This window comes from Salvelinus namaycush, chromosome 14 (genome assembly GCF_016432855.1).
Source record: "Salvelinus namaycush isolate Seneca chromosome 14, SaNama_1.0, whole genome shotgun sequence".
Classification (NCBI taxonomy): Eukaryota; Metazoa; Chordata; class Actinopteri; order Salmoniformes; family Salmonidae; genus Salvelinus; species Salvelinus namaycush.
The window spans coordinates 36,153,084-36,225,172 of record NC_052320.1 but is presented as its reverse complement, the minus strand read 5'-3'; the positions used below and the strand labels follow the sequence as shown (position 1 = coordinate 36,225,172).

The 72,089-nt window shown below is 43.0% G+C and overlaps 2 protein-coding genes across 2 annotated transcripts; both read right to left on the bottom strand.

The window, feature by feature from the left end:
* Positions 1-22,170: 22,170 nt before the first annotated feature.
* Positions 22,171-30,466, bottom strand: LOC120058729 (high affinity immunoglobulin gamma Fc receptor I-like). Its single transcript, XM_039007471.1, has 6 exons — positions 30,442-30,466; positions 24,784-25,059; positions 23,771-24,028; positions 22,958-23,215; positions 22,399-22,656; positions 22,171-22,310 (listed from the first exon to the last, which is right to left on the bottom strand). Exons 1-6 carry the CDS (start codon positions 30,464-30,466, stop codon positions 22,171-22,173), a joined length of 1,215 nt encoding a protein of 404 aa, XP_038863399.1.
* Positions 30,467-42,895: 12,429 nt separating this feature from the next.
* selenok (selenoprotein K) lies at positions 42,896-51,623 on the bottom strand. The gene is made up of 5 exons (XM_039008515.1): positions 51,543-51,623; positions 50,948-51,038; positions 50,728-50,808; positions 47,630-47,725; positions 42,896-43,197 (listed from the first exon to the last, which is right to left on the bottom strand). Exons 1-5 carry the CDS (start codon positions 51,559-51,561, stop codon positions 43,194-43,196), a joined length of 291 nt encoding a protein of 96 aa, XP_038864443.1. The 5' UTR covers positions 51,562-51,623; the 3' UTR covers positions 42,896-43,193.
* Between the last annotated feature and the right edge of the window lie 20,466 nt (positions 51,624-72,089).

The window sequence follows — 72,089 nt, the reverse complement described above, 5'->3', positions numbered from 1 at the left end:
GCGTGACTCCATCATTTGTAACAAGTTTTAATACATTTTTTTTGGTAGCATTTCTATATTGAAGATTGAAAAAGAATTTGGTGCATTTTTCCCCATATTCCATCCAGTTCGCTTTATTTTTATAATGTATTACACTGGATCTTTCTTGAATAAGTTCCTCCATTTCTTTTTGTTTTTCCTCTAACTTATTCTGTGCCTCTATGGTACTGTTTTTATTGCTATCTAACTGTACTGTTAGTCCTTCAATTTCCTTTGTTAATATGGACTCTTTTGATCTAAATTGCTTTTGTTTTATAGATGAGTACTGAATTGCATGGCCTCTAAAGGCACACTTAAAAGTGTCCCATACAATAAGGGGATCTGCTGTACCTATGTTATTTCTGAAAAAGTCAGTTATAAAATCTTCTGTCCTAGTTCTAAACAATTTATCATCTAGTAGACTTTGATTAAATTTCCAATATCCTCGCCCACGTGGAAATTCTGTAAGAGAAATATATATGCCAATTATGTGATGATCCGACCGCATTCTGTCCCCTATCAACACTTTTTTAACTTTTGGTGCCAGAGAGAATGGTATAAGAAAGTAGTCAAGACGACTAGCTTGATTCAGCCTCCGCCATGTATATCTCACTAAATCAGGGTATTTAAGTCTCCATATATCCACTAATTCCAATATATCCATGACATTCATGATTTCCTTAAGTGCCTGAGGGTGATAGTTTGTAGTGTGATTTCCTTTCCGGTCTATAGAGGTATTTAAGACCGTATTAAAATCTCCCACTATAATAATAGAGTCTAGTGTTGCTTGTAGAGTTGATAAATTCTTATATATATTTTCAAAGAAGCTTGGATCATCATTATTCGGACCGTATAGGTTAACAAGCCATATTTGTTTATTGTCCAATAACATATTTAAAATAATCCATCTACCTTGAGGATCTGTTTGGACAATTTGCACATTTGGATCAAAATTATTGTTAATTAAAACCATCACCCCTTTTGAATTTCTTTGCCCATGGGAGAAATATATTTTTCCCCCCCAGTTCTTTTTCCACAAAACTTCATCTAAAACTGTTGAATGGGTTTCCTGTAAACAATAGATATTATAATCCTTCTCTTTTAGCCAGGTAAATACTGATCGTCTTTTCTTATTATCTGCTAAGCCATTACAATTGTAACTGGCTATACTTATTTCACCACTTACCATAATGAGACACACCTTTCATTCTTTTAATCAGAATATATTTTTGTAAACGTACTATTAAAAAGTAACATAATGATTGAGTGTCTATATAGTTGTACCATGATATTTGCATTTCTACTAAGTAAACCTCCAATTGGTCCCTACTATTCCACCCGCTAAAAGGCCTCATCTCGAGATGGCTTGTCATCCCAATGCCCGGTAGACCACCCTCGACCCCCTGTATCCCATAGCCCTGAACCGACTGGGATCCATTCTTTGAAAAGAGCATACAGTGCCATTTACCGAATTGAAGAAGATCAATTACCATATGCATTTCCATTGCCCTCACCTCGATTTGTATTATATATATCTGTGGATCATCCTCTATTGTCCCTAACATCTTTTACTTCTTCCTTCGCAACAGTTGTGGGATACACACATACACCCACACACACTCAGCCCTTACCCCCACACAACCATAAGCTCACTTTCTCAACAATTGCACCATCCCAGAGCCCAACTCAAGATGGGTCATGATTTACAAATGCACTTGCAGTTGCAGCTGCATGAGAAGGCCTGCAAGACCGCACAAAAAATTAGCAAAAATTGAGAGATTTATTTACCATTGTCATATCCTAGATAATGGAGGTCAAATGTACACCTTATTCCTGAAACACCCACAATACGGCCACCCGTCATGACCATGTCCCCACGCATCTCCATGCAGTCCGACTTTGATTTTGTGCCGCCAGGGCCACAATAATATACCCCCTCTCTGAATGTCCGAGTGTGACCCCCTCCCCATGGGTTACTGCAGCTAGTGTTGCCAGCACTGCCACTGCCTGGGTGGGGGCACCCCACCGGAATCCCCACCGGCTAGGTACAAGGTCGTCAAGGTTCTCATTAGCAGCTTTGAGAATTTCCTTGTATATTATGCTCTCCCTTATTGGGGCTTTGGCTTTGCAGGACCAACCCTGCCAAGCAGGCTCAGAATCTTGAGGGGGCAGTGCTGCTCTTGGTCTCTGACCTCATTTTAGCTGCATACAGACCGCTTACAGCGGGCACATAAAACAGTTAGGGACTTCTCCTTAGTATCTGGGTCATTCAGGTGGGTGTCTAGGGTATAGTGCCATGGACCGTACCATTAAAATAGGATAATAAATAATTAGATATAATTTATAAAAAAATAAATAAAAAATGTAGTTCTCCATGATAGGACAATAAATAAATAAGACGTATAATTCATTATAAAAGTATATCCATCATCTGAACAACATTGAAAGCCCTCTCATACCCGGCTCACAGCAATACATTGGCTCTGGGATATGCAACCATTTCATTACTCACTCACTCAACTTTCCAAACATAACAAATAAAATAAAAAATAAACACAAACCATACCATCCACACATACTGTGCCTTCTGTTTACTTAGTTTTTATCTTCACTATGTTGAATTAGTGCTTGTGTGTTCAATTAGTTATATGTGAAGATTTATAGAAAAGCTATATTTTTTATTGTATTGTTACAATCAGTAACCGGGCTTGAATTGTGTTTATTTCCCTCGTCTATGAGAACTTTGTAATTTTTAAAATAACCATGGAGTAGTCTTTGTGTCTCTGAACAACTGGTTATCAATATATAGTTTATCAACGACGAGAGCTACTCGTTTCGCTTTTAATCTATTTTCTTTGAAAATTGGATACAGAACTTTGCGCCGTTCTGCAATTTCCTTCGGAAACTGATCATTCATGCCAATTTTGGTCCCAGCAAGTCTTTTACCCAGGCTTTTAACCATTATTTTATCTTTAAATGAAGCAAATTTGGCAACGATTGGGCGTTCGTACCTCTGCCCTCTCTGTCCGAAGCGGTGAACGCGTTCAAGTTGGATTTTGTCGATAACTTCGCGTGGAATCTGAAGCGCTGTAAGGAGGAACTCTCTAACTATAGATTCAGGAACTTCTCCTTCTTTTTCTTGGATACCTGTAAGTACCAAATTCTCTCTCATGGATCTAGTTTGTATGTCTAGTAAGGTTTCCTTCAGAACGGTGTTCTCCTTTTTAATTCCATTCATTTCGGTTTCAATCTTATTGACTGTCCCTTTTAGCGCGTGTGTTTGCTTCTCCAATGTCGCAGCTTTTTCATCACTCATCTCTAGGCTTGCCTTCAACTCTTTTATATCCTTACTAACTAATTCAAGTATACCCAGTTTGTCATTTATTGATTTTAACAGATCGGTTTCGACCTTTACCATTCCGGGTGGTGAGAATATTAAATCATCAGTGTCTGTAGAAGAGTCACGTTTTCGTTTTGTAATCGGTTCCCCTGTCTTACTCTCCGTCATGTTTGGTTGTTGCCTGTTTTCGTAATATTTGTCGATAAATGTCTCTAGTTTTAGGATTTGTTTTGTGTTATTGTCCAGATTGAAGGTTATCACTCACCAGATTAAGTAGTGCTAATATTTTAGTCTAATTTAGCAGATATTTCGAATATTATGTTTTATCTTGAGGTGCTCTACATAAATCCCTTCAGTCCGCCATTACCCTTACGTTACCTTTACGTCATACGTCACTCTCTGAATTATTTGTTACTTTTATTTTTTAAATATATTTTCTAACACTTATTTTTCTTAACTGCATTGTTGGTTAAGGGCTTGTAAGTAAGCCTTTCACTATACACTGTACACCATTCTACCTGCCCCCCACTCCATTCCTGACAAGCAATGCATCACATTCAATAAAATTGTTAACTCTTGAATGTAGTGTAATACATCTCAAAATAACACATTTAAATAAACGAGGGATTTTTGTATATATTTTACACCGGCACTCCAGTCATCTTGTTTGCGGATGAAGCGCTGTGGAAGAGAGGGAGAAATATTACCCATACAGTCAGAAGAGTTCAAGAAATTATTAGTGAAGTAGAGCAGTGGTCCCTCAGGTATTGCTTCAAGTTTTCAGTTGAGAAAACACAGACTGTGTCTCTTTCCAAAAGGAAGGTCGGGGAGGAAATATACTTGAAGTTGTATGGAAGGAATCTGGAGAGGGTGGGAGTGGTTTAGATTCCTGGGGGTCTGATTTGACATTCGAATGACATGGGCGGAGCATATTAACAGAGTACTTGTCAAAGGAAAGAAAATATTGTATTTATTTTCTAAATTGTGTTGATGTTGTGATGTCATCGACGGGAGCCATGCTTTTACTCCTCAGTTTGCTCAAAGCGTGATGAGGATAGGTTGCGTAGCACCCCGTATTATTGGCATATTCAACAGCGTTTAAAAAATATATTACCTTCAACAGTGTTATCTTGTGAAAAAGCCATTCATGTTTTGTCATTATTGGTGTTGTAAAAATGTTAGCTAACGGGTTAGCAATTAGCATGTTTGACATTTCAATGGAAATACTACTACTATCGGCTTTTTGATAAGCGGTGAATTAATGGCATACAGTTATTGACCTTACTATTTTGTTCAATTACAAGACATATCTGTTTAATTTTGTTCAAAAAAGAGACCCCAACCTCGTATCCGAAGTGTTTACTAGATAGTTGACTAATTGTCGAGCCTTCCAGTAAAAAAAAAGACTTGCCTGTCAACTTTTCATTGCGTGTATATATATATATATATATATATATATATAACTTTTTTGAAAACTCTCTAAACCTAACTTAAATAAACTGCAATAAAAATCGGTGGTCAGCTAGCTAGAAAGGCGTCTTTAGTCGCAAAACGTCAGTCTATTTAAATGTTGAGATTGAGGTGATTTAATCATTCAATCGCTAGAGTGTCCGAAGTTAGGTGTACGATGTTTGGGGAAAATTAGCTGTGTGTTTATGTATGCTCCGGTCTTTTGAATGCACAGGTTTGCAAATGTTCACAAAGGCACACAAAAAGACAAGCAAAAATGATATCGTCATTGATTTAGTGTTGTTGCACTACTGTTTGTTGGAATATATATATTAGTGTAAATGGGGATAACTTTGATTGCAACTTTGCAAGGCTTGCTCGGCTACCATTAGCGTTGGTTGCGGGAGAGGGTCTCTTTCAGCTACAGACTGAGTTTTGATTTTCTCAAGGGGCATTCTGCACTGTATTTTGCAAGGCGAATATACTTGTGTATAAGAGTCAAGACGGCAACATTAACGTTTGCCTTGCATTTGTATTCATTCCATGACGTTTTTGTATTTCATGTTTAATGTGCCTAGTTAGCTGTCGTTCATTTTGTAACTGTACTTATCTGGCCATGTAAAAAATGGCGTTGTTGCCTCATTAGTATGCCTCGGGTACAATGATACAATAGTACACTCAAATAAATATGTAGCACTTATTAGCAAATTATTAGTGTTTTGGTGTACATCGTTTATAAAAATGATATGTGGGTCTTTTGAAAATATGAACATGTACATTTTATATGCATTTTTTGTTGATGTGAGTTTGCTCAAAGCGTGATGAGGCAAATATACTTGTGTATGAGAGTCCAGACGGCAGCATATATCGTTTGCCTTGCATTTGCATCCATTCCATGCAGTCATCAAAAGAGAGACAACCAGCAGAATTGTGTCCAGAGCCTTCCCTTCCACCTATACCTCATCAGAACACAACGCAGAAAGGTACCAGTACAGAACCGGTTACATCAGGAACAGACAGAGCACCCATCCATTGAGAGGCCATCCGACTGCCGCTCGCATTCGATAATCCTCCATTTCAGTTTCAACGTAAGCAGCACAACACAACCAAATTAAGAGTTCATGAAGTGCTAGCAAGCCAGGCAACCTCTTCCGACTCCGGGTGATGACATCACAGGAGGGTAAAGGTCAAGTTCAAAACACCAACATCCATAATAAGAATTCTCCCATGAATAGTAATAATACTATACTGCAGTTAAGTACACCACATATTCAGTAGGAAATATTTGTATAGTGTCCACATTAACAGAACCCCAGTCCTCTTCTTCTCTGCACAGTGCTTTAGCACACCTCACCACAATGTTTTGACTCCTGTGTTATGTCCAGGGCCCGCTCGTTTTACAATTGTTTTAACGATCCATCTTTCCTACAACGGCCAAAGATGTAGCTAGCAAGAACTTGAACAACTGTTATACAGTTAGCATATCTCTTGAGTTCGCAAATTCACTCTGGCTATCTACTCCGATTTAAGTCATTGATGATGCATACTGTGATAAAACAATTTCCCAAGTTGGGATGAATAAAATAATACTCTACACATAGGAAAAACAAGTTATAGTTAGTCGAGAATGCTATAGATAACATGTAAACAGCCTAACCAGAGTAAAATAGTCAGAGTGAGGTGTTCTCTTATTTGTGTCTGGAAGTAGCCAACTTTCTCCAGTTAGCCTGGGTGCTTGGTTTGGACAACCATGCATTGGCAGGCAAACTGCAAATGGTCAGGAGGCTACAATTCCCCATTGTTTGTTCATCGGTGCAATTTTGATGGCAAAGTAGCTAAAAAAAGTTTGAGGTTTTATCTTTGTTAGATTTTAGCTCATCTTGCTCTGGAAAGCATTAGTTGTTGATTTGGTTGTTGTTGTGCATAACTGAGGGAGAGAGAGCCTATCTTGATCAATAGGACTGTAAAGTTCCCAAATGTAAGAGGACTCCCATTGTGTTTACATATCTGCAGAAATCCATTCAGGTGTATTTTTTGGCGAATGCGTTCTAATGATCTAAAGTCGCACTGTTGCAACTGCCCTTAAACACACAGTCCAGTTCAAAGTGAATGAAGGCAGATTATCCTGCACACCTGTCACCATTGTCTCGCGCACCTGCACCTCATGACACTCACCTGGACTCCATCACCTCCTTGATTATCTTCCCTATATCTGTCACTCTCCTTGGTTCTTTCCTCAGGTGTTATTGACTCTGTTTTCATGTCTGTGCGTTGTTTGTGTTTCGTGGTCATTGTTTATTTTATTTATTTATTAAAACACTCACTCCCTGAACTTTGCTGCCCGACTCTCAGCGCACTCGTTACAGATGACGATCATTTGAAACTTAACTTCTTGAAAGGGGAGAAGTTAACAAATTTGCAACAACATCCTTTTTGATTAAAACCTGCTGCAGCCGCTGCAAACTAGCCGACAACAAAAGCTAGCTAGCAAGATGTGGGAAAACTACTGCTCGCCACTGCGCAGTGACCTGTTGGCATTCAAGAAGGGAGAAGTTTCCATACGTTTTTTAAAAACATTCCCACTCAATTAGTCAAAATGTAATTGGTTGATTCCACTGTCACTCCAAACCTTTGCCCTAATTGTCACAACTTCCGCTGAAGTCGGCTCCTCTCCTTGTTCTGGCGGTGTTTGGCTGTCGACGTCACCGGCTTTCTAGCCATCGCTGCTCCATTTTTCATGTATCCATTTGTTTTGTCTTGTTCCCTGCACACCTGAATTTCATTCCCCAATCAATTCATATGTATTTATTCCTCTGTTCCCCATCATGTCTTTGTGTAGGATTGTTTGTGTTACGTGTATTTTGATATTGTGGATATGGTTACGCACATTACTTTTTGTCAATGTTCTGTGTTTTGGGCACATTTTATGTCATTTTGTGCTGTCATTTTGACTGGAATAAAGAGTGCGCCTGTTCACTATACTCTGCTCTCCTGCACCTGACTTCGCCTCCGATACACACTCCTAACACTAATACAGTTGAATGGCAGATGCCTTTCTCTAGCTTCTGATGGCCTAGCCAATGGCTGACTTTGCTAGCTAGATATATCTCCCCAGAAAAAAAATTCTGGTCTCGGTCTTGACTCAGACTCGATTTGCTTCGGTCTTGGTCTTGAATCAGTCTTGCTTTAGGTGGTATAGAAGACAACACTGTAAGATAGTAACTATCCTGGTTTCCCTTGGAAACTCACATTACAACCAAGGGTTGGAAGCAGTTCAGGGAGCTGGTTAATAACGTTGTTTTCCATTCGGAGCAATTTTTCCCCCATTAACACAAAAATTGTAACAAAGCACCTATGCAAAGCCCTCACTCAGTCACTCAAAAACTTATTCCAGCTCTGCCTGTCAGGTGGAAATTTTGGCCAGTTGGTGTGCGTAAGCTACCTATCCCTCCCCTATGAAGCATAGGTTACTGTAGCCTATTGACGACGTTACAAGTGTAATTCTGAAATTAGGGAGCGGTGTTTAATTAGAGAAGAATGGATTTACCTTTTCAATTCTAGTTAAGGATACTATAGTTATCACGTTCCACATTGGATTTATTAACTACAAATGCGGTCGGGTAGGCTGTTTGGAGTGTTTAGCAGACTGGATTTAGGACCATGCGGACACTGAGTAGGCTGACAGGCTGTGGGAAGGCAAAGCTTCTGGGAGAGTTGAGCATCCTTAAGTGTACCTGTTGTGCTCTTTCACCGAGTTTTAAAATGAATAGAAACTGGCTACCCTTTAGTTACGTGATGTATCTGGCAAGGTAACTGTTGGTTAAGTTGACAGAAAAAAACGAAGCTTGTGTTTATTCGGAGTGTTGAGCTAATATTGTAACTGACATGTAACGTTCGCTAATGTTTCATCCCCTCCCGACTGAGGTGTATGAATAAGCTACGCTAGTGAGTAGCTACCACAGCCAGGTCAGCACTAGCCTCTAGTTATCTGTCAGATATTAATATCTAACAGCAGTTGTTTATATGGACATGTTTTGTAGCCTTTGTTTTGTCACGTTTCAGAAGTAAATGAACTTGGCAAGCTTTCGCCAGTTGATGTACCGATAGAGAGCTGGCCAAAAGTTGGCTTATATTAGCTATTATTTTTGTATCAATAAAACTAGACCTGAATCAAACAATGAAACCATCGGCCAAACGATTGAAGATTGATATTCTGACGTTTTTTCAGTGCAATGTGAGTTGTATTAGTCAGCATGTCAATGTACCGTTATTGAGCTGTCAGTTTCCCTACATAATTCCTGTCACGGCTGTGAAAAGAAGAGGACCAAGGTGCAGCGTGGTGAGCGTACATTTTCTTTTTATTAATAAAAATGACGCCGAACAAAACAATAAACACTACATAAACAAACCGTGAAGCTAAAGGCTATGTGCCCTAAACAAAGTCATCTTCCCACCAAGACAGGTGGAAAAAAGGGATACCTAAGTATGGTTCTCAATCAGAGACAACGATAGACAGCTGCCTCTGATTGAGAACCATACCCGGCCAAACACAAAGAAATAGAACGCATAGAAATATAGAATGCCCACCCTAGTCAAACCCTGGCCTAACTAAAATAGAGAATAAAAGCCTCTCTATGGCCAGGGCGTGACAGTACCCCCCCCCCCCCCCCCCCCCCCCAAAGGTGCGGATTCCGTCCGCAAAACCTGACTCTAAAGGGGAGGGTCCGGGTGGGCCTCCTTTACGGCGGCGGCTCTGGTGCGGGACGTAGGCCCCCCTCCGCCTCTGGCTCCCCGCACTTTGGTGGTGCCTCTGGTGCGGGGACCCTCGCCCCGGACTGGGGACCCTCGTAGCGCGCCCTGGACTGGGGACCCTCGTAGCGCACCCCGGACTGGTGACCCTCGTCGCTGGAGGCTCCGGACTGGAGAACGTCGCTGGAGGCTCCGGACTGGAGGCCGTCGCTGGAGGCTCCGGACTGGAGAACGTCGCTGGAGGCTCCGGACTGGAGACCTTCGCTGGAGGCTCCGGACTGCGGCCCGCCGTTGGAGGTTCCGGACTGTGAACTGTCGCCGGACGCTCTGGACTGGGTACCGTCGCCGGACGCTCTGGACTGGGTACCCTCGTAGCGCGCCCTGGACTGGGGACCCTCGTAGCGCGCCCCGGACTGGTGACCCTCGTCGCTGGAGGCTCCGGACTGGAGAACGTCACTGGAGGCTCCGGACTGGAGGCCGTCGCTGGAGGCTCCGGACTGGAGAACGTCGCTGGAGGCTCCGGACTGGAGGCCGTCGCTGGAGGCTCCGGACTGGAGAACGTCGCTGGAGGCTCCGGACTGGAGACCTTCGCTGGAGGCTCCGGACTGCGGCCCGCCGTTGGAGGTTCCGGACTGTGAACTGTCGCCGGACGCTCTGGACTGGGTACCGTCGCCGGACGCTCTGGACTGGGTACCATCGCCGGATGCTCTGGACTGGGTACCGTCGCCGGACGCTCTGGACTGGGTATTATCGCCGGACGTTCTGGACTGCCGAGGCGCACTGTAGGCCTGGTGTGTGGTGCCGGAACTGGTGGTCTCGGGCTGAGGACACGCACCTCAGGGCAAGTGTGAGGAGCAGGAACAGGGCGTACTGGACCCTGGAGGCGCACTGGAGGCCTGGTGCGTGGTTCCGGAACTGGTGGTACCGGGCTGGGGACACGCACCTCAGGGCAAGTGTGGGGAGGAGGAACAGGATACACGGGACCGTGGAGACGCATTGGAGATCTAGAACATAGAGCTGGCTCAATATGTCCTGGCTGGATGCCCATTCTAGCCCGGCAAATAAGAGGAGCTGGAATAGAGCGCACCGGGCTAGAATAGCGCACTGGAGACACCGTGCACATCTCTACATAACACGGTGCCTGACCAGTTACACGCTCCCCACGGTAAGCACGAGGAGTTGGCTCAGGTCTCCTACCTAACTCAGCCAATCTCCTCGTGTGTCCCCCCAAAAAAATCTTGGGGCTGCCTCTCGGGCTTCCGTGCTAGCCGTGTACCTTCATATTGTCGCCGTTCCTCTATTCTCCGGTATTTCTCCTCGTAGTATCGCCGTTCCGCTTTCGCTGCCTCTATCTCCTCCTTAGGACAGCGATACTCCCCCAGCTGCGTCCAGGGTCCTGCTCCATCCAATATTTCCTCCCAGGTCCATTTTCCCATTAAGCGCTGTTCCTCCTTTTCACGCTACTTGGTCCTTGTTTGGTGGGTTATTCTGTCACGTTCGTCGATTAGAGTAGACCAAGGCACAGCGTGATATGAATACATTCTACTTTAATTAACAAATAAACACTACGCAAACTAACAAAACGAAGGTGAAGCTATTTAACAACAAATGCTGACATGCAACTACATATAGACAATAACCCACAAAACCTACATGGAAAATGGCAACCTAAATAGGATCCCCAATCAGAGACAACGATAAACAGCTGTCTCTGATTGGGAACCAATTCAGGCCACCATAGACCTACAATATGCTTAGACTAACAAACACCCCATGACATACAAAAACCCTAGACAGGACAAACAAGCATATCCACCCTCGTCACACCCTGACAAGGGTTTTGTTTTTGTATGTATTATTTCTTACATTGTTAGCCTAGAAAACCTTAAGTGTTATTACATACAGCCGGGAAGAACTGTTCGATATCAGAGAGACGTCAACTTACCAGCACAACCAGTACTACGGCCAGGAATACAACTTTTCCAAAGCAGATCCTTTGTCTGCACCTCCCAGGGCATTTGAACTGATTCCAGAGGCTGACCCAAAACAACGCTGTCGGAGGAGATGATGCCGCAGCGGTCTTCTAGTGAGGTTTCGGATGCGCACACACCACCTACTGCTTCCGAGTATATTACTCGCTAATGTCCAGTCCCTAGTTAACAAAGTAAACGAAATTAGGGCAAGAGTTGCTTTCCAAAGAGATATCCGGGATTGTAACATACTCTGTTTCACGGAGACATTGCTAGCTGGGGACATGATGTCGGAGTCCGTACAGCCAATGGGATTTTCAGTGCATCGCGCCGACAGGAACAAACATCTCTCTGGTAAGAAGGGCGGGGGTGTATGTTTCATGATTAACGACTCATGGTTAATTGTAACAACATACAAGAACTCAAGTCCTTTTGTTCACCTGACCTATAATTCCTCACAATCAAATTAGATTGAGAGAACTCTCCTCGGTTATCGTCACAGCCATGTATATCCCCCCGCAAGCGGATACCAAGATGGCCATCAAGGAAGGAACTTCACTGGACTTTATGCAAACTGGAAACCATATATCCTGAGGCTGCATTTATTGCAACTGGGGATTTCAACAAAGCTAATCTGAGAGCAAGGCTACCTAAATTCTATCATCATATCGATTGCAGTACACTAGCGAGTAACACACTCAACCACTGCTACTCTAACTTCCGCGATGCATACAAGGCCCTCCCCGCCCTCCTTTTGGCAAGCAAATCTGACAATGACTCCATCTTGTTGCTCCCCTCCTATAGGCAGAAACTAAAACAGGTCTATCCAACGCTGGTCTGACCAATCGGATTCCACGCTTCAAGATTGCTTCGATCACGTGGACTAGGATATGTTCCGGGTAGCCTCAGACAATAACATTGACGTATACGCTGACTCGGAGAGCGAGTTTATAAGGAAGCGTATAGGAGATGTTGTACCCACTGTGACTATTAAAATCTTCCATAACCAGAAACCGTGGATTGATGGCAGCATTCGCGCAAAAGTGAAAGCACGTACCACCGCATTTAATTATGCCAAGGCAACTGGAAACATGGCTGAATACAAACAGTGTAGTTATTCCCTCCGTAAGGTAATCAAACAAGCGTCAGTATAGAGACAAAGTGGAGTCGCAATTTAACGGCTCAAACACGAGACTTATGTGGCGGGGTCTACAGACAATCACAGATTTCAAAAGGAAAACCAGCCCCGTCGCAAACAACGACGTCTTGCTCCCAGACAAATTAAACTGCTTCTTTGCGCGCTTTGAGGACAATACAGTGCCACCGACACGGCCCGCTACCAAAGACTGTGGGCTCTCCTCTGTGGCCGAAGTGGGTAAAACATTTAAACTTGTTAACCCTCGCAAGGCTGCCGGCCCATACGGCATCCCTAGCCGTGTCCTCAGAGCATGCGCAGACCAGCTGGCTGGTGTGTTTACGGACATATTCAATCAATCCCTATCCCAGTCTGCTGTCCCCACATGCTTCAAGATGGTTGTTCCTGTTCCCAAGAAAGCTAAGGTAACTAAACTAAATGACTATCGCCCCGTAGAACTCACTTCTGTCATCATGAAGTGCTTTGAGGGACTAGTCAAGGATCATATCACCTCCACCTTACCTGTCACCCTAGATCCACTCCAATTGCCATCACACTACACACTGCCCTATCCCAGCTGGACAAGAGGAATACCTATGTAAGAATGCTGTTCATTTACTACAGCTCAGCATTCAACCCCATAGTACCATCCAAACTCATCATTAAGCTTGAGTCCCCGGGGCTCGACCCCGCCCTGTGCAACTGGATCCTGGACTTCCTGACGGGCCACCCCAGGTGGTGAAGGTAGGAAACAACATCTCCACTCCGCTGATCCTCAACACTGGGGCCCCACAAGGGTGCGTTCTCAGCCCTCTCCTGTACTCCCTGTTCACCCACGACTGCATGGCCATGCAGACGACACTACAGTGGTAGGCTTTATTACCAACAACGATGAGACAGCCTACAGGGAGGAGGTGAGGGCCCTCGGAGTGTGGTGTCAGGAAAATAACCTCTCACTCAATGTCAGTAAAAACAAAAGAGATGATTGTGGACTTCAGGAAACAGCAGAGGGAACACCCCCCTATCCACATCAATGGGACAGCAGTGGAGAACGTGGAAAGCTGTAAGTTCCTTGGTGTACATATCACCGACAAACTGAAATGGTCTACGCACACATACAGTGTGGTGAAGAAGGCGCAACAGCGCAATAACCAGTGCGCCAGAGATCTTTCAGAGGGAGATCAGCAAGCTCCTGAGAGGACACGAGGGCTCAGTCGTCGTGATGGATGGTCTACGGTGCAAACAAGGAAGAACACGACAGGAATCTGAGCGAAGTGCTACAGACCGTCAAAGAGTCAGGACTAAAGCTGAACAAAGACAAGTGCCACTTTCGGAAGTCGGAGATCCAGTTCTTTGGTCATGTGATTGGAGCGGATGGGATAAAGCCGGATGACAGAAAAGTTACGCGCCCTCCACTTCTTTTCATTATCAATATTTATTACAGACACTGTAGTAAACAGGCAACCTACTCTATTTCAATGAGACCACACATACAAGGCGCACTTGAACTCTCACGCCCAACTAGGAGAGGTAGGCTACTGAAGTTGAAGCAGCGAGTGTGTGAATAATGCGGAAAAATATGTGCTTTTAATACAATAGGTAGGCTAACACATACAAAGCAGAATGAGGACTGTTTCAAAATAATATGTGGGACAACAAAAATATTTTTGTCCAAAAGTCGTCTGTGTGACCGACTGCAGCATGAAAAATGCCGATTGCCGATGGTCTCTGTCGGGACCCACAGGCATCCCGCAGGAATGCAGCCCTTTATTGCTCATCATGTTTTAGCAGGATCAGATGATGACGGGGGTCCCAGCAGGGTCAGACAGCCAGGGAAGACCAGTTTAAGGAGCTCAGGTGAATTGTTATGTATATTCAGTGAATTATATAAAGTTCCATCTTGAATTGATGGGTAGACACCTAGTGGTGTGGGTGCTGTGCTTTGGCAAAGTGGGTGGGGTTTTATCCTGCCTGTTTGGCCCTGTCCGGGGGTATCATCGGATGGGGCAACAGTGTCTCCCGACCCCTCCTGTCTCAGCCTCCAGTATTTATGCTGCAGTAGTTTATGTGTCGGGGGGCTAGGGTCAGCCTGTTATATCTGGAATATTTCTCCTGTCTTATCCGGTGTCCTGTGTGAATTTAAGTATGCTCTCTCTTTCTTTCTCTCTCTCGGAGGACCTGAGCCCTAGGACCATGCCTCAGGACTACCTGGCATGATGACTCCTTGCTGTCCCCAGTCCACCTGGCCATGCTGCTGCTCCAGTTTCAATTGTTCTGCCTGCGGCTACGGAACCCTGACCTATTCACCGGACGTGCTAAAAAAGCCAACTGACATTTACTCCTGAGGTGCTGACTTGCTGCACCCTCGACAACTACTGTGATTATTATTATTTGACCATGCTGGTCATTTATGAACATTTGAACATCTTGGCCATGTTCTGTTATAATCTCCACCCGGCACAGCCAGAAGAGGACTAGCCACCCCTCATAGCCTGGTTCTTCTCTAGGTTTCTTCCAAGGAACGCTGAATATGGCCCAGGAGGCCTGTAAACAGTAGCTATAAAAAGTGATTGAGTAGGCTGCATAGATTTCATGACCAGAAGCTCAAAAGACGAAAACGTCTTCTTTTTTTTTTGTAAATTGAAATTTGCTATCGTAAATGTTAGCAACACCTCCGCCTTTGCGGGATGCACGGGGGATATGGTCACTAGTGTAACCAGGAGGTGAGGCCTCATTTAACACAGTAAATTCATCAGGCTTAAGCCAGGTTTCAGTCAGGCCAATCACATCAAGATTATGATCAGTGATTAGTTCATTGACTATAACTGCCTTTGAAGTGAGGGATCTAACATTAAGTAGCCCTATTTTGAGATGTGAGGTATCACGATCTCTTTCAATAATGGCAGGAATGGAGGAGGTCTTTATCCTAGTGAGATTGCTAAGGCGAACACCGCCATGTTTAGTTTTGCCCAACCTAGGTCGAGGCACAGACACAGTCTCAATGGTCTCAATGGGGATAGCTGAGCTGACTACACTGACTATGCTAGTGGCAGACTCCACTAAGCTGGCAGGTTGGCTAACAGCCTGCTGCCTGGCCTGCATTTCATTGTGGAGCTAGAGGAGTTAGAGCCCTGTCTATGTTGGTGTAGATTGATGAGGGGGGAATAAGGCTGTAATGTAAAAAATGTGGAAAAAGTCAAGGGGTCTGAATACTTTTCGAATGCGGTGCATGTTAATTCGGAAGGCAGATAAAGCCAAAAACAACCACTTTTGCAGGTGAAAACAGGGCCGGATTAACAAATCTTATGCTTTGTTTTTTTTAAGCCCCTAAATAGAAATATTTTCTGTTTCATAGCATTATATTCTTACTAAAAAATGTATGTGTGTTGTTGACTGTGATAAAGGCGTGGGATTATAAGCATGTCTTCTCTAAATAAATTAATGAAATAGGGCCTAGGCATGGGCATTGCATGCATACACAGCATGTTCACACTATTGATTCAGGACAATGGGACAGTTACTGCAACTGTTCACGAGCCATCGCAAAGAAAACAGGAGCGCGGCCTCTGCCATTTCAGCACCACCAGCTGGACAAAGCCTCTCCAGCGGGTGAGCATTAGGCCTATGCAGTGCATTATTACAGAAAGTGTAATGGCTTACCTTCAAAGAATTTCCTCCTTGTTTTCTGAGCAGCAAAATCTGCAATGATGTCCTTGAAATCAAGTGTCCTGAGTACATCACTCTGAAGATCCATAAGAGTCAAATGGTTTTTCCTATCCCATTGCTGATCTCTTTCTGTCTAAATTCTTGCTCCCCCTGTTCTTTTATTTTCTGGAATACATTTTTCGGGGACCCACTCAGGCCACTCTAACTTTTTCCCACTATAGCTAGGAAGATTTTTTTCTCGCACGGTCACGGTAGACAACGAAAACCGCGTTGCATACTGGTGCCATAATTGGTTAACAGCTTTCTGATTGGATTATAAATCGACACGTCTCACACAATTTACCAGTCACATACTCGTATTTATTTATTATGCAGTTAAATCATATTTTTATTAATCAGTTACCCAACCAAGGCAGAGCCCCCTAGTTACTCAGCAGGGCCCCATACCTCCTCTCCTCCCCCATCTGATTAGCAGAGTGGCAGCAGGAGGCTATCTACACTTATTGAGTGCAGGTTCCTGTGATAGGCGGTTGCAGTAAAAAAAAATACAAATATATCACATTTGCATTTTTTCTGCCTCAAGGACCCCCGACTGGCTTTGGCCCTGGGGCTTCAGCCCCTTCAGTAGTCAGGCCCTGTGTGAAAACACAGAATACTACTCATTACTCCATGTGCTTAACCTACTTTACTTTTGTTTTGAGTCGCCGTTGGCCAAAATGGGGCATCTGGCTCACGCCCGTTAACGTAGCCTGGTTCCAAAACTAATGCAATCACTTTTCACCTGGTGCAAACCCTTGCCAGATAATCAGGGGAAACCCTTGCCAGATAATCAAATCCCCATCTGATGTGTATATACCACATCAATGGGTACTGCCCCCACTGCAGGTTACTTTGATTTTCTCACCTCCACGTTAGTTGGGGCAGCAGATAGCCTAGTGGTTGGAGCGTTGGACTAGTAACCGGAAGGTTGCGAGATCGAATCCTCGAGCCGACAAGGTCAAAATCTGTCCTTCTGCCCCTGAACAAGGCAGTTAACCCACTGTTCCTAGGCCATCATTGAAAAGAAGGATTTGTTCTTAACTGACTTGCCTAGTTAAATAAAAAGTTGACTTTCTAGTCTGACTTTTCTCCAGCAGAAGGAGCTATACTCCATGTAATAACTCCTGTCTCATCAGCAGTCACTGGTAGGCTGTGTTCTGTTGCCTTTCTCCCTGCAGTGTGCATCATGTACTGTAGGTGTTTGCACTTTCACATAGAGGCGCCATTACATGCCATGGGCAAGAGTGGTGGCTGGAGAGAGAGAGTGATGGAGGGAGAAAAACTGCATTCCCCTTTAACTCCGAGAGGATGAACCTAGCAGGATGCTCAAAAGACATTTGGATTCCCCAGGTGCATTACATTTGTATGCCATATGTAACCAAAATGAAAGAAAATGTACAAAACACGGGTTTGCTGAAGAAATGCGTCATTAGTTATTCCTTAGCAACAACAACAACAACGATATCTTCACTTGTTTTTGTTTTCTACTCTAGACAAATTTAAATAAACATTGTATAAGTACCGAAACGTTAATAATATGTCTACATCAAAGTACTGTACACTAAATCTGTGTTTAGTAACAATAACCTCTAAACAGGGATAGGTGATCCATCTTGTGTGTATAGCGATGAAAAATTAGGACATTTACAATTGATTGATTATAATATCATAGCACCTGAATTAACACTAAGTGCACCAAGAAAATGATAAAGATGAATCCAGATAAAAATCTACTAATTCCCCATAAAACATTGATTAAAACATAGAAATTGTTTTGCATACATGTCATAAAGATTTAGTAAACAACAAAAAAAGGATATAGTTAATAAATCACATTTTATAACATGGCACTGTTGTACCAGCATGCAAAGCTAAAAGCTAAGAAATAACAGTGTTTCACAGTTCCAGATTAGAAGTCCGTGCGTTCCATTCTGATGGTTGTTATGGTGATCCGGTGAGCTCACTCTTCAACATGCTGACCTGCTCAACAAACAGAAGGGGACATGTCTGTGACATTATATTTAATAAAATACTCAAATCACATTTACTCAAACACCATACTAGGCTCTGTATACTTTCATATACAGTACATTAATAACAATTCTAAACTGGGTGGTTCAAGCCCTGAATGCTGATTGGCTGACAGCTGTGGTATATCAGACCGTATACCACGGGTATGACAAAACATTTATTTTAACTACTGTAATTACGTTGGTAACCAGTTTATAATAGCAATAAGGCTACGGCTAAGGGCTGTCCAGAATAGCCCTTAGCCGTGGTATATTGGCCATATACTGTACCACACCTCCTCGGGCCTTATTGCTTATTGCTTATTGCATAGTCAACTCTGTATATATGCAACAGCTAGTGTGCAGCACACACAGTCCCAAGCCGTTGAAGGCATAAATAGCAGGAGTTGAAAGAGTGGCTGATTGGACTAACCTGCATTCAGTGTTACCTATGTTCAGTAATGGTGTAGGGTAGAGAAATTCACCTGAATGGTGTTGACCTCAGCCACATTAAACCAGTTCCACATTCGGTTCAGAACACCTGTGCTAAATCATTTTTATTGTTGAAAGGTAGAGACTGTCACCTGGTTGGTCTTGGCGTGTCTTCCTGGGTACCCTGGTTTCCCCTAAACATAGTTATCAACACTTTACAACAGGGTTCAATCAGAGCTAGTTATCAACACTTTACAACAGGGTTCAATCAGGGCTAGTTACCAACACTTTACAACATGGTTCAATCAGAGCTACAGTGATCAACACTTTACAACATGACTCAATCAGAGCTAGTTATCAACACTTTACAACATGGTTCAATCAGAGCTAGTTACCAACACTTTACAACATAGTTCAATCAGAGCTAGTTATCAACACTTTACAACATGGTTCAATCAGAGCTACAGTTATCAACACTTTACAACATAGTTCAATCAGAGCTAGTTATCAACACTTTACAACAGGGTTCAATCAGAGCTAGTTATCAACACTTTACAACACGGTTCAATCAGAACTAGTTATCAACACTTAACAACACGGTTCAATCAGAGCTAGTTATCAATACTTCACAACATGACTCAATCAGAGCTAGTTATCAACACTTTACAACAGGTTTGAATGAGAGCTAGTTATCAATACTTTACAACATGACTCAATCAGAACTAGTTATCAACACTTTACAACATGGTTCAATCAGAACTAGTTATCAACACTTTACAACATGGTTCAATCAGAGCTAGTTATCAATACATTACAACATGGTTCAATCAGAGCAAGTTATCAACACTTCACAACATGACTCAATCAGAACTAGTTATCAACACTTTACAACATGGTTCAATCAGAGCTAGTTATCAACACTTTACAACATGGTTCAATCAGAGCTAGTTATCAACACTTTACAACATGGTTCAATCAGAGCTAGTTATCAACACTTTACAACAGGTTTGAATGAGAGCTAGTTATCAATACTTTACAACACGGTTCAATCAGAACTAGTTATCAACACTTTACAACATGGTTCAATCAGAGCTAGTTATCAACACTTTACAACATGGCTCAATCAGAGCTACAGTGATCAACACTTTACAACATGACTCAATCAGAGCTAGTTATCAACACTTTACAACAGGGTTCAATCAGAGCTAGTTATCAACACTTTACAACATGGTTCAATCAGAGCTAGTTATCAACACTTTACAACACGGTTCAATCAGAGCTAGTTATCAATACTTCACAACATGACTCAATCAGAGCTAGTTATCAACACTTTACAACAGGTTTGAATGAGAGCTAGTTATCAATACTTTACAACATGACTCAATCAGAACTAGTTATCAACACTTTACAACATGGTTCAATCAGAACTAGTTATCAACACTTTACAACATGGTTCAATCAGAGCTAGTTATCAATACTTTACAACATGGTTCAATCAGAGCTAGTTATCAACACTTCACAACATGACTCAATCAGAACTAGTTATCAACACTTTACAACAGGGTTCAATCAGAGCTAGTTATCAACACTTTACAACATGGTTCAATCAGAGCTAGTTATCAACACTTTACAACATGGTTCAATCAGAGCTAGTTATCAACACTTTACAACAGGTTTGAATGAGAGCTAGTTATCAATACTTTACAACACGGTTCAATCAGAACTAGTTATCAACACTTTACAACATGGTTCAATCAGAGCTAGTTATCAACACTTTACAACATGGTTCAATGAGAGCTAGTTATCAACACTTTACAACAGGTTTGAATGAGAGCTAGTTATCAATACTTTACAACATGACTCAATCAGAACTAGTTATCAACACTTTACAACATGGTTCAATCAGAGCTAGTTATCAATACTTTACAACATGGTTCAATCAGAGCTAGTTATCAACACTTCACAACATGGTTCAATCAGAGCTAGTTATCAACACTTTACAACATGGTTCAATCAGAACTAGTTATCAACACTTTACAACATGGTTCAATCAGAGCTAGTTATCAATACTTTACAACAGGGTTCAATCAGAGCTAGTTATCAACACTTTACAACATGGTTCAATCAGAGCTAGTTATCAACACTTTACAACATGGTTCAATCAGAGCTAATTATCAACACTTTACAACAGGGTTCAATCAGAGCTACAGTGATCAACACTTTACAACATGACTCAATCAGAGCTAGTTATCAACACTCCACAACATGACTCAATCAGAGCTAATAATCAACACTTTACAACAGGTTTCAATCAGAGCTACAGTTATCAACACTTCACAACATGACTTAATCAGAGCTAATAATCAACACTTTACAACAGGTTTCAATCAGAGCTACAGTTATCAACACTTCACAACATGACTTAATCAGAGCTACAGTTATCAACACTTCACAACATGACTCAATCAGAGCTAGTTATCAACACTTTACAACATAGTTCAATCAGAGCTAGTTATCAACACTTTACAACATGGTTCAATCAGAGCTAGAGTTATCAACACTTTACAACATGGTTCAATCAGAGCTACAGTGATCAACACTTTACAACATAACTCAATCAGAGCTAGTTATCAACACTTTACAACATGACTCAATCAGAGCTAGTTATCAACACTTTACAACAGGGTTCAATCAGAGCTAGTTATCAAAACTTTACAACATGACTCAATCAGAGCTACAGTTATCAGCACTTTACAACAGGGTTCAATCAGAGCTAGTTATCAAAACTTTACAACATGACTCAATCAGAGCTACAGTTATCAACACTTTACAACATGGTTCAATCAGAGCTACAGTGATCAACACTTTACAACAGGGTTCAATCAGAGCTAGTTATCAACACTTTACAACAGGGTTCTATCAGAGCTAGTTATCAACACTTTACAACATGGTTCAATCAGAGCTACAGTGATCAACACTTTACAACAGGGTTCAATCAGAGCTAGTTATCAACACTTTACAACAGGGTTCAATCAGAGCTAGTTATCAACACTTTACAATATGACTCAATCAGAGCTAGTTATCAACACTTTACAACATGGTTATATCAGAGCTAGTTATCAACACTTTACAACATGGTTCAATCAGAGCTAATCATCAACACTTTACAACAGGGTTCAATCAGAGCTAGTTATCAACACTTTACAACATGGTCCAATCGGAGCTAGTTATCAACATTTTACAACATGTCTCAATCAGAACTAGTTATCAACACTTTAAAGCGTGGTTCAATACAAGCAACAGTTGTCAACACTCATGAGTCACAGTAGAAGGCTGTTACAAATTGTAAATGTATACACCATATCATGGTTGAGGGTCCTCACCTTGAGCCCGGCGCCTACGGCATTTCACCAGCAGTACGATGGTCACCAGCAGGTAGGGAGACACCACCAGTAGATTACACAGCAGCCTGGGCAGAGACTCGGACCACACAGGCCATGGGCCTAGAAAGAGAATTATACAATTTAAAATATATATATATTTTTTAAAATACACACACACACACACACACACACACACACACACACACACCTGTCACAGTCATCCAGCTCGCTGGTGATTCTCCTTCAGAGTTGTTACACTTGTAGAGCCCTTCATCTGACTTGGATACTGCAGGGATGGTCATCTGTCCTGTCGTCTCAGTCCTGATGAGGCATCCATCTTTGTAGAAATCAGCTGTGAAGTTTGAGGACGTGTCCTTCGTTTTCTTGTCTTCATGTCTGCAGCGCAGAGTCACAGAATCTCCTTCAGTTACAGGAAGGGCGGGGCTCTCCAGGATCACAGCACCACCTGTACGAATGAAAGGTTAGTCCGTGTTTATCAATCTATTGCTGGGGAACCCTTAGGGTATGCATCTTTTTTCTATAGTCCTGCAAAACACACCGATTTAACTAATCAAGCAAGCACCAAGCCCTAGATTGGTTGTATCAGTTCTGTTAGTGTTGGGCTGGAACAAAAATGTGCACACCCTGTGGGTCCCCCAGGAATGGATTGATAAAAAACTGGATGAGCTATTTGACCTAAAATAATACGGTAATGTAGGTACTGCAAAGGCAATAAACACGAATGTAAATATTGTCTGTGGACGTACCGTGTACTGTGATGTTGACAGCATTGCTGCGTTGTCCAGACCGAGACTCACACCAGTACACTCCACTGTCTGATGTTTTGGCTGTCTTGATTATGTATTTGGAACCGTGATTGAACCCCCAGTCGACTCCAGTCACTGTGTACCTCTTCAGTCTCCATCCAGCAGAACTCACCTGAACCTCACAGCTCAGAGAGACAGACTTATATTCAAGGAACTGAGATCTGTCGGGACTGATACTCAGCGAGGCTAAAGACCAACCTGAGAGAGAGGGAGAGAGTGAGAGAAAGACAGGACACATTGCACATACAAATGTACTGTCACGCCCTGACCTTAGATATCTCTGTTTTCTATATATTTTGGTTAGGTCAGGGTGTGACTAGGGTGGGTACTCTAGGTTTTTGTATGTCTAGGGTTTTTTGTATGTCTAGGGGTTTTGTATGTCTAGGGGTTTTGTATGTCTATGTTGGCCTGATATGGTTCCCAATCAGAGACAGCTGTTTATCGTTGTCTCTGATTGGGGATCATATTTAGGCAGCCCTTTTTCCCACTTTCCGGTGTGGGATCTTGTCTACAGTTAGGTGCCTGTGTGCACACTAGTAGCGTCACGTTTCGTTTGGTTGTTTGTTGTTTTGTTGAGTTTCAGTTCATTAAAAATATGTGGAACTCTATTCATGCTGAGGATTGGTCTCACTCTTACGACGAACGTGACACGTACAGAATGGTTTCACATTTATATTAACTAAACCAAAATAAGAAATATACGATTAAAAAATATATATATTATAATTCTGCATGTGATTTTATTTTACTCACCTGTCACAGTCATCCAGCTCGCTGGTGATTCTCCTTCAGAGTTGTTACACTTGTAGAGCCCTTCATCTGACTTGGATACCACAGGGATGGTCATCTGTCCTGTCGTCTCAGTCCTGATGAGGGATCCATCTTTGTAGAAATCAGCTGTGAAGTTTGAGGACGTGTCCTTCGTTTTCTTGTCTTCATGTCTGCAGCGCAGAGTCACAGAATCTCCTTCAGTTACAGGAAGGGCGGGGCTCTCCAAGATCACAGCACCACCTGTATGCAGGACAATTATAACATCATCAGATAATCAAAATAAAATAACGTAACATCATTTACAGACAATGGTATAGTGATAGCTTCTAGTCCAGGGCTATTCAACTCTTACCCTACGAGGTCCGGAGCCTGCTGGTTTTCTGTTCTACCCGATAATTAATTGCACACACCTGGTGTCCCAGGTCTAAATCAGTCCCTGATCAGAGGGGGGGAAATTAAAAAATACAGTGGAACTGGCTTCGAGGTCCAGTGTTGAGTTTGAAGGTTCTAGTCCAGGGGTACTCAGGTACTATTTGAGAAGGTCCCTTCACACGCATTTCCTAGGTGGCAAAGGCCCAGATGGATAATGTCCAGATGGATAATGGATGATGTCCAGATGGATAATGTCCAGCAAAGGTCCAGATGGATATTGGCATTGTAACAAACCCCCACCTCGCAAACCATGCGACCTCAAACTGTTCATACCCCTCTTGTTGGCAGAGAGAAAACGTGCAGTTTCTACACATTTTGCATGGGGCAGAGACTTTCTGTCTCTGTTTTAAAGCGTATTTTCTGCAATTCTATGGACTCTTCCATGTCTTATGTGTGTTTATATGATACCAGGGGCCGAAGCCCGACCATGTAAAAAATGGTGTCCTTTTTTTTGGGACCTGCGGTCTGTATTGACCCCATTCTGGGTCTGGGTCCGGGTCTGTTCCGCAGTCCGCCAGTTGAATATGTAGGTTCTAGTTTATTGTGTATCTATCTGGACGTACCATGTACTGTGATGTTGACAGCATTGCTGTGTTCTCCAGACCCAGACTCACACCAGTACACTCCACTGTCTGATGTTTTGGCTGTCTTGACGACGTAGTTGGATTGATTGAACCCCCAGTCGACTCCAGACTCTGACGGTTTCACAGTCGCTGTGTATCTCTTCAGTCTCCATCCAGTAGAACTCACCTGAACCTCACAGCTCAGAGAGAAAGACATATATTCAAGGAACTGAGATCTGTCGGGACTGATGCTCAGAGAGGCTGAAGGAGACCGACCTGAGAGAGAGAGAGCGAGAGAGAGAGAGAGAGAGAGAGAGAGAGAGAGAGAAACGGACAGAAGGGCGGACAGACAGACACATTGTACATAAGATTAAATTGTTGTATATATTACAATTCCGAATGTGTTTTTTAATGTGTATCTCTACAGTTTCCATCCAGTAGAACTCCCCTAAACCTCACAGCTCAGAGAGACAGACTCAAATTGAACTGAGATCTGTCTGTAGGCCCTAATCATTGCTTCTGTGGTGGGTGTCTTCTGCAGTGGCCATTGCTTCATGAGAAGTGAGACCAAACAGAGTTTCTATCACCTGCGCTCCAAATGACACCCTGTTCCCTATGTGTGCACTACTTTTGATCAAGGCCCATAGCGCAAAGTAGTGCACTATGTACATTTGGGATACACTCGCTATAGAGGCAGCAGGGTCTCAGAAACCCCCAGAGGCCTCCAAACCACAAGCCAGGAAAACACAAAAGACCACAACTGGTGCAAAAGTCATATCAAGCCTGTCAGAGTTCCTTATGCTGACCTGGGACCAGTTCCGTCTTTTAGTTCATAATGAATAAGATTACATGGACAGGGGGGGGCCTGACCATAGATCACTTCTACTCTGAAACACTTGATACATTTGGGGCCTGTACTAACATGATCAAACACAATATGTGAATGTAATAAATGGCTCTGCTTGGTCAATCCGACGTCTGAAGTGGCCGTACAGCATTTACTGCGATGGAGCCTCGGCAGACGTCAGGACTTTCATACTTATTGAGCTTCGCCGAGCAGCGCAGAGTCGTCGTGAAGGAAGTTTGTCAAGGAGGTGAGTTTGTGTTTATACTGGATCTCCCACCCCCACCTACTGTCAACCAATCATGTCAATGTGGACCTATATGGATCCCTCCACATTGTTACAACATTTGAGAGGTGCACAGCGATGCGGTACGGAGCTCAATTTGGCCTCAGCATGCGTCTGGAGGTTCAGCAATTGCGTCACACACTCCATACGAATCCTCTGACCACATTTTCGGATCAAGCATAAATTGGCTTTAAGATGGAGGCAATAAAATGAGAAAGAAGAGAGAGAGAGAGACAGAGAGAAGTGGAGGAGAAAAGGGAGGTGAAAATAGAGCAGTTGTGATGAACAAACAGAAATGTGCTCACCTCCCCTGTGACCGAGGCTAGAGTATACCAGTGTAGTCAACAGCACTGAAACACACAGAGAGAGAACTATCACTATGACACATGATGTATACTCATATTAAACCATACAGATACTGTATTAAACCATACAGATATTAAACCATACAGATACTAAACCATACAGATATTAAACTATACAGATATTAAACCATACAGATATTAAACCATGCAGATATTAAACCATACAGATATTAAACCATGCCGATATTAAACCATGCAGATATTAAACCATACAGATATTAAACCATGCAGATACTGTATTAAACCATACAGATATTAAACCATACAGATATTAAACCATGCAGATATTAAACCATGCAGATATTAAACCATACAGATATTAAACCATACAGATACTGTATTAAACCATACAGATATTAAACCATGCGGATATTAAACCATACAGATATTAAACCATGCAGATATTAAACCATGCAGATATTAAACCATACAGATATTAAACCATACAGATACTGTATTAAACCATACAGATATTAAACCATACAGATATTAAACCATGCAGATATTAAACCATACAGATATTAAACCATACAGATATTAAACCATACAGATATTAAACCATGCAGATATTAAACCATGCAGATATTAAACCATACAGATATTAAACCATACAGATACTGTATTAAACCATACAGATATTAAACCATGCGGATATTAAACCATACAGATATTAAACCATGCAGATATTAAACCATACAGATATTAAACCATACATATATTAAACCATGCAGATATTAAACCTGTCACGTTCCTGACCTGTTTTCCCTTGTTTTTGTATTTATTTAGTTGGTCAGGGCGTGAGTTGGGTGGGTTGTCGATGTGTGATTTTTATGTTGGGATTTTGTGTGTTCGGCCTGGTATGATTCTCAATCAGAGGCAGCTGTCAATCGTTGTCCCTGATTGAGAATCATACTTAGGCAGCCGGCGTTTCACGTGTGTTTTGTGGGTGTTTGTTTTCCGTGTCAGTGTTTGTACCACACGGGACTCTTTCGTTTGTTTAGTCTGTACCTGTTCGTGCGTTCTTCGTTATATGATAGTTCACATGTTCAGGTCTGTTGACATTGTTTGTTGTTTTATATAGTTTGTCAGTGTTCTTCGTTTCGTCTTCTTTAAAATAAATCAAACATGTATTCTCCACAAGCTGCGTTTTGGTCCGATCCATGCTCCTCCTCAGACGAGGAGGAGAACAATCGTTACAGAAACACCCACCTACAAAGGACCAAGCAGAGTGGGAAAGGGCAGCAGCGGCAGAAGACACAGGACTCGTGGACTTGGGAAGAGATCCTGGACGGCAAAGGACCCTGGGCTCAGCCAGGGGAATATCGCCGTCCCAAGGCAGAGTTGGAGGCAGCGAAGGCAGAGAGGCGCTGGTATGAGGAGGCAGCGCGGCGACGCGGTTGGAAGCCCGAGGTTCAGACCCAAAAATGTCTTGGGGGGGGGGGGGGGGGGGCACACGCGGAGTGTGGCAAAGCCGGGTAGGAGACCTGAGCCAACTCCCCGTGCTTACCGTGGAGTGAGAGGGCGTCATACTGGTCAGACACTGTGTTATGCGGTGGAGCGCACGGTGTCCCCAGTACGGTGCTTAGTCCAGTGCGGGCTATTCCACCTCGCCGCACTGGTCGGGCTAGGTTGGGCATCGAGCCGGGTGCCATGAAGCCGGCCCATCGCATCTGGTCTCCAGTGTATCTCCTCGGGCCGGCGTACATGGCACCAGCCTTACAAATGGTGTCCCTGGTTCGCCAGCATAGCCCAGTGCGGGATATTCCACCTCGCCGCACTGGCAGGGCTACAGGGACCATTCAACCAGGTAAGGTTGGGCATGCTCGGTGCTCAAAAGCTCGTGTACTCCTTCACGGTCTGATATATCCGGTGCCACCTCCACGTACCAGTCCTCCGGTGGCAGCCCCCCGCACCAGGCTGTCTCTCCGTCTTCTCTCTCCAGTTGCTCCCACCTGTCCAGCGCTGTCAGAGCCTTCCTCCTCTCCAGCGCAGCCAGAGTCTGAGCTGCCTGCCTGCCCAGCGCCGTCAGAGCTGCCCGTCTGTCCCGAGCCGTCAGAGCTGCCCGTCTGTCCCGAGCCATCAGAGCTGCCCGTCTGTCCCGAGCCGTCAGAGCTGCCCGTCTGTCCCGAGCCGTCAGAGCTGCCCGTCTGTCCCGAGCCGTCAGAGCCGCCCGTCTGTCCCGAGCCGTCAGAGCCGCCCGTCTGTCCCGAGCCGCCAGAGCCGCCCGTCTGTCCCGAGCCGTCAGAGCCGCCCGTCTGTCCCGAGCCGTCAGAGCCGTCCGCCAGACAGGAGCAGCCAGAGCCGTCCGCCAGACAGGAGCAGCCAGAGCCGTCCGCCAGACAGGAGCAGCCAGAGCCGTCCGCCAGACAGGAGCAGCCAGAGCCGTCCGCCAGACAGGAGCAGCCAGAGCCGTCCGCCAGACAGGAGCAGCCAGAGCCGTCAGCCAGCCATGACCAGCCAGAGCCGTCAGCCAGCCATGACCAGCTAGAGCCATCAGCCAGCCATGACCAGCCAGAGCCGTCAGCCAGCCATGACCAGCCAGAGCCGTCAGCCAGCCAGGAGCTGCCAGAGCCAGCCAGCCAGCCAGGAGCTGCCAGAGCCAGCCAGCCAGGAGCTGCCAGAGCCAGCCAGCCAGGAGCTGCCAGAACCAGCCAGCCAGGAGCTGCCAGAGCCAGCCAGCCAGCCAGGAGCTGCCAGAGCCAGCCAGCCAGCCAGGAGCTGCCAGAGCCAGCCAGCCAGCCAGGAGCTGCCAGAGCCGCCAGCCAGCCAGGAGCTGCCAGAGCCGCCCGCCAGCCAGGATCTGCCAGAGCCGCCAGTCAGCCAGGATCTGCCAGAGCCGCCCGCCAGCCAGGATCTGCCAGAGCCGCCCGCCAGCCAGGATCTGCCAGAGCCGCCCGCCAGCCAGGATCTGCCAGAGCCGCCCGCCAGCCAGGATCTGCCAGAGCCGCCCGCCAGCCAGGATCTGCCAGAGCCGCCCGCCAGCCAGGATCTGCCCCTCAGTCCGGTGCTACCCCTTGGTTCAGTGGGGTTGATATGGAGGGTGGTTGTGGTTAGGAGGCCACGGGGGCGATTAAGGAGGCGGGAAAAAACATTGTTTAAGTGGGGTCCACGTCCCGCGCCAGAGCCGCCACCGCGGACAGACGCCCACCCAGACCCTCCCCTAGAGTTTTAGGTGGTGCGCCCGGAGTTCGCACCTTAAGGGGGGGGTTCTGTCACGTTCCTGACCTGTACTTTTGAGCAATTATTCTATAAAGCTGCAGGAACTCAAGCAGTAAAACATTTGAGGTGCCAGTACTCAGTTCAGGTGAGCGCCTGCTAAAACCAAGCACGGGATATTAAACCATATGCTGTGCCCCCCGTAGCCACCCGTTTGTCTCGATGACAGCTTTGCACACTCTTGGAATTCTCTCAACCAGCTTCATGAGGAATGCTTTTCCAACAGTCTTGAAGGAGTTACCACATATTCTGAGCACTTGTTGGCTGCTTTTCCTTCACTCTGCGGTCCAACTCATCCCAAACCATCTCAATTTAGTTGAGGTCGGGTGATTGTGGAGGCCAGGTCATCTGATGCAGCACTACATCACAATCCTTGGTCAAATAGCCCTTACACAGCCTGGAGGTGTGTTTTGGGTCATTGTCCTGTTGAAAAACAAATGATAGTCCCACTAAGTGCAAACCAGATGAGATGGCGTATCGCTGCGGAATTCTGTGGTAGCCATGCTGGTTAAGGGTGGCTACTTTGAAGAATCTCAAATATAACAACTATTTTGTTTTGTTTAACACTTTTTTTGGTTACTACATGATTCCATATGTGTTATTTCATAGTTTTGATGTCTTCACTATTATTCTACAATGTAGAAAAACCCTTGAATGAGTAGGTGTGTCCAAACTTTTGACTGGTACTGTATATATGGGGGATTGGAAATCTGCAATATTAAAGCTGATCTATCCCCCCCCCCCGAAACAAATAGGGGGACTACGTACAAAAACTGCTGTAATTTCTAAACGGTTTAACCGATATGGATGAAAATACCCTCAAATTAAAGCCGACAGTCTGCACTCTAACCTCACAATCATTGAATCATTATAAAAAAGTGCTGGCGTACAGAGGCAAAATTAAGGAGGGCACTGTACAGTAGATATCAAACAATAAAGGGACTCACAGGGTAGAAGATAGGTGCGTTCCATTTCGACGTGTCGATCACTAACGCTCTCTAAACTATATAGTTAATTATAGCCTGTGCCCATCAACTCCACTTCCTGTGTACTCAGACCAAGACTTTGAGATGAGAAGAGGTGCAAGAGAGATGGAAAGAGAGACACACCCACACACTACCTGGCCTACTGTTTTTCAGCTGATGTTAACCACATCCTCTGTCACCTCTACCCTCTCTGTCTGACAGAGTTAGCTGAACTACTATCATCTTCATCATCACCATTGTCATCTTTCCTTGTGGGGATACTGGTTATATGCTGTTTTATTTGAACTTGTATTATTTTTCAAGCATATGTTCACAGCACAGCAATTCATTATAGAGGTATTAGAAACACCATTATCAGTGTCTGAGTCTCCTACCCGTTCCCCTGCTACCCTGATTCAGTATGTGTGATCTCTGACAGCAGCGAGGTCTGTGTCGCTGCGTGTCCAGCCCCCATACCTTTCCCAACTACTGCGGAGTGAGTGTCGCTACAATTTTTTTAAACCTTTATTTAACTAGGCAAGTCAGTTAAGAACAAATCCTTATTTACAATGTACAACCCCGGGCCAATTAAACACCTATGGGACTCCAAATCACAGATGTGATGCAGCCTGGATTTGAACAAGGTACTGTAGTGACGCCTCTTGCACTGAGATGCAGTGCCTTAGACTGCTGTGCCACTTGGGATCCCTAGTTCTATGCATCAGTACTACTGTAAGTGTAATCGACTAACAATTTGTTTCTATGAGGTGAGTATTATTAAGGATCTGGTCTTCTGAGATATAAACAGACCACAAGAAACAACAAACCTCAAGAAAATCCAATCAATAGAGAAATAAGTAATCACATTTATCATATGTTTGGTTGCTTCAAGAGAAATAAGTCTGACTGTATGTCTACACAATATAATTTATAAGGAGCAGTTTCTATCTTTTTTCACATATAGGCCTATCTGTTTGCAATTTCATAACCCTATAAATTATATGAAATGTAAGCGAATCCTGATAGAAAGAAAAAAGGCATCTCCATTTAGGCTAGAGACAAGCCGTTTTCTTTGCTGTAAAGCTGCAAGCATGCCTGTCGGGAAGCGGTGCTCCATTTTCACTCCCTGACATTCAGAGTCTGCATGACAGTGAACTTGCACTGTCATGCAGTCTACTCAGACTGGTATGTGCTCTTGGTTATAACAGGCGATGAAATGATACAATGTATCAACATTTTTCGCTTTGCAAGCTGTAACAAATGTACAAATCTAACAATAGAAGACTCATCAGGATCTGCATCTCTGCTCGGCCTAAACGGCGAAATTATATATTTTTTAAACTGACGGAGAAATGGACGTGCGTGAAGAGCGGGTGGAGAGGAGCAGGTTAGTGGGGCTGGTATGGGATGCTGAGAGAAGCAGGTGAGTGGTATCTGTATACCGTGCAACACTACAAGTACAGTATATAGTTATAATGAGCCCACAACCCTGCACTAGACTAACATTATCACACACACATATAATGTTTCAGTCAGAAGGGAGACCTACCCAAGCGAAAATAAATAATATTTACATATACTTACATCATTCTTTATTAACATATTTTAAGGATATTTAAAATGATCTAAATTGGAACAATTTTAAATACATTGAATGCATTGAATGTACATTTTATTTGTATTTGATTAGCATTTAAAACTTGTTAGGGCTAGGGGTTCCGCTAGCGGAACTCGACATCCGCTGAAAACATCCGCTGAATCCCCTCGACAACATCCGCTGAAAAGGCAGAGCGCGAAATTCAAAAATATTTTTTTGAAATATTTAACTTTCATACATTCACAAGTGCAATACACCAAATTAAAGCTTAACTTCTTGTTAATCTACCCATCGTGTCCGATTTCAAAAAGGCTTTACAGCGAAAGCACACCATATGATTATGTTAGGTCAGAGCCTAGTCACAAAAACACATACAGCCATTTTCCAGCCAAAGAGAGGAGTCACAAAAAGCAGAAATAGAGATAAAATGAATCACTAACCTTTGATGATCTTCATCACATGGCACTCATAGGACTTCATGTTACACAATACATGTATGTTTTGTTCGATAAAGTTCATATTTATATAGAAAAATCTCAGTTTACATTGGCGCGTTATGTTCAGTAATGTTGTGCCTCGAAAACATCCGGCGAATTTGTAGAGAACCACATCAATTTACAGAAATACTCATCATAAACTTTTATAAAAGATACAAGTGTTATGCACAGAATTATAGATGTACTTCTCCTTAATGCAACCGCTGTGTCAGATTTCAAAAAAGCTTTACGGAAAAAGCAAACCATGTAATAATCTGAGTACAGCGCTCAGACACAAAAACAAGCCATACAGATACCCACCATGTTGTGGAGTCAGCAAAAGTCAGAAATAGCGTTATAACTATTCACTTACCTTTGATGATCTTCATCAGAATGCACTCCCAGGAATCCCAGTTCCACAACAAATGTTTGTTTTGTTCACAATTTATGTCCAAATACCTCCTTTTGTTAGCGCGTTTAGTTCACAAATCCAAACTCACGAGGCGTGGGCAAGACCAGGCAAAAGTTCAGACGAAAAGTTCAAAAACTTATATTACAGTTCGTAGAAACATGTCAAACGATGTATAGAATCAATCTTTAGGATGTTTTTGACATAAATCTTCAATAATGTTCCAACCGGAGAATTCCTTTGTCTTTAGAAATGTAATGGAATGCAGGTCGCTCTCACGGGTGCGCGCGTGATCAGCTCATGGCATTCTGCCAGACCTCTGGTTGAAACAGCTCTCATTCTCTCCCCCTTCACAGTAGAAGCCTCAAACAAGGTTCTAAAGACTGTTGACATCTAGTGGAAACCTTAGAAAGTGCAATATGACCCCTTAGACACTGTATATTCGATAGGCAATGAGTTGAAAAACTACAAACCTCAGATTTCCCACTTCCTGGTTGGATTTTTCTCAGGTTTTCACCTGCCATATAAGTTCTGTTATACTCACAGACATCATTCAAACAGTTTTAGAAACTTCAGAGTGTTTGCTATCCACATCTACTAATAATATGCATATGCATACACGCTTTTCATCCGAACGTGAAAATGCTGACCTATCCCAAACAGTATATTAAATACACTTACAATTATCTAAATTGGGGGGGGGGGGGGATGTGCACTTAAGTATAGTCTTAGTATATTAGATAAAGAGCAAAACAAATACACTTTGAATACACCTTAAGTACATTTTATGTACAGTGCTGTGCAAAAGTTTTAGGCAGGTGTGAAAAAATGCTGTAAAGTAAGAATGCCTTCAAAAATAGACATGTTAATAGATTATATTTATCAATGAACTAAATGCAAAGTGAGTGAACAGAAGACAAATCTAAATCAAATCCATATTTCTTGTAGGTACACTTGCACAAAGTCAGGGATTTTGTAGGCATATAGTCAGGTGTATGATTTAACAATTATACCAAACAGGTGCTAATGATCATCAATTCAATATGTAGGTTGAAACACAATCATTAACTGAAACAGAAACAGTTGTGTAGGAGGAATAAAACTGGGTGAGGAACAGCCAAACTCAGCTAACAAGGTGAGGTTGCTGAAGACAGTTTACTGTCAAAAAATCATACACCACGGCAAGACTAAGCACAGCAACAAGTCACAAGGTAGTTATACTGCATCAGCAAGGTCTCTCCCAGGTAGAAATTTCAAGGCAGACAGGGGTTTCCAGATGTGCTGTCCAAGCTCTTTTGAAGAAGCACAAATATGGATTTTGGCCGACATTCTTCAAACAAGCATACTCACCGGCCACTATGTGTTTACAATACCGCGTTGGTAATAAGCCACTATTTGTTCGACCGAATGGAAAAACGTCTGTGTGAGCATTTGAAATAAGATTAGGATCAAACGAGACGGATCAAAAATGTTAGCTACCAGTAGGTAGTCCAACATTCTCCCCGACATGCAACCATCCCAGAGGTAGGGGAGAAAGGATGGTAATCCTTCTGCTTTGAGAGGCCCTACTGCTAATGCCTGCCAGACACATCCCAAGCAGTTGCACCTGATTCAGCCTAGCTAGACATAAAAAAGTATTTTGTCAACATTGATGACAGTTTGGAAACTGGAGGTAGGCTGTCTCCCTACTACGTTAACTTTGGTTTGCAGTAATTCACTCACAAATATTTTTGATCCAGATGTTATTAGCAACTTCTGGGGTAGCTAGCTTGCTTTAGCTTGGTACCTAGCTAGCACCAATGGAACCAGCCTGAAAACAATGACCAGAAACTGCAATTATTTTCAATATTCTTAGCAATGATTTAGGAATCTATGTGACTAAGTATTAGCTAGCTAGACAGCCACTTGTTGTTCTCCTATTGTCAAGAAACTAACTAGCTAGCTAGCTAGATAAGGAACTAAACAAACTAGCTAGCTACCTAGCCCTGTTGCCACAAGCTAACATTGTAAGCAGCTCGCTAGTTTCACCTGGCTAGTGTGGCTTGAACCAGAGAGGAAGAGCTAAAGAGAGAGTCCCAACTCAGTGGAAAATCTGTCCAGCAGGTTGCGTTTTTTTGTTGTTTTGCCCACCAAGCAAGGAGTTGTTGTATTAAGGTCAATGAGAGCATAGTTTCTAAACCCAGAGAAAAGTCAGAACATCTGCTGTCTCAGCCACTGCCTGTCACCAAGGGAGTACCCCAAGGCTCGATCCTAGTCCCCACGCTCTTCTCAATTTACATCAACAACATAGCTCAGGCAGTAGGAAGCTCTGTCATCCTTTTATATGCAGATGATACAGTCTTATACTCAGCTGGCCCCTCCCCGGATTTGGTGTTAAACGCTCTAAAACAAATCTTTCTTAATGTCCAAGAAGTTCTCTTAACAAGCCTTAACCTTGTTCTGAACAACTCCAAAACAAGGTCATTTTGTTCGGTAAGAAGAATGCCCCAAAGCACACACATACCTAGGTCGCTCCTCTTTTCAGTTTTCAGCAGCAAGCGACTAGCACATTAATCAACATCAATATTACAATAATGAAATATTAGCCAAAAGCTCATTTGCACCCATAGTCCCAGGACAGGTAAGGGCAATTACACAGCCACAATACAAATATTAAAACAATACAAAACACAAATACATTACATCCATTAATATGTAAATCTAACAACAACAAGTTACTTGCAATAAAAACACTATCATCAACTGTTGTCTTAAATATGAGGAACCACAGATAACTCATGTGTACAGGTTTGGATAGATTTGAGCCATGTTTTCAATTTAAATGTAAAAGTACAATAATCAGCTTCTCAAGTCCGTGGGCATTGCATTCCAGTGTATTGTAGCTCTAACATAGAAGGCCGATTGACTGAATTTACTATGTCGAAAAGGGACAACACAATCCCCTCTAGTTACTGCCCGTGTTATCCTGGAGGTGACAAGCATCTACATACTGCTTAAAGCTATCCAGACTGAATAAATTATGTCTGTGAATGATGTGAAAATGGTGGTAACTGTTTGGTTCGTTATCAAAAATCTTGTGTTTGTTTGTAGAGTGATTCAATTGGTTTCAGAGTAGCAGCTCCTGCTTGTGACCAGCATCAGGCAATATCTCAGATGTGAGAAGATCATAGCATGCATATATAGTTTGGCGGCCTCTAGAGGAAGGTAAGGTCTTATAAACCTAAAGTTGGACAATACAAACTTGACCGTGTTAACCACCTTCTTCACATGTTTCTTAAATGTCAAGTTGGAGTCCAAAATGACGCCGAAATACCTGAAGTTAGACACAACTTTGAGATTCTCCACATTAACAACAACAGCTCATTGGGAAGAATCAATGGATTTCGTAGAGAAGTACATACAAACAGTCTTGTCGATATTTAAATGCAGGCAAGAATCAGTCATCCAGTTAGAAATGTGTACCTTAGCTTCAGTTAACTTACACATAGTAGGTTGATTGGTACGATTAATGTGGCTCATTTCACAGTGGTTTCAGAGTCCCGCAATATGAGCTACTATGCTAATATTTGTTTAATCACTTCACAGTTGTGTTCTGTGGGTGTCACTGAGTAGACTAAATAAACAAAAATGATTTAACCTTTATTTAACTAGGCAAGTCAGTTAAGAACAAATTCTTATTTACAATGACGGTCTACCAAAAGGCAAAAGGCCTCCTGCGGGGACTGGGGCCTGGGATTAAAAATAAAAAATAAATACAATATAAATATATTCGACAAAACACACATCACAACAAGAGAGACAACACAACACTACATAAAAAGAGACCTAAGACAACAACATAGCAAGGCAGCAACACATGACAACACAACATGGCAGCAGCACAACATGGTAGCAGCACAAAACATGGTACAAACATTATTGGGCACAGACAACAGCACAAAGGGCAAGAAGGTAGAGACAACAATACATCACACAAAGCAGCCACAACTGTCAGTAAGAGTGTCCATGATTGAGTCTTTGAATGAAGAGATTGAGATAACACTGTCCAGTTTAAGTGTTTGTTGCAGCTCGTTCCAATAGCTAGCTGCAGCAAACTGAAAAGAGGAGCAACCCAGGGATGTGTGTGCTTTGGGGACCTTCAACAGAATGTGACTGGCAGAACGCGTGTTGTATGTGGAGGATGAGGGATGCAGTAGGTATCTCAGATAGGGGGGAGTAAGGCCTAAGTGGGTTTTTATAAATAAGCATCAACCAGTGGGTCTTGCGACGGATATACAGAGATGACCAGTTTACAGAGGAGTATAGAGTACAGTGATGTGTCCTATAAGGAGCATTGGTGGCAAATCTGATGGCCGAATGGTAAAGAACATCTACCCGCTCGAGAGCACCCTTACCTGCCGATCTATAAATTATGTTTCCGTAATCTAGCATTGGTAGGATGGTCATCTGAATCAGGGTTAGTTTGGCAGCTGGGGTGAAAGAGGAGCGATTACGATAGAGGAAACCAAGTCTAGATTTAACTTTAGCCTGCAGCTTTGATATGTGCTGAGAGAAGGACAGTGATCCGTCTAGCCATACTCCCAAGTACTTGTATGAGGTGACTACCTCAAGCTCTAAGCCCTCAGAAATATTAATAACACCTGTGGGAGGAGGGGCATTCTTCTTACCTAACCACATGACCTTTGTTTTGGAGGTGTTCAGAACAAGGTTAAGGGTAGAGAAACCATGCGACCACACATGGCTACCCGAAACATTTGACCCAAGTTAAACAATTTAAAGGCAATACTACCAAATACTAATTGAGTGTATGTAAACTTCTTACCCACTGGGAATGTGATCAAATAAATAAAAGCTGAAATAAATCATTCTCTCCACTATTATTCTAACATTTCACATTCTTTAAAATAAAGTGGTGATCCTAACTGACCTAAGACAGTGCAGACAGTTTTACTAAGACAGTTTTACTAGGATTAAATGTCTGGAATTGTGAAAAACTTTAAATGTATTTGGCTAAGGTGTATGTAAACTTCCGACAACTGTACATAGAACCACACCCCCTGTCTTACCAGAGGCTGCTGTTCTATCCTGCCGATACAGTGTATAACCCGCCAGCTGTATGTTATTCATGTCGTCGTTCAGCCACGACTCGGTGAAACATAAGATATTACAGTTTTTAATGTCCTGTTGGTAGTATATACGTGCTTTTAGTTTGTCCAATTTATTATCCAGCGATTGTACGTTGGCGAATAGTACAGATTAGCCACTCGTCGGCGGATCCTCACAAGGCACCCGATCTCCTTCCACGATACCTTTTCCGTCTCTTTCTCCTGCGAATGACGGTGATGAGGGCCTGTTCGGGTGTCTGGAGTAAATCCCTCTCGTCCGATTCATTAAAGAGACATTCTTGTCCAGTTCAAGGTGAGTAATCGCTGTTCTGATTTCCAGAAGCTCTTTCGGTCATAAGAGATGGTATCAGCAACATTATGTACAAAATAAGTTACAAACAATGCAGAAAAACATACAAATTAGCACGGTTAGTTAAGAGCCCATAAGAGCTCATAAAACGGCAGCCATCCCCTGCCATCTTCTTCAAATAGGGATCACAATGGAAATAAGTCCCCAACTTTGTCGAATTCCGGGCACTTTTAAAAATCTTTGTGTATATACAGTATATGTATATTTTTTTAACTGATAAATACATTTAATCATTCATCATTTGCAGCAGCCAATTGATGAACGGAAAGAGACATATGTTACAAAACAACAAAAAGTGTAATGACATTCAGAGATCGTCAAGCCAAGCCTTCAACACTGGGTAACCTACAAGGTAGGGAGGGATGGATTTTCTGTTAGTCGAGGTTGACGTAGTCTATTTATTGTGCTGTTTGAAAACACAAACCATGATATTGAAGTGCCCAAAGTCTCTATGCTTTTTTATTGATTGTGTGTTGCATTGGCTCAGAAACCTGTTGGCGGAAAATTTGCTGCATATATTTTATATAATTATAAGTATGGCATCAAAAGGTTTAAAATCAGATTTACCCCTAACTGATCATTGTCTGCAGCCGGCTCTGATTGTAGTGTAATGAAACAGGCAGGGAGAGGGAGCTCATCTGTGGTGGTCTGCAAACCCCCAACCTTTTGGCCCATAGCCCTGTGGGGCATCGACTGTGCCACAAAAGCATGGCAAAGTCGATATCCATGTTTATAAACACAGCTACGGTTCTTCTTATTTGTGGTTGTAAACATTATTTGAGGTTAATTATATGAGGAGGGAAGGGTGTTACATTTATTTTACTGTACAAGAAGCGGTTCATGTGAAAATATTTTTTACATTGGGGAGGGGGGTGTATTTTTGGGAGTGGGGTGCACTATCTGTATAATCATCAACTTGATTAAGTAAAATATGAGATATTCTGTCAATCGTTGTTGGGTTATCTAGCAAGTTTAGCAACTTTGGTCATTTGACTTTTGTTTTGACTGCCGTTACATGATTCGACAACGCTATAACCTACTCGGGGTAAACTCTGTGTCGAGGGCGGCAGGGTAGCCTAGTGGTTAGAGCGTTGGGCTAGTAACCGAAAGGTTGCAAGTTCAAATCCCCGAGCTGACAAGGTACAAATCTTTCGTTCTGCCCCTGAACAAGGCAGTTAACCCACTGTTCCTAGGCCGTCATTGAAAATAAGAGTTTGTTCTTAACTGACTTGCCTAGTTAAATAAAGGTTAAATGTAAGTCGCTCTGGATAAGAGCGTCTGCTAAATGACTTAAATGTAAATGAGATAGCCTAAGCCTACTGCTGAAATGCGCTGAATTAATTGATGCACATGATAATGCTTGGAATTTATGAACGGCCTGTTTCGCAATTCACATCATCATCTTTGGCGATCGAAGTTACTCAATCATTACTAAATATCAGTTTCATTTGCTGTGAAATCTTCACATCGTGGCGCAGCGACAGTCTTATTTTCAGTGGTGTAAAAAGTACCCAATTATCATACTTGAGTAAAAGTAAAGATACCTTAATAGACAATGACTCAAGTAAAAGTGAAAGTCACCCAGTCAAACACTACTTGAGTAAAAGTCTTTAAAGTGTTTGTTTTTAAATATACTTACTCCAATTTGCATACCGCACTTACAGATCCACAGATGATGCAATCTCTATTGCACTCCACACTGCCCTTTCCCACCTGGACAAAAGGAACCTCTATGTGAGAATGCTATTCATTGACTACAACTCAGCGTTCAACACCATAGTACCCTCAAAGCTCATCACTAAGTTATGGACCCTGGGACTAAACTGTAGTGGAGCAGGTTGAGAGCTTCAAGTTCCTTGGTGTCCACATCACCGACAAACTAACATGGTCCAAGCACACCAGGGCAGTCGTGAAGAGGGCACAACAAAACCTATTCCCCCTCAGGAGACTGAAAAGATTTGGCATGGGTCCTCAAAAGGTTCTACAGCTGCACCATCGAGAGCATCCTGATTGGTTGCAACACTGCCTGGTATGGCAACTGCTCGGCCTCTGACCACAAGACACTACAGAGGGTAGTGTGTACGGCCCAGTACATCGCTGGGGCCAAGCTTCCTGCCATCCAGGACCTCTATACCAGGCGGTGTCAGAGGAAGGCCCCAAAAAATTGTGAAAGACTCCAGCCACCCTAGTCATAGACTGTTCTCTCTGCTACCGCATGGCAAGCGGTACCGGAGCACCAAGTCTAGGTCCAAGAGGCTTCTAAACAGCTTTTACCCCCAAGCCATAAGACTCCTGAATATCTAATCAAATGGCTACCCAGACTATTTGTTTTGCCCCTCTCTTTTACGCCACTGCTACTCTCTGTTATTATCTATGCATAGTCACTTCAATAATATTAATACCCTACCTACATGTACATATTACCTCGACTAACCGGTGCCACTGCACACTGACTCTGTACCGGTAGACCCTGTATATAGTCTCGCTATTGTTATTTTACTGTTGCTCTTTAATTACTTGTTACTTTTATTTATTATTCTTATTTGTATTTTTTAAATTGCATTGCTTGTTAGGGTTTGTAAGTAAGCTTTTCACTGTAAGGTCTACTACACCTGTTGTATTCGGTGCATGTGATTAATAAAATTAGATTTATCAAAATTAAATGTACTGCTAAAATATCAAAAGTAAAAATAATTTCACATTCCTTATATTGATCAAACCAGACAGCACAATGTGTTTTTTTAATTTACGGATAGCCAGGGACAAAATATACAAACTAAGCATTTGAGTTTAGTGAGTCCGCCAGATCAGAGGCAGTAGAGATGACCAGGGATATTCTCTTGATAAGTGTGTGAATTGGACCATTTTCCTGTACTGCTAAGCATTCAAAATGTAAAGAGTACTTTGGGTGTCAGGGGAAAATGTATGGAGTAAAAAGTACATTATTTTCTTTAGGAATGTAGTGAAGTAAAAGTTGTCAAAAATATAAATAGTAAAATACAGATACCCAAAATAAAATCATAAGTAGCACTTTAATTTTACTTAAGTACTTTACGCCACTGCTTATTTTGGGAGAACCCTGGCAATATCTTGGTTTTAAACGCTTTAAATGGGCACTTCCGATTTTTGTGGTATTTCCCGGGATAAATATGAATTGTTCCTGGTATTGAAACTTGGTAGAATTCCAGGAAAATATGAATCCGTAATGAACACTACCTACTTGACCCAGTTTGAGGGCAAAGCGCTTGGCTTGGACAAAGCCATCCTGCACAGCATCAAATGCTGTGGTACAGAAACACTGCTTCAAAACTCTTGTCTTATAATACCTTGTTTTAGTCTCCCATAAACATAAGGGTCGACACTTTTGAATAAAAAATATAGATAAACCTTATTGGTCATGCTGTTCCACAGGGCCCAGGTGTTCCTGCAGCACTGCATCCTTAACAAGATCACCACCCTGCAGAAGGAGGGTGGTTGAGCATGTGGAGGTTATCACACGACCCAAGGTACACTGGCTGGCACTCCTTTTACACCAGGCTTAAGCTCGGTGGGCTAACGCGGTTTTGAGGCATGTTGAAGATCAGGGTTTTGATACCCAGTCTGATATACAGTGAGTATAAAATACAATATGGTTTAAGGTTCAGTACCAAGGGAGAGTTGTGTGGCACACACACTCTGCAAGCAGTAGTGGTTAAAGACTACTTTGCATTTTCCAGGACATGAACCCTTGCCTGGTCTTGTGGAAGGGGGGCTCGGTTCCTGCCTTCCTGGACACCACCCAGGAGATGTGGTTCCACCAGAGAGTGCTAACGCTTTGGGGTGCACATGCTCAGGGCCGCGTCCGTCTGGTGAACCTCAGAGAATAGAACCCACCGGAACAGAGGGAGAAGCCAGTTACCCTGATGACAGTAGAACTCTGGCAAAGGTAACACTCATTGAGAAAGACATTGCCAGACACAAGATAATGCAAATGCTTAACCTGGGCGATGACCCTCGTAGGCTTCAAACATCTCTCCCTTGGTACTTTATATTGAGTCCACTTAATAGACATGTACAGCATGTGTGTCTTTTGGACAGTTTAACGGAGTGATGGATTAAATCAAATTTTGTTCCGAGTTTCTATTTTGGTATTTGTGTGGGTGTTTATTTTAAATTAAAGCTATATTTATTTCTGGAAAATAGGATTTTTACTGTTTTCACTTTTATTTTTACAGAGCATATGTAGGTGCCAATACATTTTTAGATAGGAGGCATTTTTAACTTGGTAAAATGATATCACCTGTGGTACCTTTCCTATAGTGCAATTAGCTAAGACGTTGTCAAGCGGGTGATCATGTGTGTTTGCGAGGCAGCGGCTCCGAGATTGAGTACTGGAAGGACTTGTGAAGGAAGCTAAACTGTGAACCTATATTTATCATGCCCCTAGTAAATTACATTTCAACATATCATTGCTCTCAACATTCTTAGAAAGTACACAGGTACACAGCACAGGACTTTATTTAACAGTGGGATACAAAAAATGATTACAGCTTCGGAGAGGGATGTGATATGATTCACAATGGGACAAGAAGAGGGGTCAGAAACAGGAAGCTGCCGTATCGGCCGCCCTGGCCCCTACGTGTAGGAATTCCCAGAGCAGCGTCAGGAGTCTGTGGTGAGCAGAGGCAGCTGTAGAGGATGGGGGCTGGCACACATGCACGTCATTGCAGCCTAAATTAGGCTACATGTCTGCAGCCGGTGTGCCACAACCCACGCCTACACAAAAATGTGTAGGCGTTTACCTATGGAGAGGAACAGGGAAGACGAAACAATGTAGTTATGTTCTACACTACCACATTCACAGAAATACATTACTTAATACATTACCAGCTACAATAGTCATTTACAACATTAACAATGTCTACACTGTATTTCTGATCAATTTGATGCTATTTTAAAAATCGACCAAAAAAAGTGCTTTTCTTTCAAAAACCAAAAAGGACATTTCTAAGTGACCCCAAACTTTAGTGTACATGTAGGTAGAGTTAAAGTGACTATGAATAGATACTAAATAGAGAGTAGCAGCAGTGTGAAAGAGGGGTCTGGGTAGCCCTTTGATTAGCTGTTCAGGAGTCTTATGGCTTAAAAGACATTCTCTTGAAAAACAGAAAAGCGGCAATAGTACTGTTAGTCCATTTTGAGACGCTTCCTCAAAATAGTCAGAATTCATCTGTGATGCATTATAAACTCAGGACCCTGTCTTTCAAAGATAATTCGTAAAAATCCAAATAACTTCACAGATCTTCATTGTAATGAACCATAAACAATTAATGAACATGCACCTGTGGAACGGTCGTTAAGACACTAACAGCTTACAGACGGTAGGCAATTAAGGTCACAGTTATGAAAACTTAGGACACTAAAAAGAGGCCTTTCTACTGACTCTGAAAAACACCAAAAGAAAGATGCCCAGGGTCCCTGCTCATCTGCGTGAACGTGTCTTAGGCATGCTGCAAGGAGGCATGAGGACTGCAGATGTGGCCAGGGCAATAAATTGCAATGTACGTATTGTGAGACGCCTAAGACAGCGCTACAGGGAGACAGGACGGACAGGTGATCGTCCTCGCAGTGGCAGACCACATGTAACACCTGCACAGGATCGGTACATCCGAACATCACACCTGCGGGACAGGTACAGGATGGCAACAACAACTGCCCGAGTTAAACCAGGAACGCACAATCCCTCCATCAGTGCTCAGACTGACCGCAATAGGCTGAGAGAGGCTGGACTGAGGGCTTGTAGGCCTGTTGTAAGGCAGGTCTTCACCAGACATGCAATCTCCATTGACAAACATTGGCAGTAGAATGGGCTTACTGAAGAGCTGAGTTACTTTCAACGTGGCACCGTCATAGGATGCCACCTTTCCAACTAGTGTGTTCGTCAAATTTCTGCCCCGCTAGAGCTGCACCGGTCAACTGTTATTGTGAAGTGGAATCGTCCAGGAGCACCAACGGCTCAGCCGTGAAGTGGTAGGCCACACAAGCTCACAGAAATGGAACCGCCGAGTGCTGAAGCACATTAAAAAAAATTGCCCGTTGCAACAAAAGTACTAAGTGGAGGGGGAGCCAGGCCATTTGGGATCTTGAATACAAGACATGCGTCGGTGTATTGCACAAGATTTTCCCAACTCAGAAGCTCATGCTTTCTGAGGATGTAACAGTGATGATGGCTATTGTGCTTTCTATCAAACACTTGAGTCTGTTTGTGGACAGACTGAATGGGTTTTAATGTTGTACAGCAAGCCTGGGCCCAACTAGACAAGCAGTATGTTAAGTGGGGGAGTATCATAGATTTGTACAGTTTTGCTACCTCTGTAGTCAAACAATTTCGTGTGAATCGGGAAATTAGCTATGTTGACTTGGTTATTTTAGTTACCTTTTTCACCTGCTTTTTAAAAAAAGAGGTCAGAATCAACTATGATGCCAATGTACTTAAAATCAGATACCACCTGGAGCTTCTCCCCTCACATATAGACATCTGGCTCAGTAGCATCAGTTGCCCTCTGAAGAACATGCAGACAGTTTTATTTCACATTTAGATGCAAACAATGAGACAGTGAGCCACTTTGTAACATGGACCATTAGATTGAGCTCTTGTGCAGCTTGTTTGTTCATTGCATGCACATATATCACTGTATATTCTGCATACATTTGAACTTCAGACCCAGTACAGACAGACTCTGGAGCAGTGGAAATGCCTTCTCTGGAGTGATGAATCACGCTTCACCATCTGGCAGTTCAGCGGACTAATCTGGGTTTGGCGGATACCAGAAAGCTACCTGCCCCAATGCATAGTGGAGGAATAATGGTCTAGGACTAATTTTCATGGGTCGGGCTAGGCCCCTTAGTTCCAGTGAAGTGAAATCTTAATGCTACAGCATACACTGACATTGCAGACGGTTGTGTGCTTCCAACTTTGTGGCAACAGTTTAGGGGGAGGGGCATTTCCTGTTTCTGCAAGACAATGCCCATGTCACAAAGCGAGCTCAATACAGAATTGTTGTCGAGATTGGTGTGGAAGAACTTGACTGGCCTGCACAGAGCCCTGACCTCAACTCCATCGAAGACCTTTGGGATGAATTGGAACGCCGACTGCGAGCTAGGCCTAATCGCCCAACCTCACTAATGCTTGTGGCTGAAAGTCCCTGCAGCAATGTTCCAACATCTAGTGGAAAGCCTTCCCAGAAGAGTGGAGTCTGTTTTAGCAGCAAAGGGGGGGGACCAACTCCATATATGAATGCCATGATTTTGGAATGAGATGTTTGACAAGCAGGTGTCCATATACTTTTGGTCATTCATTTTGAGGTTCTTGCGTAGGGAATATTAGTCGAGCAATTTTACATAAAACAAAGATGTTTGGTGCAGTGTTTCTCAATCTAAAATGTGCATGAAAACAAGTCTCTCGTTGAATGACAACAAAGACTTGACCAATCACCGCCGAAGGGGCGTTGCCTCAAAAGAAGTGTGCCCCCGAACAGCCGAAAAAACCCTTACCGGAGTCCCAAATGAACAAAAACTTCACAAAATGGCGTCATAATATACAGTGCATTCGGAAAGTATTCAGACCCCTTGACTTTCTCCACATTTTGTTACATTACAGCCTTATTCTAAAATGAATAAAACTGTTTTTGTTCCTCATCAATCAACACACAATACCCCATAATGACATAGCAAAAACAGGTTATAAATTGCTGCAGATTTATAAAAAAACTATAACAGAAATATCACATTTACATAAATATTCAGACCCTTTACTGAGTACCTTTGGCAGCGATTACAGCCTCGTTTCTTCTTCGGTATGACTCTACAAGCTTAGCACACCTGTATTTGGGGAGTTTCTCCCATTCTTCTCTGCAGATCCTCTCAAGCTCTGTGAGTTGGATGGGGAGTGTTGCTGCACATATATTTTCATGTCTCGCCAGAGATATTCGATCAGATTCAAGTACAGGCTCTGGCTTGGCCACTCAATGACATTCAGAGATTTGTCCCGAAGCCACTCCTGTGTGGTCTTGGCTGTGTGCTTAGGGTCGTTGTCCTGTCGGAAGGTGAACCTTAGCCCCAGTTTGAGATCCTGAGTGCTCTGGAGCAGGTTATCATCAAGGATTTCTCTGTACTTTGCCGCATTCATCTTTCCCTTGATCCTGACTAGTCTCCCTGTCACTGCCGCTGAAAACCATCCTCACAGCAAGACGCTGCCACCACCATGCTTCACCGTAGGGATAGTGCCAGGTTTCCTTCAGACGTGACGCTTGGCATTCAGGCCAAAGAATTCAATCTGGTTTCATCAGACCAGAGAATCTTGTTTCTCAAAGTCTGATTCTTTAGGTGCCTTTTGGCAAATTCAAAGCAGGCTGTCATGTGCCTTTAACTGAGGAGTGGCTTCCGTCTGGCCACTCTACCATAAAGGTCTGATTGGTAGAGTGCTACAGAGATGGTTGTTCTTCTGGAAGGTTCTCCCATCTCCACAGAGAAACTTTGGTGCTCTGTCATAGTGTCCATTGGGTTCTTGGTCACTTCCTTGACCAAGGCCCTTCTCCCCCAATTGTTCAGTTTGGCCGGGCGGCCAGCTCTAGGAAGAGTCTTGGTGGTTCCAAAGATCTTCCATTTAAGAATGATGGAGGCCAGTGTTCTTGGGGACCTTTAACGCTGCAGAAATGTTTCCGTACCCTTCCCCAGATCTTTGCCTCGACACAATCCTGTCTCGGAGCTCTACAGACAATTCCTTCGACCTCATGGCTTGGTTTTTGCTATGACATGCACTGTCAATTGTGGGACCATATATAGACAGGTATGTGCCTTTCCAAATATATGTCCAATCAATTGAATTTACCACAGGTGTACTCCAATCAAGTTGTAGACATCTCAATGATAATCAATGGAAACAGGATGCAACTGAGCTAAATTTTGAGTCTCATAACAAAGGTATCTGTTTTTATTTTAAATAAATTAGCAAAAATGTCTAAACCCGTTTTCACTTTGTCATTAGGGTGTATTGTGTTTAGATCGATGAGGAACATTTTATATTTAATACATTTTAGAATAAGGCTGTAACGTAACAAAACGTAGAAAAAGTCAAGGGGTCTGAATACTTTCCAAATGCACAAACTCTTCCGACTGGGAAGCATGCGGACACCTTTATGATAACTGTGGCCGGTATCACCATATCTCCCTCACCTTCCTCATCCTCCTCCCCCCATGGGAGGGGCGCTGGGCCCCCCACCGTGGTTTATCCTCCCCATCCGCCTCCGGCCACCAGGGGGTCCAGGGGGGCTGGTGGAAGAGAGAAGACCGCCATGGGAATGTTAGAACACCGGAACACTTGTCCACTGTCATAATGAAAGTCAACCCTTACTCTGCATCAACATGACAATCTTAAAGTTGCACTATGGAGAAATCGTTCCACAATTTCCTGGTTGCTAGAACTCTAATAGTGCGCCTAATTTCAGTGTAAGTGACAAAATAAGCTACTATAGTGTAGAGAATCATTGTACCATCTAAACTGCTGTGAAGTACAGTACCAGTCAGATGTTGACACACCTACTCAATCAAGGGTCTTTATTTTAACTAATTTCTACATTGTACAATAATAGTGAAGACAAACTATGAAATAATACATTTGGATTCATGTAGTAACCCCCAAAAAAAGTGTAAAACAAATCAAAAATTATATTACATATGAGATTTTTCAAAGTAGCCACCCTTTGCCTTTGACAGCTTTGCACACTCTTGGCATTCCCTCAACCAGGTTCATGAGGTAGTCACCTGGAATGCGTTTCAATTAACAGGTGTGCCTTGTTAAAGGTTCATTTGTGTAATTTCTTTCCTTCCTAATGCATTTGAGCCAATCAGTTGTGTTTTGACAAGGTAGGGGTGGTATACAGAAGATAGCCCTATTTGGTAAAAGACCAAGTCCATATTATGGCAAGAACAGCTCAAATAGGCAAAGAGACACAACAGTCCATCATTACTACTTTAAGACATGAAGGCCAGTCAGTCCGGAAAATGTCAAGAACTTTGAATGTTTCTTCAAGTGCAGTCGCAAAAACCATCAAGCGCCATGATGAAACTGGCTCTCATGAGGACCGCCACAGGAAAGGAAGACCCAGAAGTTACCTCTGCTGCAGAGGGGCTCAGCAAGTTCATTAGAGTTACCAGCCTCAGAAATTGCAGCCCAAATAAATGCTTTACGGAGTTCAAGTAACAGACATCTCAACTTGAGGTCGACCGATTAATCGGAATAGACGATTAATTAGGGCCAATTTCAAGTTTTCATAACAATCGGAAATCGGTATTTTTGGACACCGATTTTGCCGATATATATATATATCCTTTTTTACACCTTTATTTAATCTTTATTTAACTAGGCAAGTCAGTTAAGAACACATTCTTATTTTCAATGACGGCCTAGGAACGGTGGGTTAACTGCCTCGTTCAGGGGTAGAACGACAGATTTTCACCTTGTCAGCTCGGGGGATCCAATCTTGCAACCTTACAGTTAACTAGTCCAACGCAATAACGACCTGCCTCTCGTTGCACTCCACAAGGAGACTCCCTGTTACGCGAATGCAGTAAGCCAAGGTAAGGTGCTAGCTAGCATTAAACTTATCTTATAAAAACAATCAATCAATCATAATCACTAGTTAACTACACATGGTTGATGATATTACTAGATATTTTCTAGCGTGTCCTGCGTTGCATATAATATGACTGAGCATACAAGTATCTGACTGAGCGGTGGTAGGCAGAAGCAGGCGCGTAAACATTCATTCAAACAGCACTTTCGTGCGTTTTGCCAGCAGCTCTTCGTTGTGCGTCAAGCATTGCGCTGTTTATGACTTCAAGCCTATCAACTCCCGAGATGAGGCTGGTGTAACCGAAGTGAAATGGCTGGCTAGTTAGCACGCGCTAATAGCGTTTCAAACGTCACTCGCTCTGAGCCTGTGGTTGTTTCCCTTGCTCTGCATTGGTAACGCTGCTTCGAGGGTGGCTGTTGTCGTTGTGTTCCTGGTTCGAGCCCAGGGAGGAGCGAGGAGAGGGACGGAAGCTATACTTGTTACACTGGCAATACTAAAGTGCCTATAAGGACATCCAATAGTCAAAGGTTAATGAAATACAAATTGTATAGAGGGAAATAGTCCTATAATTACTATAATAACTATAACCTAAAACATCTTACCTGGGAATATTGAAGACTCATGTTAAAAGGAACCACCAGCTTTCATATGTTCTCATTTTCTGAGCAAGGAACTCAAACATTAGCTTTCTTACATAGCACATATTGCACTTTTACTTTCTTCTCCAACACTTTGTTTTTGCATTATTTAAACCAAATTGAACATGTTTCATTATTTATTTGAGGCTAAATTGATTTTATTGATGTATTATATTAAGTTAAAATAAGTGTTCATTCAGTATTGTTGTAATTGTCATTATTACAAATAAATCAATAAATAGAACATTATTATTATTATTTTTTTTTTTTCACCTCCAGGCTGTGTAAGGGCTATTTGACCAAGAAGGAGAGTGATGGAGAGCACAATCACCCAACCTCAACCCAATTGAGATGGTTTGGGATGAGTTGGACCGCAAAGTGAAGGAAAAGCAGCCAACAAGTGCTCAGCATGTGGGAATGAACTCCTTCAAGACTGTTGGAAAAGCATTCCTCATGAAGCTGGTTGAGAGAATGCCAAGAGTGTGCAAAGCTGCCATCAAGGCAAAGGGTGGCTACTTTGAAAAATATAAAATACATTTTGATTTGTTTAACACTTCTTTGGTTACTACATGATTCCATATGTGTTATTTCATAGTTTTGATGTCTTCACTATTATTCTACAATGTAAATTTTTTTTTAAATAAAGAAAAACCCTTGAATGAGTAGGTGTCCAAACTTTTGACTGGTACTGTATATATTCCATAACCAAATATATTGTTGTTTCAGCTGTTTGAAGATAGTGTACAAAACAGAAAGTGAAATACAAAGAACAAAAGTGGACGGGAAGCATAGAGGAATGGGAAGCATAGAAATAGCGAACATAGAACATATCTACTGCTTCTTAGAAGCTTTCAAGTAGAATGACAGATCTATAACCTACTCTTCTATGTAAATTTGGTCAGGTCGCCCAAAAAGTTACATATTGCCACTAATTATTTCTTAAGTCATTCATCTTAACCATTAAAGCCCTAGTCTTGCACTAGGAGTGTTTAGAGATTGCCACGTCAGCCTGACATGATGGGAAGTAGACTAACTCTCTGTTTGGACCCTAGGGACTTACCCTCTGCCATCACTGTAGCCTGCAGAGGATGAGCCAGAGTTTCCCTTCTTTGTCAGATCTGGCTGGACCAGGGATTGGAAACTGTGAAAAAAAATCAAAGCAGATGATTATCTCTGTATTCAAGGCCTATAATTGACTTTCTAATGATAATCTTCACAGCAAGATGCATTACTAGTGCCATACGAATGCACAGAGGCCTCTGTGTTGACTGCTGACTTACAACAAGCCAATGAACTCTACAGCACCCCAGAAGAGATCAGTGAGGAACGACATTCGCCATGGAGACTGGCTTCTGTTGTCCAGGACCTGACCTGATGAGGGAACACTTGTTAGTGATGATTATATCCAAACTATAACACCTGGAACTAGCCTCTTGGTCCATCAGCCAGTGTGACTAGCATTGGCAGGTGCTAATTTCAGGCCCAGCATTAAACAACACAGAGGCTTTATATATTTCACTAACATTACATGCCTACAAATCAATAGTGGAGACTGGAGAGACACACGCAGAAGAAGCCTAACTAGCTAGCTATATAGCCAGGCTCAATAGAATGATCCAATTTCCACTCTACAGCCCATAGAGAGCTAAAACGGACTCAAATAACTTTCAACCTGCCATATTTAGCTGCTGTCTATCGTAACCGTTTGTTGTCGTAGCTAATGCTAGCTACTTAGCTAGCATCATTTCTCATTTCTAGCGAAAGGTGAAGACATAGTGAGCTCGCAGAGGTGAATTACTACGATGTGTATGTTAATTAGCGACTTTAATGAAACAATAAACACATACATTGCAACAATATTAATAAACCACTAACCATTCGCCACGTACACCATTTTTGCGGCTCCCAACTACTGTTGTTCGCTGCTAAATTTCCGCATCCGGTGTATACGTCACTTCATAAAATGAACCCTCCCCCAGGGCTCCGCCCAGCTGTAAATTGAGGTTGCCTGATTAGGCAGGCCTATTCTTCTTACACTTTTTAGGGTAAATTCAGTTTATCCTAAATGTCTCTTCTGCGGTGTATATTTTGTGTCAGACTATGATACCTTCTATCACTCACGTTTGAAGTTGCTTTCTCACTTTGCAGCACTGTCTGTAATTCACTTTTGAGCACCTAGCTGGCAGACACTTGCATTGTCTTGCTAAATGAATACTGTGATGTTACATAACGAGCTACAAGTCACCTACTTACAATTGATACATTTCCATTTGTACAAAAGGTTGTAGATGTTAGGCTTTTTAAAACAACGTCAGCAAAGGCTTTCGTGTTGTAATTTGAAAAGGGTTGGATGTTTCTCACATTCCCATACCCATAGGTGAAGTATCCTATTCATTTATTGAAAGCAATCTATGCCCACCAGATGGCAGTCCATACCTATTCTTATGATTTATTTTACTATCAATGTCTGCCCTATGCTACCCACTGCAAAGTAAAGTGGCTACTTAGTGACTTTGAAAAATGTCTCTTCTGCAGATAGACAGCCATCATATAAATCCATGTTTCACTATCGTCTCATTATTACCTTCCTGATGAACTTTGGTGCCTTTTCAATCTTCCAAGAGATTCACATTATTACAGACTTTTTCATTCTCTTCCTCCTCTCACACAAAACACAGACCACACCATCTCTATGAATGTCTTCTTATTTCTACAAACAGACACCATCATTGTGCTCGGCTGATTGCGCACTACTGTTTGGGACTCATTTGTAGAAAAAGGAAGCGAGTGATTCAGAGAGGGGCGAAGAAAGCGATAGAACCACAAACTTCCATTTGGGCACCAGCAGGGTAGAAAAGACTGTGTTTTGTCCTGCTATGATGAGCCCCCATGAAACCCATTCGGGCCAGTGTAGCTGCTGACTGGTGAATTCACCAGCATGTGGGTGTCGTGTGAGGTCATCACAGAGCACTGGGTGTCAGAGACAATGGAGGAGCAAAGTGTGGGGGAAGCCAGTGGCGCTCTTCTCTGTCCTGGTAATGTTGTACGTGGGCAGGGGGGACAGTCAAGGGGACAGAGTTGCTGGGTGTTTTCTATCAGGAGCACAAAGAGCCATTGAAGTGGGTTTGTTCTGCTACTTCCCCTCTCCGGCCTCACACAGACCAGAGCCCTCCTCTTTGGACCCTGGGCCTCCCCCTGGCCCTCTATGTTCATACAGATAGGTCCACACAGAGTAGCAGCTGCATGGACTACAGCCCTGGCTGTGAAGTGTGATGTTTGAATCTGGTGTTATAAATTCTGTGGTACTTTAGACATTGGAGCCCCTTGTATTGGGGTTCCCAATGGGTTACCTGTAGGGCAGTTTTCGAAAGTATTAGATAATACTGTTCAGGAATTTAGAGTCCTTATAACTGCTTTTATACCCCAAAAAGCAATCGTCTCTGAGCTGTTCAGCATCTCCCATCCTCTGCACCCCTGCCCAGAACTCTTACAGACAGTGGATGAGAAAGGGAGGGGTGGACAGAGGAGGTGTGCGAGATGGGTGGGTGGGGGGGTTCTAAAAGGCCGTGGCTTAAACCACAGCGTCCTGCTCATCCTGTCCCGTCCCCCAGCGCTCTTCCTGTCTTTCATTCCTTTTGTATTTTTCTTTGTCTTCTCTTCTTCCCCCAGAGAGAACGTTATATGCGTGCGCAGTGATGTTCATGAGCCTACGAACACAAAGCTAACAACAGCCCATTTTGACCGTCTCTCTTTGGATTCATTCTTTCACTCTTCAAGGTTGTCGGGAACAAACGTCGTCGTTCGTGTAACGAGACAGTCCGCGGCCGTGCTTTGTCAGAGCCCTCTGCGGTGTGACCTTCCACAGCGCAGCTCTTACTGCCTCTGCCTCTTTGTCATGTGATGATGAATTGCAACAGCAGGCCAGTGGGTTTGTCTCTGTAGTCCATTCTATGACGACCAACAGAGTCCAGGGAGACTGCTTACGTCTTTGTGGCTGAAAACAGGTGGATCTGTTGTCATCAGTGGAATAATACGGGATTGTAAAAGTTTGGATGAATCATTTTGAATACTTCCTGGAGGTGGCGGGTGGGGAGACAAAAAGGAAATGGAAGGAAGGAAGAAACATAGGGATGGGTTGGGATTGTGTGTGTGTGTGTGTATTATCCATTTTTTACACAAGACAAGAGGTGTGGGTGCAATCTTCAGAAGAGCGTCTTGTCCTGAAGATCCATCAGAGGAGCAGGGGAATGATCAGAAACATATTTGTTCTCACTCCCTGTGAGAGTGTTCTGAACCCTGTCCCACGCCACAGTTAAACCCGTTTCGGTATCATCTTTCACACACGTTGTTCCCCAGTGGTTGTTCCCGTTTCTCGGCCCATTTGGCAAGGCATCTTTGTTTTGTCATGTTGATTACCCCTCTCTCAAGCTGTGATTTGGGTTCCAGTTGTACCAGGGCCATTTTTGGGTTAGTATGTTTTGGCCTTTCTTGGCTCTCTCTCTCCAAGCTGTAAAACATCCCAAGTTGACAGTTTACAATTTACACATGTTTTTTCCGTTGCTATGTTTGTCCAGGTTGCCACGATGCACTTCTGTAGTTCTGAATCACACACCTGTTCATTGGGGGTGTTCCAGACATTATCAATGGTTACAGTGTTTACTTCCACTGCATTCCTGCTCTTGAATTGACGTGTAGATGTGCTGATTGTACATGAGGGCGTGACATTCCCTGGATTACTTCATGTTTAGAGGGTTGCGGGGTTGTTGATAAGGGTGAATATTTAGTTACTATGAGGTCTTAGCGCAACATGTCACCTCTTCACCCTCCCTTACAAATCACATGGTTGAACGGCGTGCTACAGGGGTGTGTCTCACTGACCGTGCCAGGCGTGTCTGTCTGTCTACAGGCCTTATGAATTCCACTTCCCTGATCAAATGAATAATTGACCAACCACATTTCTGGTTTCCAGGGTTACCTTTGGCTTTTTGCGCAATGGCAGGTGATGCGTTGATCTGTGCCGTGATAGGGCTGGAGGAAGGGCGGGGCTTCGGGCATTGCTTGGTGGATAGGTTTTGTGTAGGATTTTTTGGGGGGCAGGGAAAATCCTGCTCTCAACATACCGGAGGTTAACACTTCAACAATCCAATCACTTGAGCCAGGTGAGGAGTTTCTGCTGGGGGAAACAGGGGCAGGGGTGGAAAGGGGAGAAGAGGAGGGAGAGTAGTCAAAAGGAGCTTCTGTCAGAGGATAAGTATAGGAGGTAGAATGGGCTCTGTTTTTCCCATGGGACCACTCAGTGCCCCTGTGTATGGTAAAACTACAGAGTACTTATACAGTATCTGTGGGATTGAAGGAGTGACAAGATAGTAATCAATCACTACAGGCACCTTTCATCTCTGTCGCCCATCTTACTTCCTGTGTGTATGTGTGTGTGTGTGTGTGTGTGTGTGTGTGTGTGTGTGTGTGTGTGTGTGTGTGTGTGTGTGTGTGTGTGTGTGTGTGTGTGTGTGTGTGTGTGTGTGTGTGCATTTGTGTGTGTGTGAGAGATAACGAGGGACAGAGAGAAAGAAACGTGTCCCTCCCCTAATGTACGTGTGCAAGACTGCATGTGTGAGTGTATGCATTACAGTATAACATACAGGTAACTGCCAAAATAAAGGAAACTCTTGAGTAAATGAGGGATACAAAGTATATTGAAAGCAGGTGTTCAACACAGATGTGGTTCCTGAGTTAATTAAACAATTAACAACCCATCCTGCTTATGTATAAAAATGCTGGGCAGGCCATTATTTTGGCTACCATGACTAATTATTTTTACATTTAATCTTTATTTAACTAGGCAAGTCAGTTAAGAACAAATTCTTATTTACAATGACTGCCTACCGGGGAACAGTGGGTTAACTGCTTTGTTTAGGGGCATGTCAACAACCGATTTTTACCTTGTCAGTTCAGGGATTTGATTTAGCAACCTTTTGATTACTGGCCCAACGCTCTAACCACTATGCTACCTGCCGCCCCGATAGGATGACATTGTCCCAATTCACAGGGCATGAGTGGTCACTGAATGGTTTGATGAGCATGAAAACGATGTAAACCATATGCCATGGCCGTCTCAGTCACCAGATCTCAAACCAATTGAACACTTCTGGGAGATTCTGGAGCAGCGCCTGAGACAGTGTTTTCCACCACCATCAACAAAACACCAAATGATGGTCTTTCTCGTGGATGAATGGTGTCGCATCCCTCCAATAGAGGTCCAGACACTTGTAGAATCTATGTCAAGGTACATTGAAGCTGTTCTGGCTCGTGGTGGCCCAACGCCCCCATTAAGACAGTCTATGTTGGTGTTTCCTTTAGTTTGCCAGTTACCTGTATGAGGGTGTGTTTAACATGTACAATGCATAATTCATTCAATAAAGGACGCTCTTTCATTAGTCAAACCAACCAGAGGAGTGATGCCATCTATGCACATCCCCAGAAACTCTCTCTCTCTCTATATATATATATACAGACTACCATTCAAAAGTTTGGGGTCACTTAGAAATGCGGAGTTCCTTTGTCCAGTGTCTGTGTTCTTATGCCCATCTTAATCTTTTATTTTTATTGGCCAGTCTGAGATATGGCTTTTTCTTTGCGACTCTGCCTAGAAGGCCAGCATCCCGGAGTCACCTCTTCACTGTTGACCTTGAGACTGGTGTTTTGCGGGTATTATTTAATGAAGCTGCCAGTTGAGGATTTGTGAGGCGTCTGTTTCTCAAACTAGACACTCTAATGTACTTGTCCTCTTGCTCAGTTGTGCACCGGGGCCTCCCACTCCTCTTTCTATTCTGGTTTGTGCTCTTCTGTTAAGGGAGTAGTACACAGCGTTGTACAAGATCTTCAGTTTCTTGGCAATTTCCCGCAGGGAATAGCCTTCATTTCAGAACAAGAATAGACTGAAGAGTTTTAGAAGAAAGTTATTTTGTTTCTGGCCATTTTGAGCCTGCAATTGAACCCACAAATGCTGATGCTCCAGAAACTCAACTAGTCTAAAGAAGGCCAGTTTTATTGCTTCTTTAATCAGGACAACAGTTTTCAGCTGTGCTAACATAATTGCAAAATGTTTTTCTACTGATCAATTAGCCTTTTAAAGTGATAAACTGGGATTAGCTAACACACCATGCCATTGGATCACAGGGGTGATGGTTGCTGAAAATGGGCCTCTGTACACCTATGTAGATATTCCTTTATAAAACTGCAATTTCCAGCAATAATAGTCATTTACAACATTAGCAATGTCTACACTGTATTTCTGATCAATTTGATGTTTTTTTAATGGACAAAAAAATGTACTTTTCTTTCAAAAACAAAGGACATTTCTAAGTGACCCCAAACTTTTGAGCAGTAGTGTATAAATATATATATATATGTCTCTCCGTCTCTCTCCCTTTCTCTTTCTGTCTCTCTCTCTTTGTCTCTCAATTCAATTAAATTCAGTAGACCTTATTGATATGGCAAGTTAAATTACTTACATTGTCAAAGTATACATATAACAAAAAATTGTGAGACCAACAGCAATAAGGCATCAGTAATAGTAGTGTAAATGTGATTACCATTAACAGCAACTACAACAACAATATTAAAGAGAATAGCAATACATTAAAGCAATAGTAGTAGACCCGTCTCAACATGACTGAGAAGCCACATGACAGGATATGAAAGCCAAAACAAAACCAAAATGGGAAATGTTATTATCTCATGTTGTGGCAGGAGGACACACATTTTGGCTTTTCACCCAATAAATATTAGATTTTTCCTCATGTTTTTATAGTTTAAAATTCTTTGTACTGAATGATAGTTTTGGGAAAGAAATATTGTCTTAGGTCTGAGTATTTGTCACAATGTAATAGAAAATCCAACTCTGTCTCAACCGCTCCCCTGGAGCAGAGTGAGCACAGCCTGTCCTCTCTGGGCAGCCAGGTTTGTCTGTGACGACCGGTCTCTATAGCCAGACTGTGCTCACTGAGTCTGTACCTAGTCAGTGTTTTCCTCAGTGTTCTGTCTGTCACTGTGGTCAGACAGACTGACACCATGTACTGTCTGTTTAGAGACAAATAGCATTGAAGTTTACTTAAACATTTTGTGGTGTCTTTCCAATAGGTTATTTATATTTTTATTTTTGCTTTGTGATGATATGGTTGGGTCATATTTTCTGAGTGCTGTCCTGAGACTCTATGGGGTTGGTTTGGGTTAGTGAATTGAGCCTCAGAACCAGACTGACTGAGGGGACTCTTCTCTTGTTTCATCTCTTGACATTGTAGAGCTGTGTGATGAAATGTTTTGGGGTCGCTTGTTTTTAGATGGTTGTAAAATTTGATTGCTCTTTTTTCTATTCGAATAAGGAAGGGGTATTGGCCCAATTCTGCTCTGCATGCGTTAGTTGTGGTTTTTCATTGCACATGAAATACAGTTTTGAAAAACTCTGCATGCATTTTTTCGATTGGATGTTTGTCCCATTTGGTAAATTCATCCTTAGAGAGTGGACCCCATTCTTCGTATGGCAGCAAATAAAATTTGATTTGATTTGAAGTATGGGGTCCACTCTTTAATGAATTTCAATTTTAATGTTCCTTTTAATGGCATAGAATGCTGTTCTTGCTTTCTCTCAGCTCATTCACAGTCATGTGAAAGCTACCTTTGTTACTCATATTTAGTCCTAGATACGTGTTATTTTTGGTGTGTTCTAATAGAACTGTGTCCAAATATAATTTATATCTGTGATGCTGATTTCCGGACCTCTTTTGGAATATCATTATATGTGTTTTTCTTTAGGTTAACTGTCAGAGCCCAGGTCTGACTGAACCTGTGCAGATGATCTAGGTGGTGCTGTAACCGCTCCTTAGTGGGAGACAACAGCACCAGGTAATCTGTGTACAGCAGACACTTGATTTCAGTGTTGTGTAGGGTGAGACCAGGTGCTGCAGATTCTTGAAATGTTTTGCCAATTCATTCATGTAGATGTTAAATAGTGTTAAACTTATTGAGCAGCCCTGTTTCACTCCACGTCCTTGAGAGAAGAAGTCTGTTTGCTTGTTGCCAATTTTAACCACACATTTGTTTTTAGTGTACATTGATTTAATAACATCATACGTTTTCCCTCCAATACCATTTTCTATTAGTTTATAAAAAGACCTTAGTGCCAAATTTGAATCAAATGCTTTCTTGAAGTCAAATAAACATGAGTAGATTGCACCTTTGTTTTGGTTTACTTGTTTAGTGTGGAGGGTATAAATGTGCTCTCTCTCTCTCTCTCTCTCTCTCTCTCTCTCTCTCTCTCTCTCTCTCTCTCTCTCTCTCTCTCTCTCTCTCTCTCTCTCTCTCTCTCTCTCTCTCTCTCTCTCTCTCTCTCTCTCACTCTCACCCTTACTCTTGAGACTGCACCACATTACTTTGTTCCATCTCCACTGCTTTTTGATTGGCTATCGTTGACATTTTCCCTAAATGTACACGTCATACCAAGGCACTGATATTATAGTATAGTTACATTGTTCAAGTAAACATCAACTAAGGCTTTAAAACAGTGTTATGCCAATTTGTTGTTATGTTGTATCATCATCCATGATCCATCTCTTCCTCTCCTAATCAGTACCCTGTGTGTGCTGTCTTTAGTTGGGATGCATCTCATCACTGAGCCCCAGAGACCTTGAGGGAGCTGCCGTGAGCAGGGAGCTCTGAGACCCAGGCAGGCAGCCCAGTGGATCATTTTCTGCACTCGCAGCATCCTCCAAGCTGCTGCCCTCAGCTAATGGGGTTCTGAATTCATTAAAAAAAATCTGCTTCAATGTATGTGTGCAAGTGTGTGTGTGTGCGTGTCTGTCTGTGGACATGTTTAACTATACTTGTGGGGACCAACTGGGGACATTTTGCCGGCCCACACAAGGAAAAATGCTATTTGCAGGGGGGTTAGGGTTAGAATTAGTGTTAGGGTTAGAATTAGGGTTAGGGGTTAAAGGTTAGGGTTAGGAGTTAGGGTTAGGTTTAGGGTTAATATTAGGTTTTGCGGTTAGGGTTATGTTTATGGTCTGTGTGTGTGTGTGTGTGTGTGTGTGTGTGAGCTTGTATGTGTGAATGCGTGTGTGTCTGTGTGTGCGTGCGTGCATATAAGCAGCAGAGCTGACCTCCTTTCTGAGGCTGGCTCCTCCACTGAATATTCCTGCTTCCGATAGCACAACAATCTGCCCCGGCATGCTAACGACAACAGCCCTTAAAACACTTATCAAGGACCCCTACAATACAAATAGCATCTCTCACCACTTATCGAGTAGTCGACCAGTCTCACCTCTGTACCTATCTCTCTCTCCGTATGACAGACAGGCTGACAGACAGGCAGAAAGACAGGCATACAGATAGGCAGACAGACACCCTGACATAGGTAGCCAGACAAGAGTTGGCGAGGCAGGCTAGCCAGGCCTGGTCCAGGGTCAGCTCCTCTGGGGGCCGCCTCAGCGTCTGTCTGCAGGGTGGTCCTAAACGAGCTGACGTCAGATGCTGCTGTGTGGCAATGGACACAGCCCTGATGGTTGTGTGTGTGTGTGTGGGTGCTTCATTACAAAGATGACCACCCTGACAAAGCACCAGAGTGATTGATTGGATCGTTTTGGGTGCTTAGGGCCCCTGAGCTCATTGGTTTGGCTGATTGAGGTCTTCGTTAAATTAGAGCGGCAGTAGAATAGAAGGGGACAAGGGGGGTGGAGGAGGGGGAGAGCAGAGCAGTTCAACAGGCCAGAGCAACCTTCCCCCATCGTGTCTCTGAACTTGCAGGGCTGCTGTAGATCTTGGGTTCTGTCTCTGTTTTGTTTTCCCTACTTGAAGATATTTGATTGGTGTGTTGACGGGGCAGGGGGTGTCTGAGGGATGCAGTGGTGCAGCAGGGGTACAGAGACCCCCCACTCACTGTTTCTGTTTCAGACACCCTCTGGGTTGTGTTTCTGCGACTGTAGGAACTAACTCGGACACACACAGTTGATGTTGGGAGAGCTGCTACCAGGACCTCTGTATGTGTGTGTGTGTGTGTGTCAGCAAGGCTGACAGAGTTTGAAATAATGATCTAATTACTTCACATTTAAGTTTTTTTAGCCCACAAGGTAAGATCCTGAATGAAAACAAAACCATGTTCACAATGTTTATTTGGCTTTGCTACTTATGTGCTTCTGATTGGCAGGGACAAATTTCCCATAACACACGCTGTGCCAAGCGGCTCTACTACCATCGTTATTTAATCCTGTGAAGGTGGAGGATTCAGAGTATTCATTACTTTCATATAACAACAACCTAAAAAGTACAGTGTATAATCAAGTTCAGAAGCAAATGGCAACTTTTTGGACAAGTGACAGGGAAAGGGGAAGGAAATGTTGTTGTTTGTGTCGCACTGCTTTGCTTTATCTTGGCCAGGTCGCAGTTGTAAATGAGAACTTGTTCCCAACTGGCCTACCTGGTTAAATAAAGGTGAAATAAAAGAAGAAAAAAAAGAATGAATGTCAGAGTTGTCAGATGTAGCAAATATTTCAGGAAGACAAGGTGAAGTAACGTTAATGAAGAAGGTCTCCCATTAGTGCCTAGTACTTCCCTGCTATCTGCCCTCCTTTCTTCCCCCTCAATCCCTTGTCCACTTCCACCCTCCTCACCTCGCCCTCCTCATGTGCAGGGTTGGGTAGGTTACTTTCTAAATGTAATCTGTTACAGTTACTAGTTACCTGTCTAAAATTGTAATCAGCAATGTAACTTTTTGGATTACCCAAACTCAGTAGCGTAATCTGATTACATTCCGTTACTTTTAGATTACTTTCCCCTTAAGAGGCATTAAAAGAAGACAAAAATGTATTTTACCAATTGAACCACATTACATTTACATTTACATTTAAGTCATTTAGCAGACGCTCTTATCCAGAGCGACTTACAAATTGGGTTCAAATACACATTTAGATTTGTGAACAGCCATCTACAACAACCACAATCCGTAAGGCGCAAATAGCTAAATGAGAGAACAGCCGTGTGATTCGCATCAATGCGCTATGTAGATAACAATGATAAGTGATATCCGTATCGCCGTCTGCTACACCACTGCTGTCGTCCTTACCGCCAAGCCGACAGCAGAGTCGCTCAGGTGGAACAAACTTAAACTTGCGCCTTTTTTCAATGCTGATTTGAATGTTATTGAGAAAATGTTTTTCGTAAACCTCCTTTCTGAATTGAAGAGTAATCCTAGTTTTTCAAAAGTATCTGTAATCTAATCAATATTTTTGCTGTAACGTAACAGATTACAGTTACCGTTTTTTTGTAATCCCTTACATGTAACGGATGACATGTAATCTGTTACTCCCCAACCCTGCTCCTGTGTCATGGTGAGGCTCTACCTGCAGGTTGCTGGTTGTTGCAGTTCTGGTAGAGGTCACATCCTGCCCCAGAGGTCAAAGCCCGCCCCTGGCAGCTGGGGAAGGAGGACCTGTATCATCAGTCAGCAGACATTTCATAAAGGTGCTTGTCGTGATGGGTACACATATGCTGGCAAAGACACATACCGTAGATTCACTCAGGGTACAGATGTACATAAGAACACACACACACTGACATACACACACACTGACACATACACACACACACATGCATGCACAAGTGCACACATGCTTGTTTTACTATCCTTGTGTGGACCAAACAATTGATTCCCATTCAAAATCCTATTTTCCCTAACCCTAACCCTTATTCCTAACCCTAACCTGATGCTTAACCCCAAACCCTAAACCTAACCCTAACTCCTAACCCTAAACCGAACCCTAATTGTAACCCTAACCCTAATTTTTCCTTGTGGGGACTGGCGAAATGTCCCCGCAATCGGCCTTGTTTTGCTATCCTTATGAGGACTTCTGGTTCCCACAAGGATAGTAAAACCAAAAACACACACACACACTCACACACCGTTATCCTTCATTCAGGCATCAGGATAACTGGTATGGCTAATGTCACCATGTGATCTGGTTTTATGATGATTCGATTTCCAGATGCATGCTCCTTTTTCCCACTTCCCCTGCAAGATGTTAGATGTCTAGATGTTTCCAATTACAGTAAAACAAGACAGGTTTTAACAAGTTTTAATATGAAATACAGTATTTGTCATATCATTTACATACTTTGTCATTGGTACTGACATTTTTATCCTGTCTGTCTCTATCACTTTTGGTATTTCCACTCTCTCTAGAATTTCACATTTCCCTTCTGCTTTCTTCCTTCCTCAATTCACAAATTCTCTAATTTCCCCAATCACTCTCCCCTCCCTACATCTCTCCTCTCTTCCTGGATTACTCCTTCATCTCCCATCCCTCTCTCTGACCCCATTGGGCTCTGTGTCCTCCGGAGCTGTGGTCAGTGAAAATGGTATAATCATAGACATATAATTCCTACTGGTTCACCCATCACCTACCTATTGACCTGAATGGGGATGCCCTTCTAGGAATTCTATTTCTATGCAACATTTCCATATTCCCTTAGAGCAGTGGCCTGTGCCCTGTGGTGAGTTGTGCTCCTCGTCGTACTCAGCGGCATTTACAGAATATGATATAATAAGATGATGAGTTCTACTTCCTATCGCTATCAGGAGCAGTGGCCCATGTCCTGGTACATTCCTCAGGCTCAGAGCCCTGGCTGTCCTGGCTGCCTGGCTGGCGTGCTGCTCCTTTCTACTTTTAAATGTGCTTCAGGAGCTGGATACAAAGACTGGTGCGGCATCCATATTATGAAGGCAGTCGTCTTACAAAACTCCTTCACTTTTCAGCTGTCAGTCGGACGAAAAGGCCCCAGGCAAACTCTAACTCAGGCTTCGTTATACGGATGCCGTAAACTTTATAGAAACGGAGATATGTCCCGCTGGCTCAGCTGGGGGTCAAGCCAGTGGGTGTTCCAGCATTCTGCCAGCTATCTGAGATCTAAACGGTCTCCATTGTGTGATTTTACTATGATCTCATCAGTGATCAGCGATACTGTATGTGAGAAACACACTAGTATTATTCAAATCAAGATGGGTGCACATACTTAGAGACCCATGATTGTTTTCAAATGCAAAGACAGAAACACAAGAAAATATATACAGTACAGAGTAGGCCAATAGACAAATGCAGACACATGGACACCCCAAAAAAGTTCAGCAGCCACACACACGCCGCACCACAAACAATTCTCTCCTGCTGCTACGCATTGGGAGTAATGATTGTAAATGGTAAATTGCAGAGCAGCCTCTGTGTTCGTGATAATGGGGGAAGTGTTTTGAATGAACTGAGTTGGACTGGGATGTTTTGTTGTGGTTTTAGGGTCACGAGATGGAGCAGAGAGGGAGTGTGTGTGTGACAGATTAGATTTAGTTTGTATGTGTGTGACAGTTTTGTATAAGTTAAAGTATGCAAGAATAAGTGCAGGGGCTGGCCCTGAGTAGTTAGCCGAGCCAGTCAACCAGCAGAGGGTCTGATTACAGTCAGAAAAACCACAACAAATGGAGGTGGTCAGACCCCCAGAAGTTACTGGGAAATTACAGAACTCCATCCTGCTGTCATCCTCCTCTCCTCCCCCCACCTCCCCTCCCCTCCCCTCCCCTCCCCTCCCCTCCTCTCCTCTCCTCTCCCCCTTTCCGCTTCTAGGGAGAGTGAGTGAGCAGTAAGAGCCAGGAGGATTGCGTGCCTACCATGGATCTTCTGCCAGTGCACGGTCAGCACTGACGAGGTGCTGAGGTGTCTTGAGAATGTATAAGCTCTCCACACACACACACACACACACACACACACACACACACACACACACACACACACACACACACACACACACACACACACACACACACACACACACACACACACACACACACACACACACACACACACACACACACACACACACACACACACACCACTGCATAATGTATAGGCTATGTGTAGAGCATACAAACATACTCATTCACCCCAACCTACGCACTAGGGGACTTTGAGCTCTCGACATCCTTACAAACTTTTTATAGCAACCCACCATTGAGCAACATCAACCATATTGAGCAATATTTTAGTGACATTCAAATTCCAGGTGTTTTTCTAAACTGCTGTCTTTTTCTAGAAACAAATTCTGAGAAATCCCATGTGTTTCCATGCCTGTTTCTCCTCTGGTGTTTGTGAGGAGTATCACTTCCCATCCCTCGGTCTCTCTACCCATCACAACCCACCTCCCATCCCTCGGTCTCTCTACCCATCACAACTCATCTCCCGTCCCTCGGTCTCTCTACCCATCACACCTCCCATCCCCCGGTCTCTGTACCCATCACATCTCACCTCCCATCCCTAAGTCTCTCTTCCCATCACAACTCACCTTCCTCCCTGTCTCCGTTAGAGTGGAGAGAGATTTACTGCCCCCAAAACACAACAACACATAACACACACCGTCCCACATTCCCCATCGTCTCACATACAGACTCACTTCTCTGCCAAGGTCGACTACGAAGGGCTTTATTAGTATGACAGGTTCAGACAAAATAGGGGGAGAGGGGGAGAGGAAGTGGCCCACTCCATGTGAGTACAGATTAAGTGATGGGTTGAACATATTTTCTCTCTCTCTCACTCTCTTCTGGCGGTTTTAATTTCCCCAGCAGCTCCAGAGGACACGTCCATGTCCCTTTTTCTCCCCCTCTCTGATGACCCTCCCCTCACACACACACAAACACACCTTTTAATTTGATTTGTTCTCCATAGTATTTCTATCTCCAATAAGCTACCTGGGAAAGGGCTAAGAATAGCCCATATTAATATATGTAGCCTTAGAAATAAGGTTCAGGAAATCAATAACTTGCTATCATTAGATAACGTTCATATATTAGCCATCTCTGAAACTCACTTAGATAATTAATTTCATGATACAGCAGTAGCAATACACGGATATAACATCTACACAAAAGACGGGAATACCTATGGGAGAGTTTCAGAGCCATATCACAGTTAAACTTAGAGAGGATCTCATGTCAAATGTTAGTGAAGTGTTGTGGTTGTTCACCTGCCTCATATAAAGCCTCTTCTTTTGGGGTGCTGCTATAAGCTGCTATAAGCCAAGTGCTAACAGTCAGTATTTGGATAATATGTGTGCAATGCTTGATAGTGTGTGTGATGTTAACTGAGGGGTTTATTTTCTGGGTGACCTGAACATTGACTAGTTAGCAACTAGTTGTCCTCTCAAAAGCAAGCTTCTAACTGTGAATGATGCCCGTAATATGACCCAGGTTATCACTCAACCAACTAGAGGGCATACCAATAGTGTTAGATCTGTGACATCCACTTGCGTAGATCATATCTTCACTAATGCTGAAGAGCTTTGCTCCAAAGTAATATCAGGTCCCATTGTCTGTAGTGACCATAACATTATGGCAATAACAAGGAAAGTCAAAGGTTGGGCCAAAAGTAATTTATAAGATATTATACAAAATGTTTTCTCACGACTCTTTTGTTGAAGATGTAAAAAATGTATGTTGGTCTGATGTGTATGAGGAAGTGGATCCAGACGCAGCGCTGGAAGTAGTTGTAAAATTATTCATTTCAATTATCAACCCTGGGGTGGCAGGGTAGCCTAGTGGTTGGAGCGTTGGACTAGTAACCGAAAGGTTGCAAGTTTGAATCCCCGAGCTGACAAGGTGCAAATCTGTCGTTCTGCCCCTGTTCCTAGGCCGTCATTGAAAATATGAATTTGTTCTTAACTGACTTGCCTAGTTAAATATAGGTAAAAAATTGTTGACAAGCATGCACGTGTTAAGAAATGTACTGTTTATAACTGTTAGGGCCCCCTGGGTTGATGACGAATTGAAAAATGTTATGGTTCAAACAGGTAATACAAAAGAGGTGGCAAACAAGTCAGGCTGCCCAGTTGAAAGTTTGTGACTAAACCTAACAAAACGAAGAAGAAGTTATATTACCAAACCAAGATAACTGACATAAAACACAATGCAAAAAATACTTTGAAGTACTGTAAATTATACAATGGGCAGAAAACCCAATTCATCTCCATTGTTCATTAAAGTTGACGTGTCATTTATGACAAAAACTCAGACGTGAAATGACAAAACTGAACAGTCATTATATCATATTTTTGTATAAAATATCTAATAATGAAAGAGAAGGATTGCTGTTTTGAATTTGGTCAAGTTAGTGTGGGAGAGTTGGAAAAACTATTGTTATCCATCAATAATGATAAGCCACCAGGTATAGACAACTTTGATGGGAAACTATTGAGAATGGTAGCAGACTGTATTGCCATCACTATTTGCTATATCCTTAACCAAAGCCTAAAGGAGTGTGTGTCCACATGTGTGGAAGGAAGCCGAAGTAATTCCACTGCCTAAAAATAGTAAAGGCTGTTCTTAGTAAACTGGTGGAGATAATTGTGTTTGACCAAATACAATGCTATTTTTCAGAGAACAAGTTAACAAGTTAACTACTGACTTTCAGCATGCATATAGAGAAGGGCACTTAATTTGCACTGCACTGACTCAGATGACTGATGATTGGTTAAAAGAAACGATAATACGTTTATAGTTGGAGCTGTATTGTTAGATTTCAGTGCAGCCTTTGATCATAAATTGTTATTGAAGAAACTAACTTGTTATGGCTTTACATCACCTGCCATCACATGGTTGTAAAGTTATTTAACCAATAGAACCCAGAAAGTGTTCTTCAATGGAGCTTCTCTAACATCAGATATGTACAGTGCGGTGGCCCTCAGGGCAGTTCCCTTGGGCCATTAGTCTTTTCTATTTTTATAAATGATTTGCCACTGGTCTTACACAAAGACAGAATAACAATGTATGCGGATGATTTCCGCACTCTACATGTCAGCATCCAAAGCCAGTGAGCTCACTGAAATTCTAAATAAGGAGTTACAGTCAGTATCAGAATGGGTGATTTAATAATACATCTAAAGTTAAAAGCACTGGACTTTCCTGGACTGAAATCAAGACTAGAGCTGCTGGGGAAAGAAAACCGGCAGAAGAGTGCGAGGAGAGAGAAAGAAAGCAATATGGTGCCGACAGATAGGGCAGCTCTGCTTCTAGCTCCTAAGCAACTTTGCAGTATTTCGTTTTTTGGTGTGTTATTTCTTACATTATTAGACCAGGAATTTTTGTGTGTTATTACATACAGCCAAAAATACATTTTGGATATCAGAGCGGCGGTAACTCACCAGCATTACGACCAGGAATATGACTTTCTCGAACTGGATCCTTTGTCCGTACCCCCTAGGACAATTATACTGATTCCAGAGGCAGATCCAAAACACTGCCGGCAGAGAAGAGATATTCGGAGTGGACTTCTAGTCCGACTCAGGAGGCGCGCACACCATCCATCGCTTCCAAATATATTACTTGCTAATGTTCAGTCTCTGGATAATAAAGTAGATGAGCTCAGGGCGAGAATCTCCTTCCAGAGAGACATCAGGGATTGTAACATACTCTGTTTCACGGAAACATGGCTCTCTCGGGATATACTGTCTTTGTCCATACAGCCAGCTGGGTTCTCAGTACATCGCGCAGACAGGAATAAATAATTTTCTGGGAAGAAGAAAGGCAGGGGTGTATGTTTCATGATTAACTACTCATGGTGTGATTGTGATAACAAACAGAATATCAAGTCCTTTTGTTCACCCGACCTAAAATACCTCACAATTAAATGCCGACCATATTACCTCCCAAGAGAATTATCTTTAGTTATAGTCACAGCCGTGTATATTCCCCCTCAAGCCGAAACCACGACGGCCCTCAAAAAACTTCACTGGAATTAATGCAAACTGGAAACCACATATCCCGAGGTTGTATTTATTGTAGCTGGGGATTTTAACAAAGCAAATTTCCTTTGAAAACACTACCGAAGTTCTACCAACACATTGACTGTAGCACTCGCTCTGAGAAAACATTATTCCACTGTTACTGAGCTTTTCGAAATGCCTACATAGCCCTCCCCCGCCCTCCCTTCGGCAAATCTGATCAAGACTTCATTTTGCTCCTCCCTCCTATAGGCAGAAACTCAAACAGGAAGTACCTGTGCTAAGGACTATTCAACGCTGGTCTGACCAATCGGAATCCACGCTTCAAAATTGTTTTGATCACACGGACTGGGATATGTTCAGGGTAGCCTCTGAGAAAACATTGACGAATACGGTGACTGAGTTTATCAGGAAGTGTATAGGAGATGTTGTACCCACTGGGATTATTAAAACCTACCCTAACCAGAAACCGTGCATAGATGGCAGCATTCGCGCAAAACTGAAAGCGCGAAACATCGCATTTAACTATGGCAAGGTGACTGGGAATAGGGCCGAATACAAACAGTGTAGTTACTCCGTCCGTAAAAAAATCAAACAGGAAAAACCGCAGAGACAAAGTGGAGTCACAATTCAACGGCTCAGACACGAGACGTATGTGGCAGGGTCTACAGACAATCACCGACTAAAAAGGGAAAACCAGCCACGTCGCGGACACCGACGTCTTGCTTCCGGACACCTTCTACGTCCACTTTGAGGACAACACAATGCCACCGATGCGGCTCGCTACCAAGGACTGTGGCCTCTCCTTCTCCGTGGCCGACTTGACTAAGACATTTAAGTGTGTTAACCCTCGCAAGGCTGCCGGCCCAGACGGCATCGCTAGCCGCGTCCTCAGAGCATGCGCAGACCAGCTGGCTGGAGTGTTTACGGACATATTCAGTCTCTCCCTATCCCAGTCGGCTGTCCCCACTTGCTTCAAGATGTCCACTATTGTTTCTGTACCCAAGAAAGCAAAGGTAAGAAAGGAATGTGTGCAGGTACAGATATGCTGCTGCAGTAGAGAGACTGTTTGAGTGCATCCTGTCTGGGCCGCCTCTGGGCTCTCTCTCTCTGTTTGTGTGTGAGTGAGTGTGTGTGTGTTTGGTTTTACTATCCTTTTGGGGTCCAGAAGTCCTCACAAGGATAGTAAAACAAGGTAAATTGGGACAAGTGGAGACATTTTGCTGGTCCCCACAAGGAAAAAGTATATTTTAGGCTTAGGGCTTAGGTTTAGAATTAGGGTTAGGAGTTAAGGCGTCAGAATGCTTCAGTTCGGCTTGTGGCTAGCCGAAGTTGGCTAGGCAAAACCAAACGAGTGTGCTAGCATACTTCCTTAAAATAACTTCTCTTTGAAAACGAGAAAAAAAGCGACAATAGTACTATTTGTTCATTTTGAGACGCACAAGCCAGTATACACTTCCTCAAGATAACTCAAGAAATCTATCATTCATTTTGACGTTTTTGCAGAGGAGACCTTAGTCACGCAATTTTACATCTAACTAAGATGTTTGGTGCAGTATTTCTAAAAGAAAAAATTTGCATGAGAACGAGTTGACTCTCGTTGAATGACAACAAAGACTTTACTGAAGTAGCCCTAATGTTGACCAATCACCTACAAAGGGGCGTAGACTTTGGCTCCCGACTTCGGCTTGCCTCAAGAAAAAATGTTGTGTGACCGAACAACTGAATAAACCCTAACCGAAGTCCAAAACTAACGAAAACGTCGTCTGGGAAGTATGCAAATGTTTTTGCACATACATGCGTTTTTGTAAATATACTTTAAATATATTTTGAGGACATTTAATTGAAATATACTTTTTTGAAAGTATATTTAAGTATATTTTCTTGGGATCTGAAAAAGTATACTCTCAGGAAGCATAATCCGCTGCTGTGCATGTTTCCTTATGTGGAATAAAAAAAATGTTATCATTGTCAACTTTCTCTGCACTTCAAAAAATCATTATTGCCACTGAAACTACAGTTCCTTGCAAAAGTATTCATACCCCTTGGATTTCTTCACCTTTTATTATTACAAAATGGGATTAAAATGGATTTAATGGATTTTTTTCTCTCAACAATCTACATAATCTACACAAAGTACTCTAATGTAAAAGTAATATTTTTTAAAGATTGATAGAAATTAAAAAACTAAAATATAGTTGTTGCATACGTATTCAGCTCCCTGAGTCAATACATGTTAGAAACACCTTTGAATTCCTCTCCCAATGTCTGATCAAATCAAATCAAAATCAAATCAAACGTTATTAGTCACATGCGCTGAATGCAACAGGTGTAGACCTTACAGTGAAATGCTTACTTACGAGCCCCTAACCAACGATGCATTAAAAAAAATATGGATAAGAATAAGAAATAAAAGTAATTAAAGAGCAGCAGTAAAATAACAATAGCGAGACTATATACAGGGGGGTACCGGTCTAGAGTCAATGTGCGGGGGCACCGGTTAGTTGAGGTAATATGTACATGAAGGTAGAGTTATTAAAGTGACTATGCATAGATGATAACAACAGAGAGTAGCAGTGGTGTAAAAGAGAGGGGGGGGGGCAATGCAAATAGTCTGGGTAGCCATTTGAGGTGTTCAGGAGTCTTATGGCTTGGGGAAAGAAGCTGTTTAGAAGCCTTTTGGACCTAGACTTGGCGCTCTGGTACCGCTTGTTGTGCGGTAGCAGAGAGAACAGTCTATGACTAGGGTGGCTGGAGTCTTTCACAATTTTTAGGGCCTTCCTCTGATACCGCCTGGTATAGAGGTCCTGGATGGCAGGAAGCTTGGCCCCAGTGATGTACTGGAACGTTCGCACTACCCTCTGTAGTTGCCATACCAGGCAGTGATGCAACCAGTCAGGATACTCTCGATGGTGCAGCTGTAGAACCTTTTGAGGATCTGAGGACCCATGCCAAATCTTTTCAGTCTCCTGAGGGGTATGGTGTGCTTGGACCATGTTAGTTTGTTGATGATGTGGACACCAAGGAACTTGAAGCTCTCAACCTGCTCCACTACAGCCCCGTCGATGAGAATGGGGGCGTGCTCGGTCCTCCTTTTCCTGTAGTCCATAATCATCTCCTCTGTCTGGATCACTTTGAGGGAGTGGTTGTTGTCCTGGCACCACACTGTAGGCTGTCTCGTTGTTGTCGGTGATCAGGCCTACCACTGTTGTGTCATCGGCAAACTTAATGACGGTGTTGGAATTGTGCCTGGTCGTGCAGTCATGAGTGAACAGGGAGTACAGGAGGGGACTGAGCACACACCCCTGAGGGGCCCCTGTGTTGAGGATCAGCGTGGCGGATGTGTTGTTACCTACCCTTACCACCTGGGGCGGCCCGTCAGGAAGTCCAGGATCCAGTTGCAGAGGGAGGTGTTTAGTCCCAGGGTCCTTAGCTTATTTAAGAGCTTTGAGGGCACTATGGTGTTGAACGCTGAGCTGCAGCCAATGAATAGCATTCTCACATAGGTGTTCCTTTTGTTCAGGTGGGAAAGGGCAGTGTGGAGTGCAATAGAGACTGCATCATCTGTGGATCTGTTGTGCAAATTGGAGTGGATCTAGGGTTTCTGGGATAATGGTG

Bases quoted from the DNA above. Each gene is read 5' to 3' on its own strand.
- LOC120058729 (XM_039007471.1), bottom strand. From the start codon at position 30,466: ATGGAACGCACCTATCTTCTACCCT. The intron at 24,029-24,783 runs GTACGTCCAGAT...TCCTGCATACAG, and splicing joins TGTCAACATCACAGTACATG to GTGGTGCTGTGATCTTGGAG. The intron at 22,311-22,398 runs GTGTGTGTGTGT...TTCTCTTTCTAG, and splicing joins GAGCTGGATGACTGTGACAG to GCCCATGGCCTGTGTGGTCC.